The sequence below is a fragment of the Pseudopipra pipra genome, chromosome 20 (assembly GCF_036250125.1).
Source record: "Pseudopipra pipra isolate bDixPip1 chromosome 20, bDixPip1.hap1, whole genome shotgun sequence".
NCBI lineage: Eukaryota > Metazoa > Chordata > Aves > Passeriformes > Pipridae > Pseudopipra > Pseudopipra pipra.
Genome location: NC_087568.1, coordinates 2,415,319 through 2,485,355, shown reverse-complemented (window position 1 = coordinate 2,485,355; position 70,037 = coordinate 2,415,319). Strand labels below are relative to the sequence as shown.

General features: G+C 49.6%; 1 protein-coding gene across 7 annotated transcripts; it reads left to right on the top strand.

Moving 5' to 3' along the window:
• Nucleotides 1-11,994: 11,994 nt before the first annotated feature.
• Nucleotides 11,995-69,511, top strand: NACC2 (NACC family member 2). 7 transcript variants are annotated; one of them, XM_064676688.1, is made up of 6 exons: nt 11,995-12,163; nt 49,569-50,495; nt 59,300-59,467; nt 62,020-62,125; nt 62,423-62,520; nt 64,326-69,511. In XM_064676688.1, exons 2-6 carry the CDS (start codon nt 49,631-49,633, stop codon nt 64,823-64,825), a joined length of 1,737 nt encoding a protein of 578 aa, XP_064532758.1. In that variant the 5' UTR covers nt 11,995-12,163; nt 49,569-49,630; the 3' UTR covers nt 64,826-69,511. The 7 variants fall into 7 exon arrangements, with proteins under 7 accessions (XP_064532758.1, XP_064532764.1, XP_064532763.1 ...); XM_064676694.1 differs by lacking the exon at nt 11,995-12,163 and adding an exon at nt 14,139-14,160; XM_064676693.1 differs by lacking the exon at nt 11,995-12,163 and adding an exon at nt 41,869-41,887.
• The last annotated feature ends 526 nt before the right edge of the window (nt 69,512-70,037 follow it).

The window sequence follows — 70,037 nt, the reverse complement described above, 5'->3', positions numbered from 1 at the left end:
TTTCACACATCCTGCTGGGCCCCTGCCAGCATCCCTGGGCACAGGGACCCACGCAGCGCCCGGATCCTGCTCCCCTGGCTGACCCTGACCCTGGGATTTGGGGCCAAAAACCAACCCCAGACCATGGAAGGGGCTCAGGGAGCAGTGGAGTGATGGAGCAGGGAGGCACTCGGGCTGGGGCAAGTGATGGCAGAGCCAACAGTGGTGCCAGGCAGGCTCAGGAGAAGGGATCTTGTGCCCACACTCCTGCCAGCCCCTTCCCCTTGCTGCCAGGTGGGAGTGTGTTGGGATGCCAGGCTGTGCCCGGGGCCTGCAGGTCACCACTCCTTCCTACAGCATCTCTGGAAGGGGACAATGTCCAGGGAGGGGTCACTGCTCTCTCCTGCAGCACCTCTGGAAAGGGCCAACATCCAGGGAAGGGCCTGGCAGGTGGCTGGCACTGGGGAGGACTTGGATCCCTTGGATCTGTCAGAGCCCCAGACAGCACATCCCTGCCTTCAGCCTCCCTGTGCTGCATCACTGATGCTGCCTGGCCACGTTTCCCTTCAGCTCTGTATTTCATAAGGAGCTCTGAGCCAAGAAAAATCCTTCCAAGATTTTCCTTTTTTTTTTTTTCTTTTTTCTTTTTCTCTCATTTAAACTCCAAATGAGCACTGCTTAATAGTTTCTTGGAAACACGTTCGCTCGCAGTTCTGTGCAGTGTGGGCACTGTCACTTCCCTCTTTTCCATGTGAGGCTGACTGCAAACTGTCTGGTGGCAAACATGAAACCAGCGTTGTGCAACAGCAGGATGGGATGAGGGAGAAAGGGGTGGGGGCAGCACACACGGCTAAAAGGGCCGGAATTTTCAATGTGGAGCTTTCCAAGCAAAGCTGACGGGGAGTTCTTGTGCACATACATTGGTTTAATCATCCCTTTTAACAACATGAGGAGTGCTAAGAGTTACATAACCACGTCTTGGCTTTGCCAGGTTGTTTAGGAGAGATTTATGTGCCTTCAGGATTTGGACAACTTGCTGAGCCTCAAGGACTGAGGCGCGACGGGGACTTGCTCACAGTTGTCCTGCTCTCCAGCCTTTCCCAACAAACTGAGCTGGGAGTGCTGATTTGCCAACAGATTTCCTATTTACTGTTCAGCAGAGCATCAGTTGTGACAAATAAACAGAAGAAGGCAGCATTTCACTGAAAGCATTTTATGCACTGATTAAGACACTGTACAAAGAGCTCCTCTGGGTACAGGGGGAGCCTGGGTTGCAAAGGAGCTGTTGCAGAGCTTGGGGGGGGCTGCTGTGGGGGCTTTGCAGGCCAAAAATCACCAAAACAAATGTATTTCTGCCTTCTGGCTGCTCCAAGCCAGGTGAGAGCACTCAGGGCTCTTTGCAGGAGCAGGGGGTGGTTTCCACAGGGGTTGTTTGAATTGTACCCGTGCTCAGCGTTGCGAATGCCTTTGGAAAGGGCTCGATGTGGGGAAAACACAGGATCATTTTTATGATCAGGAACGACATGATAGCAAAGTGCTACAATAAGGACAAGCAAATTTCATGCTTCAAAGGCTGTAGCTGCTTCCAGAGAGGGCAGGAGGGGACTGGTGCTGCCAGGCATGGTGGGCATGCACAGAGGGGGCTGTAGGACTTTTGGTCTCTTCCTTTAAAGCATCAAGCTTTAAAGGACTGAAGCAAGAACCAAGACCTGAAACCCTGATTATAGATCCTTGTAAATGTCTGATCCTGCTGGAGTCACTGGCAAACTCTCAGCGCTTTCAGCAAGGTCAGGGTTTCACCTTGTCCCTTCTCAGACAAACCTGCCTTTTCTTGGGGAAATAAATAAACCAGTTGAAAGCAAAGCCCACGAGGTCAAGTTGCAAAGTGTGCACATACAGAAGATGTACATCACTGTGTCCTGTGTCACACAAGAAATATGAATTCACAAACCCTGAATTCCCTCATTTCAGGCCCCTGCTGTGGGATTTTTCCCAGGCTGACTCTGCTGTAGCTCCCAGGTTGCTGCTGCAATTCCTGGCTGGCACGAGGAACAGCACATGGGTGGGACCATCAGGAGGAGGATGAGTTTGCTTTTCCCATGTCAAGGGCAAGCACAGGGGGTTGAATTCAGCCCAGGTGTGAGAGCTGAACCTCCCTAGGGGTGGTCCAAAGGCCCCCAGTGTGATAAGAAGTGAGTGATTTGGAGAAATCACCTCCACAAGGTCCTGCTGGGCCAAGGCACTCATTGCCCACGGCTTGAGCTCCACGGTGGTGACACTGAGGACAGAGATGGGCAATGACCAGGTTTGTTTAGGGAGAACTTTGTCACAGAAAAGGTGATTAATCATTGGAAAGGGCTGACCAGGGAGGTAGTGGAGTCCTCATCCCAGGAGGTGTTTAAGAAATGGCTGGACGTGGCACTCAGTGCTCTGGTCTGGTTGACAAGGTGGGGATTTGGCACAGGTTGGAACTGATGATCTTGGAGGTCTTTTCCAACCTTAATGATTCTGTGATTCTGTGACTCTGTGACTCTGTAACTGTGACTGTGATTCTGTGACTCTGTGATTCTGTTGTTCTGTGTTTCTGTGACTCTGTGGCTCTGTGATTCAGTGGTTCTGTGTTTCTGTGACTCTGTGGCTCTGTGATTCAGTGGTTCTGTGGTTCTGTGACTGCCCACAGCCCGCCCATGACCTTGAACATCTTTTCCATCCTTCCAGCACATGATTCGGGGGAGAAAGCAGCGACGGGGGCGGTGGCACAAGTATCGAAACGTTTGTTCAGCAGTTGCTGCAGAAAAGCAAACTTGCTTCAATCTGCAGAGATGCCAACTGAATTTTGTTTTGTTTTGGTATTTTGGAGGCGAGCCAAAAGCAGGATGTTGTGAAGCCTTCGGCAGCGGCTGCCTGCTTGTTCCATACCAGGCATAACTCTGGATATATTTTTATCGGCAAACTCGGTCCCACGCATCGGGATGTGCAAACTCCAGCCCTGGCTGCTCTCTGAGGGCAGACTTTCAGGAGCTGCCCTCCAAAGGTTAATCCCTTTTCCCTGCCAGAGGAATGGCAAGGGGTTGGTTTGATTGGAGAGGGGGAGAAAAAGCAGCTCAGCTCCCACCGGGGTCCCCACTCCTCGGTGTCCACGCGAGGGAGGTGTCGGTGTGGTCCTGGCTGCAGCTCCACAAGGTTGCAGTGAATTCCAGGGATTGCTTTTTGTGATTCACGTGGGGCTGAGGCAGTTTGTGCTTTGTCAGCAGAAGGGCCTGTTCTCTCCCTTGCACAATAGAACACTGCTGGGTATAAATAGCCTTTCATGCCTGTCACCTCGGTGACTTTAATGGCGATGCCCTGATTTATCCCTGCTGCCAGAGGATGCTTCAGGTGTGTGCTCTCCCCACGGGACTGAACACACATTTAAATTAAACTCCCGTTTAAGAGGCTCTAAGCAGCAGCACACTAAGCCCAGGTTTTAGCGTTTTGCAGAGCTGGGACTGGCAGAGGGGGGAGAACCGAGCCTTTTGTTGCTGTTTAAGCACTACAACTGTTGCCTTCACAAAGGATCAGTGCTCGGAACAGGGAGACATCTTAAGGATGTCTGACAAACGTTCGTGCACTCGGGGACCATGGGCCTCATATCCGGAATACGACCAAGGGAATGGAACATGACAGAGCTCCAGGGGGGATAGAGCCAGTGCTCCACCTGCCTGCCTGGAACCAGCCCCCTGGACCCCATCCAGGGTGGGATGGCAGGGGCTGGTGGGGGCAGGATGGATGCCCAGCACCCAGCGGGCACGGAGGGGATGGGTGCTCTCTCCTGTCTTTGTCCAGCTTCACATCTCACTCCCATCAGTGTTTTCCAGTGCTTACCACGTCACTGCCCCAGTGTCACCTGGGGTCAGTAAGTGTTACCAATTTAATAGCAATAATTAAGAGATTTATCTCAGGACATTTAAGGGCTGTGCATAGAATCCCAACCCAAGTGACAGGAGATCTGTGCTGAGGTCTGGGCAGAGATGCCCTAACGGGGTGTCCCAGTCCTGCCCTCACTCTCTTTGCCCCACCTGCATCCTGGTTGCCCCTTTGTTCCCAAGAAGAGCCCCTGAGGTGACTATGGATGTCTTTTCAAATGCTCATCGTCACATTATCCATCAGATACATATTTACAATCATTCATTAAATTAGGATGTACGTTTCATTCTTCTTTCTTAGAATATTAATGCCTACTCCTGGCTGAAATGCCATATGAATATTCATTAAAAAATCAATCAATTCCTGTGCCAGGAATGATGTCATTTGAGCAATAACTGAAGCAGTAATCGAGCTTGCTATGAAAAAACGATGAATGCCATCAGATCTAATGTTTATTGAACTCCGTGGGGGTAAATCACAGCAGGTTTTTTTCCCAGGCTTTTGTGTGCGTTCACTGGTGCTCCAGTTCCTCCTGCTGCCTGGCTCTGGGAGCCCAGCCCTGCCTGGGCAGGAGTGGGAGCACCTTGGAGCAGGTGTGAGACATCCCCAGGGGATGGATGGGGCTGGGGGCCGGGGGGACGTCACCTCTCTGCCGTGGATCAGAATGAGGAGTGGGTTAGGAATTTGTCTTATAACAAAGGGGAACAAAAGCTCTCTGGAAAATTAATTACCTGAAGTCTTCTTTCCAATAGATCTTTGGCTGGTAAAGCTCTTTCCCCTCACTTGGAGCGTTGTCCTGAGGGATGGCTTTACTTGGGTTGTCCTCTCTGCTCCAGTGGTGCAGCTATCAGGGCAAATTCAGAATAAAGAGTAACAATTCGCTTCAGGAGGGATCATTATTACTCTAAATTTCCTCAAATCAGGACTTTCCCAACAATAGCACAGGAGCTGTGCCAATGCACAGGCTCTATCCCGTGATAAGATCACACTCTGGTTGTGTGGGAAATATTAAGAGTTTTGGCTTCACTTCAGCAGCAAGAGTCACTCGATCCCCTACAATGAAAACCAAGACTATCTCATGTCCAGCAGCAATATTTCAGGAGACATCTGGGCCAAGCCCAAAGCTGTGGGAGGCTCCATCCCCTGCCTGGTCCATCCTCACTGACCAAGACAGGAGCCCGGATCTGCTGGTTTAGCTGTCCAGGTGCCACAGTGAGCAGGGAGAACCCTCAGTGCCAGTATGAGCCCATTTCCAGCGGTGAAGGAGCCCCTTCCCAGCAGCTCCTGCCGGTGACACGGGATCCTGGTGGGGGAGGAGGAGCAGGAGCCAAGGTTACCCACTCCCACCTCCAGCACTGCAGCACCGACTCGTGAATCACGGCTCTGACAGCGCTGACTTGCTGCATCAGTCACATCACAGACACTTCAACCCAAAATATTCCTCTACAGAAAGGAAGGGGAAACACAGGCCGATTATGCCAGTCTCATTTACATGCTTAGCTGGGAGAAATTCAATGCCTGGCTCTGTCTCAGGCAGCTTCACGCTCCCTTCGAGGGCGTCATCGTCTCCTGCAGAGCAGACACGCAGCCACCTCCTCCCCTTTCCACCTGGCCAGAGTTATTTGCCCTCCAAGGGTGACCTGAGCTGCTTGATTTAAGGCATCTTGCTTGTGTTTCTGTGCACCTACATCCCCAAATGGTGAGGGATGGAAGAGAAACTGTAGGGAGAGCCTGACACCATTTATTTGCTCCATGGTCAACCGAGTGGTCAACTTTAAATCAGTTCAAATTGTTAGCCAGGAAAGACTTTGAAAAAGTGATGGTTGTATCAAAGAGATGAGCCACACTGTGTGAGAGGCCTGAGAGAGTCTGTAGGGAGTTTGGGGTTGAGATACATCACAGGGCTTTGCTCGAGGTCCCCAAATCCTCCAGGGTGGCTGCAGACACCCCTCCATGCCAGGGCCCAGCTTTTCCTGCTCTGCCAAATCCAAAAGGGACATTTCAAAGCTCTTTAAAGCAAAGATTGACTCCAATGCAATGTGATGCAGCAGGAGGGAGTCCTTTAGAGAGTCACTGCAGTCACCCAGGCGGCCTGGCATGGTGGATCCTGCACTAACGGGATGTCTGCTCCCACAGCCAAGTGTCAGATGGTGCATCTGGGGAGCAGAAATCACGGAGAGAGCTCAGAGAGAGAGCAGGCAGCCAGGGGAAGGCTTGTGATGTCCTGTGAATTGCACCAGCTCCAGTTGAACACCAGTTCTGAGCGTTAGAGGCAATTAAATATCAAGATCGTTTACCAGACGAGGTTCTGTCCACCAGCACATCGAGTTTTTAAGATGAAAGCAGATTTCTCCATGGAAATTTATTTTAATGCTGCTCCTGGGAAAACAGTCTGCAGCCTGTGTCCAGGGAGGTCAGGACCCTCCCAGCATCCCAGCCTGGCAGCCTGAGCCGAGCCAGGGCTGTGAGTACCTGCCGTGAATTAACGCAGCCAGAAAATGCCTCCCAGGGCTGGGGCTCCTCTGCTCCCTCTTGCACAGTCACCACACCATTACATAATAAATAATCACTAAAACAGGCCAATGACACATGATTTTTGTTGTTGTCCCACTCTCACCTCGTGGGAGCCAGCTGGAAACAAGCGGTGCCTTGAGCTTCTGGAGCAATTCTCCCAGCAGGATCTGAAGGATTTCTCTATTTACTAACAAGTAAAGCCTTTTTACACACAGCCTTGTGCCAGTTTAGTCGGGACCACGAGGCCGCCTTGGAGACACTCTCATTTCTGTTTGTTTTAACTTATTCCCAATCATTTTAATGCAAATCAAATAAGCCTGGTTGGAGTCAAAATAATCAACATCTGCACCAAATCAGCTGCCTGGCTCGGGGCGATGCTCGAGCCTTGTGTAGGTGCTTCATGTAAAGAACTCAGAACTTTATTTACCTCCTTCATAAAAAATAACAACTCTAACTTGTCCCCATCCCTGGAAGTGTTCCAGGCCAGGTTGGATGGGCCTTGGAGCAACCTGGTCTGGTGGAATGTGTCCTGCCCACGGCAGAGAGAGTGCAACAAGATGGTCTTTAAGGTCCCTTCCAACCCAAACCACTCTGTGATTCCATGAACATCCGAATCCATCCCACGGGCTCCCTCTGAGCAGTGTTTTATCCCATGAGTGACTTCATCATGTTCCTGGGGATGCTGATGTGGGAAAGCCCTGCCCAGAGCAGTGAGGTGGCAGAGCCTGTGCTTCCCTTTTCCTGGTTGACATCATGGGAGCCAGAGCAGAAAGCTGGGATAACTGGAGCCATCAGACCCTGTTGGAAGCTGGAGTGGAGGGGGGGAAATGACTGAGCTGAACAGCCACCAAAGACAACAAATAAAAGGCTTTCTCAGGTAGGAAATCATCTCCCTGGTTCCTGCAGCTTTGGCTGAGCAAAGATTTCAAGGGCTTGTCCCAAAATGTGGTGTTTTACCCCATCCCTCCTCCCGTGTTCTGGGTACCGGAGGCTCCACTGGATACTCAGCTCATCATCCCTGATGTTACCAGGGGGCTGGATGGCAGTGACATCCCAGGATCATGGCTGGGCTCAGGGAGCTCAGACCCATCAAAATGCCAGTTCTGAGCCCCAGGCCTCCCAAGGGAGCCGTGGGGGCTGACCTGGAAATATTACTGGGCTGGAATGAGACCTCTGTGACCCAGGAGAGATTTCCTGGAGTGGGGTTGAGGCTTTCCCAGTGAAACACACACCAGGGAGGCTCCATGGTGGGAGCAGAGGGTAATCCTGGAGTGGGAAGTGGAAGGAAGACACTACAACATGGGCAGGGAGCAGAAGCAGAGCAGATGAAGTCCTGGGATGGCCACAGGTTGTCATCAAACCTCTTTATCTCCACTTCCCAAAGGGAAAGGCAGGTGTGACACCTCCCTTCAGCCCCGGGCTGAGCTTTGAAGCTGAGAGGTGTGTTCCCAGAGGAAAGGGCAAATCCCTCTGGAACAAACAAATAATGCATGTAAACAAGGGTTCCTAATATGTTTTGTTTTGTTATTTGCTGCTATTCGTAAGTTATGTTAATCCCAATGAACTTTATTCAGCTGTAATGGAGCTGCCTGTCCTCTCCTCCCTCCGTGAATGCCAATTGTGCTCAAGTGTGGCTAAATGAGCCATCAGAGGGAAGGGCTCTGGTAGCAGGTGATCTTCTCTGCCTAACAGATGGCCTTGTAGCACAAATATTGGTCACATGTGTCGGGCTGGAGAGATAAAACAAGGCAAACCACAAAAATTCCTCCTAATGTGACCATTGATCTGAAGGATTGCTGAAGGAAAAGGAGTCTCTCAGCAGATTCCTTGATTTTTACACGTCTTGCAGAGGCCTCTTCCACCTGGAGCTGCCCTGGTGAGTGTTTGGAGTGATTCCCACTGCAGCAAAGTGCTGGGGACCAGCCCATGGCATTCCTCAGCCATGTCCATGGGCATCCCCACAGCAGCATCTCTGGAGGCAGGAAGGTTGGAAAGACCTTGAAGGGCTTTTTTCATCACCAAGTTTGCTGGAAAGTCACATCCCTGCACAAAATAAATCAGAGATTGGTGCAGCGATGCCCTGCCATGGGCTGGTCCCCAGCCAGGCACAGGCATCCAGAAATACACCTGGAAAGCAAGGTACAAAGTGTATTTCAACCACCTTCAGTGTCCTCAGAGCCCAGAATTTGGAGAAGGAACAAAAATCTCTGAAGCTTTGCAACGAAGAGCTGAAGTTTAGCTGAAGAGCTGCAGCCAGAAAGGGTTAAAGGGACGTGGGATGCTGCAGGATTGTTTCTTCTGCTTCACTAAACCACTGTTCAGATGGAAAAAAAAAAAAAGTTAGCTTTCCTCCTTCAAGAATGTAAATGTTGGGTATTTTATCAAGTGATTTCTTCAGCCCTCAAGCCATTCTTCAATTTGAAATGCTAGATTGAAAAAAAAAATGCAGAGAAGAGAGAGAGAGAGAGAGAAAGAAAATATTTCCACAGCCCAAGAACACTTTGCAGACATTATGGAAAATGTTGCCTGTTTTGTTTCCTCTAGTCACTGAACCAATCTTTCGCATTAAAATCAGCATAGTAGTAAATAAACATGTTTTCTCTCGCCCCGGAGCCATTCTGAGACATCAAATGGTACTTAAGAAATGTTTCTTTCTCCGTCACAGAGCGTTTTTAAAATGTCCATGGCTGAAGGGAGGGAAGATGCTCCCCGGGCTGGAGCATTAACAGGCTCTCTGCTCTTCTCTCCAAGCTGGGGAGGCCCCGGGCCAGTCCCAGAGCTCAGGTTTTCTCCTGTTTGGAGGAAGAACAGGAGTTTTCCGTGCAGCTCCCCACGGATGTAGCTGGGTTTCCTGTGACCCTCGGAGGGGTGCTGGGGGCTTCCAAAAGCCACGTCCCTGCACTGAGCTGAAGCATCTTGGGGCGACACAAATGACCTGAGTCGTGTCCCCACGTCCTCTCTGACATGGGGATGACCTGGTGTGGGCTGTGGTGCTCCAGGAGGGACAGGGGGATGGTGCTGGTCATCCCACAGGGGTCTTTGCCCAAAGGAGCAGACCCAGGAGGTGGATGGGGTGTTTTGGGCACACCCTGGGGCATCTCCTGTGCCAGGGAGAGCTCTTGCAGGAGGTGTTTCACATATTCCACATGTTTGAGCTGGAATGAAAGTCAGCAGCTCTGCTCTGCTGGCAGGTGGCCAACAGGGACACCATCACCCAACTCCCTTCTCCATGGAATGGGGAGTGGGTGTCCATGCAGGTGCAGAATCATGGAATCACAGACTGGTTTGGGTTGGAAGGGACCTTAAAGATCATCCAGTCCCACTCTCTGCCATGGGCAGGGACACCTTCCACTAGCCCAGGTTGCTCCAAATCCCATCCAACCTGGCCTGGAACACTTCCAGGGATGGGGCAGCCACAGCTTCTCTGGGCAAACTGTGCCAGGGCCTCCCCACCCTCACAGGGAACAATTTTTTCCTAGTATCTATTCTAAATCTACCCCCTTTCAGCTTAAATCCATTCCCCCTCTTCCTATTACAGTTCCTGATGAACTGATGTTGAGATGCTTCAATGAAAACCAAAGGAGGGCAGCTGGGAACGTCACATTTGAAGGGAATACAACTGCTCTGTCTCACAATGCAGTTTTGGGACATGTTTCTCATGCATCATTTCTAAAAAAAACAAAAAACCCCAAAAAAACCCCGATTTTATCTTGAGCAGAAAAGAAAATGTGTTTGTCCTGACCTGACACTGTTTTTTTTAAGTGTCAAGTGCTAATGAAATTCCTCAGCCTTGAGCAGTTCTAGGCATCCGATGTTGATTTTTAAAATATGGGGATATTTCACTGCGGATTTTAAGGCAGCCTCGAAATGATAAATGTTCGGGAGAGCGAGGGGAAAGAAACTTCCAGATTCCGAGAAGTTCTGAGAGGATCTCGCATGCAAAGCAGGCAGCAAACAGAGGGGTCGTAAAGGGGGGCTTTGTTACTCCTTTGAAATGTGTTTAGCAGAGTCGGGCCAGCACTGCACACTTTCATCATGCAAATGTGCTGATTTTCATATTTTGGGCTTAGAGAAGCAACAAAGCAAAATGTCTTTTTATTTTTTTTTAGGCTGGAGGACGAGATGTGGAATGGAAATGTGTCTGCAAGGCGGGAGCAGCCCCACCTCAGATAACTCTGCTTTTTGTCCGTGATGCTTTAAAAGGCTTTTTCTGCTGGAGAAGGGTATGGAAGAAGGGGCAGCCCGGGATATTGGGAGCTGTGGGTCCACAAAGACCAAAACTCCAGTGGGTTTTCCCAGGGATGGGAGCTCTGGGCCCCCTGGGTCTCCCTTGGTGCTTCCCTTGAGTGGTGGGGATGGAGGAAGGTTCCGGAGCTGGGAGTGCTCCCTGGGGATGCAGAATCCCAGTGGATGCAGCCGGTGGGATTGGGGGATGCCCATGGTGCAGAGTTCAGTAAATGCACCAAGGCTGATAAAATCAAAGAAAAAAAATTATATGATGAATAAAGTAATAAAATAAAGGAATAAGGGTGAATAAAACCAAAAGGAATAAGATTAAATGAAAAAAAATATAAAATGAAGGGGAAAAAAATAGAAAATGAAGTGAAAAAATAAGGGGAAAATAAATTAGAAATAAGAAATTACAATGAAATAAAAAGGAAATGACAAAATGGAATGAAAAATAAAAAAAAAAGAAAGAAAAAAGAAAATAAAAAGAAAGAAAAAAGAAAATAAAATATGAAATAATAAAATGAAATAAAATTTAAAGCAACAATAAAATAGAATAAAAGGATAAAGTGAATAAATAAATAGGTGATAAAATATAAAGCGATAATAAAATAAAATAATAGAGTAAAATAGATTAAAAATAAGTGAAATAAAATATAGCAAAAAATAAAATAAAAATAGAATAAATTAGAATAAAATAAATACATAATAAAAGAAACAAGAATAAAATAGAATAAATAAATAAATAATAAAATACAAATAAAATAAAAATTAGATGGAAAATAAAAGAAAATAAAAATGAAATAAAAATAAAATAAAAATGAAATTAAATAAATAAAAATAAAATTAAATAAATAAAAAATAAATGAAATAAATGAAATGTAATAAAATAAATAAAAAATTTAAATAAATAAAGAATAAATGAAATTAAATAAAATAAATAAAAAATGAAATAAAATAAATAAAAAATAAATAAAAAACCAAAATAAAATAAATAAAAAATGAAATAAAATAAATAAAAAATAAAATAAATAAAAATAAAATAAAATAAATAAAAAATAAAATAAATAAAAATAAAATAAAATAAATAAAAAATAAAATAAATAAAAAATAAAATAAAAACAAATAAACCAAAATAGAATACAATGAGTAGCATAAATTAAAACCCGAGGGAACGATCCCGGCTCCCGCCGTTCCCGCCCCGTTCCCGGGCCGTGCCCGCCCCTCCCGCGGCCCCGGGTGGGGGTGAGCGGGGCCGGGGGCGTTCGGGGGTCCCGCCCCCCGCGGCTCCTCCCGCCGGTGCCCCCGGAGGGGCCGGTGCCGCCCCCCGAGCCCCGTCCCCCGCCCGCCCCCGGGCGGCCCTGGCGCGGAGCCGCTGCCGGTGCCGGTCCCGCCGGGCCGGTCTGTGCGGCGGCTGCCGGCGCTGCTGGGCGAGGTCAGGGAAAGTCCATGTGAGGAGCGGCTGGAATCACTTCCTGCCGCCGCCCGGCCCCGCCGCGCCAGGCCCAGGGCAGCCTCGGGGGCCGGCGCCCCGCAGGTGAGCGCCGCGCCGGGACCCCGCGCTCGGGGGGGGACCCCCGGCCGGGCACCCCCGGCCCCGCACCGAGCCCCCGGCGCCGCCGCAGCGCCCGGACCGCCCGGGGGGGCTCGGGGGCTCGGGGGGCTTGCGGGGGGGGACGCGCACATCGCGCCCTCCGCCCGCATCCTCCGGGGGTCCCCGGGGGGCTCGGTCACACCGCGGGGTGCGGGGGGTGCGCGGGTTGGGAGGGGAAGGGGGGACACCCCCCGCCCCCACCCCCGGCGTGGGGAGCGGGGTTTGGGGGGGTCGCGGAGTTCCTGCCGGTCCTGCAGCAAGGTGGGAATTGGGGGGGTTGTTGGACACCCTCCCAACCAGCCTTGGAGGGGCTGCGGGGCTGAAGGTCGGGGTCGGGGATAAATGCGGACTTTTCGCTCCCGCGGGGAGGAAAACGCTGTGAAAGGGGGGATATTAAAAAGGAAAAGGCGGCGGAACGCTGGAATTGGGGGTTGGGGGAGGATCCCCGAGTCGGGGGGGGGGGAGTGCCCTCCTGGAGGGGGCTCACGGGGGGGTCTCGCCATGGACTGTGCCCCCCATCCCAGCGCGGGGACCCCTCTCTCCGGAGGGGCTTCTTGAGCTTCGTGGTGGAAAAACTGGGATAAAAGAACTGGGTTTGGATCTGGGGAGCGCCGGCGCTCCCCTGCCCACTGCAGCTGCTGTAGTTACAGCGCTCAAGGACTTCTCCAAACATCTTCCCTGCCGTAGGAAAACCCAACGCCAGCGGTACATCGCGTGCTGCTCCCGCCGGCCCGAGCGATGGCAAAGTGCAGGATCACTTCCAGCCAAGCCTCCATTACCCGCCGGGTCATTAATTTGAATATTCCCTTTTCTCTCCCCCCTCCACCCGCACCCCCCCCTTCCTTTCCGGAGGCATTTGCGAGGTTGCGGGCAGCTTGATGTGCTCTGTGCCTGCCAAGTGTTTGCCTCTCGCCCTGGGTAATTGAGGGGCTGGCGTGCCTGCTCACCTTCTCCAGCTGAAATATTAAACAGCAGGAGAAGCTGGAATCGGTAAACAAAGTGGGAAAATTGCTGCTTCTCCATGGGGAGAGCTGGGGGGACTCTGGCAGAGGGATCCCTGGGAGACCCGGTCCTGCTCCAAACTGCAGCCTCCCAGCATGGCTAAGCCCAAATTTCCTGCCTGATTCACAGCCTGCTCTGAAATTATATAAGTTTTTCACCAAAAAGAATAAAGCTGAGCTGTTCCTTATGAGCTGAGTTGCTGAGGATAATAAGTCTGTGACCCCAAGGTGTGGTTAATGGAGGTGATAGTAGCTGGATTTGAAGTAAGCGGCAAATATAAAATAATTAGGGTTCTTCTTCTCCTCCGGAGAATAAATGTCCTTCTGTGGTTGTAACTGCTGTGTTTTGGGTTTTTTCCTCCTGCAGAGGCCTTTTAATTAAGGCTTCATGGGGGAAAAGCTGTCGCATTGGGACCCTGGAGGGTGGGGATGGATTTCTGGAACTTAAAATTTGTCAAAAAACCCTCCCAAGGCAGCTGGAAATACAGAGAGTGGGGTAAATGCAGGCGTCAGGGCAGGAGCGGGGGGGGTCTCTGCAGCATTGGAGGGGTCCCACTGGGACCCTTGCTGTGTTGGCTGGGCTGTGGCCTTGCAGAATTCCCCAAATTGTTGCTCAGGGCTGCCCAAACTTTCCCCAGAGCCCCCCTTGTTTTAGCAGATGGATGCCATTAGCTAAGGTACATGCGTTGATGCTGGATCACTTTGGAAGTGATATTTTTGGAGCCCTCTGGCAATATAAAAGCCTTTTCCTTTCCCCAGCCGTGACTCTGTGCTTTCCTGAGGGAGTCTGCTGGGATTTGGGGCAGGAGGGTGGATTTTGCTTCCTCTCAGCAGGTGCCAGTGACAGGTCCAGGGGACACAGAGCATCCTCACTGCTGATAAGTCCAGGGAAGGAAAAAATCCACTCTCCTTGAACTTGATCCTGCCTGGAGCATCCAGGTGAGTCCCTTCTGGCCTGGGCTTTGGCTCCAATCCCAGCTGGAGTGTCGGGAGGCACGAGGCCGTTTGCGGCGTTGCCGGTCGGCGCTCGGGGAACAAGAGCCAAGAAACCTTCTACCAGAGCCTGATCCATGCAGTGAGCTCTGGGTTGGCTTGGGAGAAACCTCCAGACTGGCCTGTGCTTTCCCAGCCAGGGACACAAACCAGCTCACCTTGGAATGGAAATATTTATCTCAGACTGTCTTGTTCTCAAAGGCCCTTGGCCCTGCCAGGCCTTCTGGAGGGCTCATGCCGGGCTCAGCAGGGATGTGCTGGCCCTGGTGACACACCAGGACTGAGCTTGGCACTGGGGTGACGTGGATTGGGGACAGACAGCACGGAACAACCTGTGAAAGGGTGCTGGGACTCGGCTCCTGCTTTGCTCTGTGTTTAAAAATACTCAAGCCTGACAAAATGGGGTTAGAAGGGAGGGTTCAGCCATGGGTTTGAATTTTTCCAGGTTTTCTGAGCCAGCAGCTTTTCAGGTGGGGAAATAGGGTGGGATGTGCTGGGCCGAAGGGAACCGCTCCCAGAGAGCTCCAGGGATGCTGAGGAGCAGGGGGGCTGCACTTTAATGGCTTTCCCCCCCCCTTTTCCTACCTTTCTTTGAGTTTACTTGAATGCAATGTAAGAAATAAAACCCAGGCATTCAGCTGGAGGAAATGAAAGGGAATTGTGAGGTCCCTGCCATACCTAATGGCCAGAGCGAGCATCAGATCTTGCTGCAATTAGGCTTCAAATCGAGCTGAGCCTGTGTTTGGCATCCAAAGAGCAGCTTCCCAGCCCATTTATTCCTCATCCAGGGAAGTGGCAGCGGATCCAACAGCCCTCAGCACCCACTGGGATGGGCACACCTACAGGAGGGTGGTGTGGGTTTTTTTTTTTTAATTATTAAATCAAGCCTGTAAAGCAATTGAGAAATAGGTGAAGCATGCTTAAAAGAGGGTGAGGCTGTTGGTTTTCTCTACCTGACTTTATTTGTGAAGTGACAGGAATTTTGACAGGCTTTGTGTCTTTTTTAGCAAATCAAGTGTCATGCCAGGTTTGCCTGTGGATGAGATCATTTGCAAAATATGTTTCCCAGCTTGCTTCAGGCATAATTCATTGTGTCAACTGCAATTGCTCATTTGCTAGGAACTGTGATTCATTAGCGGTTTATTTTTTGTTGGGGTTTTTTTTTTTGGGTGGTTTTTTGTTTTGTTTTTTTTTTTTTAAGTCCAACTTGTTTTCAAGCGAATGTTTGGAGGCAGCGCAGGAATTTAAAAAAAAAAAAAAAAAGAAAAAAATTAAATCTTGCATTCTTTGTACCCGCAAATTCTGCTGCTAAGGGGAAAACTTGCTAAAATGCTGTGATCCCAGGGAGGGAGAGGCAATCCCAGGCGAGCTCCCCGGGCAGGATTGCGCCCGGGTTTGTCATGTGGTCGCTCCTAAATGGGGACGGAGGTAATAAAAATCGGACTGCTGGGGCAGAGCCTGCCATGTAGATGATGGAAGGAGCCTGTGGAGCTGCTTCCTCCTTTTCCCTGCTGGGGGGCTCAGCCTGGTGAAGGTTTCCACACTCCCCCTCATCCCCAGGTTTGGGCAGAGGTTGCCCCGGGAGGGATGAGGGGGATGCTGGTGTTGGCAGCCCGTGCACGAGGTGTTGGGGCAGTGGTGTCGGGAGCAATTATTTGTTATGGTGACCGAGACCCCCCGAAAGCTCCGGGCTCAATGGGATAAAATGAAGATAAATAGCCCTTGGCACAGGTTTTGTGCTGTGTGTGTTCCCGGGGCTGCTCGCAGCCGGCGCAGTTTGGCCTCGGGCTTTGCAGAGGTCCTCACGTTGGACTTTTAAAAGAATTTTGCCTGTCAAGTACATTTTTGTGTGTTAGATTTCCTATGAAGACAAATAGTTCAGTGCATTTTTTTCCCCTAGGTGGGTGGACTGGGGCTGGGGGGTGGCAGGAATCGCTGCTCCTGCTTCAGCAGCCACAAACTACCCTCCCCTAACAAACCAGTCTGTGTGGGCTGAATAAATTGATACCCTTCTCACCAAAAGATTGATTTTATTTAAAAAAAACCCCAACCTTCTAAGTGATTATGAACTATACATTTAAGCATAAGTAACTTGACAGGTTTGTTGGAGTTTTTTCCCCCCCGTGCAACAGTTCTCTGTAAAACACTCTTAAAATGTTTTAGGGTTTTGGGGTTATTTTTGCTGAGTGTTTGTGCGTTCCTCGTGTTCTCCTCCCAGTTTAAGGTTTTTAGAAGCCGGAAAAAATTGGGAAAGGGGGAGAGAGAGCACAGGAACGTGGGGAGTCTGCTGACTTCTGGCGCACCGGCGCCGTGCCCGAGCCCTGCCAGTTTTGCTGCAGAGCCCAGTGCCAGGAGCGAAGGGCAGCGGAGCGTGAGGGGAGGGAGGTGACTCCATCAGAGTGACCATATATAGTCACTGGGATGAGATTAAACACTTCACCTCCCGGTGTCATCCCCGCGGCCGTAAAGCCAATATCAGGATCTATTAATCACTCGTTAAAACAGCAGGAGAAAATTCCTGCTCTCCTGCGCAGCACCTCGTTTGTAGCAGTCAGGGCTCTTCTGGGTCTATCGATTGGGAGAGAGGAGCCAGATGTTTTTCATCCCTGGGTGTCTGGGGCGGGGAGGGTGGGGGGGGATGAGTTTCAGCAGCACAGTGGCATGTGCAGAGAATTGCAAGTTAAGTGGGGGTGGAGGTTGTGCTTCCTCGGGCTCGTGGGCTCGGTGGCAGAGCCGTGGTGGGCCCTGTGTTCGGGTGCCAGCGCTGGCTCCGCTCCACACACCCGTTCCCATCGTGGTATCCACTGGGGAAGCATATGGCAGCCTTGGAGATATATATATATATATATTGTGTGTGGGGGACATGTTTTACGTGCCAGTTCTCCCTGTCATAGGACAAACATTTACGTTCCGATTATATGAAGCATTAGGAAAATGGGGATTGGGTTTGGAGGGAGCATCGTTCCCTGCAGGGGTGTTCTGGGAGGTGCTGTTTGGTGATGACATGGCAGAGGAGTGGCAGTGTTTTGGTGCTCAGAGCTCGGGTGGCATTGTGCTGCACAGAGGTGTAATGTGCAGGTGTATAAATAAAGGGTTGGTGCTTCAAGGTGTGCCATGCAGAAGGCAGTGCCCAAAAGAGATGAGGAGCGAGGATTTATACACTTGAAGGTGGTTAAAATGACTTGGTTTCCAAGGGAAGAGGCCTGGATAGCACTGGTGGGAGACTTCCAGTGGGGTAGGATGTGCCTGGCTGGCCTGGAGCACCGTGGATCCCTCCTGGGAGAGGTGCTTCTCTTGGGTGCAAAGCTCATGGCTGAGATCCTGTGGGAATGAAATTCCCACAAACAGGAGTAACCCCTCTCCACAGATGCTCCTTCACTAGAAACCTGTCTGTGCACTGCACCAGCTGCAGCGACCCTAAAGGACTAAACCTGAGCAGGATTTGGTTGTTGTGTTGTGGTTGCAATCACATTCTCACTGCAGATGTAAAGTTGATGATTTGCTAATGGTCATATGGAGGGTCTGTATCCCTCTGACCGGATCTTGTCCCTTTTTGCAAATTCTGATGGACTGTGAGGGAAAACACTGTGTTTTTTGGATCACCCCTGGAGCTGCAGCCCAGCCCCACGGGCAGGTGCCGGCGACTGCGTCGCTCCCTCCTTCCTACAAACAAAACTTGTTTGAAACTTCATTTGTCTGCTCCTCAATTATCCTCTCCTTCTGCGCCTCCCTCCGTTTAGCCGTGCTCACGCCATCAATACATGCCCATGCTTAATGAAACATTATTGCTTAGGTTTAATTGTCTTCTAATTAAGTGAAATAAAATTTTGCGCGGCGGTGGCGGCAGCGTCTCTCCCGTCTGTGGATTCTGCTGTGGTTCCACCTGAGCCCATGGTGGTGCTGTTCAGGGGTGATGGACAGCAGCAGCCACCTCCTCTGAATCTGCTGCTCCTCTGTATCATCCTGGTTAAATTAGATTAATTTCCAGGTTTAGAGCACCCTTTTTGGGGACAAATTTAAGCATTTGGTAATGCTGCTGGGGTTATTGCTTCAGCACAACCCTGCTGAAAGATACCTGGGGAAGACAAAAACAGGGCATGCAAGTGTAGCACTGGATTTTTGACTCTTGTCTGAGCACGGTTTCTACTCTTAATGCATCATTAACATGGTTTTCTGCATTGCATTCAGTTCCCATTACAGCACTCAGTTCCGTCTGTTAATTTTGGTATGTTGATATTTTTGTTGTCAGCAGTTTTTTTCTTTTTTGAAGCATATAAAACCATTAGTGTGAAAGAAGATTAAAAAGATACATTACAATTAAAATGTTAATGAAATCGGCATCATACAACTTTTGAAACCATTTAGGCATTAATCTTTCTTGGTCTCATGTCCATTAACTCGGGCGATTCTTATTCCACACTGACCCCTGCTGAGAGAGTCGTGCTATAATTGGATTTTTAAGAACTGGGGGGAAGAAAAGGAGGGCGAGAGAGAAAAGCCTTGGGAAAAAGTGGAAGTTGGGAAGGTTGCCTTAGCTTTCTGCATGGTGTCCATGGAAATAGACCTCGTATAAACCAACCCCACGGTTCCATCGCTCCCAAGTCCTGTGTTCTCCCCACCGGGCAAGTCTTGCCTGGGAAGCTGGGAATGCTGGTGTTGGAGGCTGGGGCAGAGCTCTGGGAAGTGCTGGGCTCCTTGGCAGCTGGCTGTCACCGTGACCTTGGGCAGGACACGAGCACCAGGCTCTGCTTTGGTTGATCCCAGTGTAACGTGAGCAGGGCCGGAGCCGGATGGTGCGAAGCCTTTTTAAGGCTCTCGGAGGAAGGGAATGGGAGAACAGCAAGGAATCGTTTGCTGTTATGGCTTCAGCTTTCCCCCGTTCCTCCAGAATAGTATTTCTACATTTTATCTGTTTTGGGTTGGTTTTTTTTTTTTTAAGTAGCTCTTTTTCAGCTTACACAATATTTGGGTGAGGGCCAGCCTCCCCTCCCCAGGCGAAAGAGGAGGATTGACTAATTCCCAGGCTGCGTAGTGAATCCAACAACGGGACTTCTTGACTCATCAGACAGCTCCCAGGATCTGTGCCACAGCTCCAGCCAGGCCATGGGCTGTGCTTGGCTGCTCCAAGGTCCAGCCCATCCAGAACACTCTGTGCTGGTCAGTCTGAGGCTTAGACTCACTCCTGGGCACCTTCTCCAGAGCTTTGCCTGTGCTGTCCAAGAACTTCACATCTCCTGCACCTCCTGTGGGATGCTGGATAAACTGGGAAGGGCAGGTCCTTTAGTGAAGAACACAACTGTCCTTCCCAGCATGGGGACGGGGTTTGGAGTTGTTGGGAGGGTGGGTGTGCTGCTGTCCGGGCAGGGATGTGCCTCGGGAGTGGATGAGCTGGAAGTGGAAGGATGAGAACATCCCGCTGAGAGAGGAGTGGAGTACCAGCCCAGCTCATGTTTATGCTGCAAGCATGAATTTTATTTTTTTTTTTTTTTTATAAAGAAAAAAGCCAAAGAGCACTGTGGAAGCTGCAGAGTTGTTGTCTCCCAGCCACTCCGCTCTCCTTCCCACTCGCTGTTCCGTGTGTTACCACGCAGGCAGGGGAGCAGGGAGGGATGCTGGTGGGCTGACTGGGAAGCCCACTGGAGCTGAAACATCTGCAGGGCTCGGGAGAACACGCTGGCAGTCTTTGGGGGCTGGGTTCATGCCTTGTGAAGTGAGCCATGAAGCACAGAGCGTGCTGCTGGCACCGCATCACAGGGACGCGGGTGTTGGACGGCCGGGGAGATGGAAGTGCTTTCTTGGAGCCATGGAATAGCTCTTTGCACACACCAGAGCCTGGGGTTTAATTGTTTTATTCCCTTTTTATGTGGGTAAAAAAACCAATTTATAGTGGTGTTGTTTTGTGTCAAGGCATGGCGTGGATTTATAACCTGAGAGAACTTGGAGTGAGGATCCAGAATCTACAAATAATGGCAGGAATGGGGGAGACCTTGCCCAGAGTGTGACCCATCCATGTCCCAGCTCATGCAGTTGGATGAACTGGGGATGTGTTTTGGCACAGGGGAGTGGTTTGTGCCTTTGGGTGAAACCAGCAGTGTTTATGCCACTCAAGTTAAACTGCCTTTGGGGAGGGAAAGGAAACCAACCCACCAGAGCAACAATATCTCGGTGTGTTTGACCTGTCTCTGCCTTCCCATGCTACAGTCCCACAGGGATCCTGTACAAGGAGAGAATTCCTGGGAGCAGGAAGGCTGGCAGGCTCCTGAGGGTTACCTGGAGGTCTGGTCCAGAAGCCCTCAGAGGTGCAGGCAGGTGATGAGCACCAGGATGGAGGTGGGAGCTCTGGTGGGTGTCACACTCTCCTTTTCCTGCGTGAGCTCCCCCTGCTCTTCCATCTCTCTGGGTGGTGGCAGACGTGCAGGCAGGGAACAAAGGCACTACTGTCTGGAATTCCTGGCTTATTTTATTGATGTGCAGTGGCAGTTGTAGGCCAAGGGAGAGGGAGCAAGAAAAAGCAGCCCTAGACATTCCCAGTGCATGTCTGTGGCCCGGCACACAGGTGGGATTTCTAGCAAGGTGCATTTCTGTGCTGCAGACCGAGCACACCAGAATCAATATCTGAGTCATCCAATAAAATCTGTGGGAATTTCATTTCAACTCATTGCAAGCAATCTAATAACTGGTTTTTCAGGCAACTGTTAGGTTGTTTGGTTTTTTGAGGGTTTTTTTTTTTTGGTGGTGTTTTTCCCTGTGCAACTGTAAAAATGTAGATTGAGCCCAATGTACTTGTAGTGCTTTGGTCTGGCAGTGTGAGCACTGAGCCCAAGGCTGGTTTGCTGTGGGGTCAGGCAGTGAGGGCTGGAGAACCTGTGCCACCAGCTCAAGGGGCCTGGCTCTGGGTGGTTTTCAGGTCTACTGATGGTGGCAATGCTTCTACTTCAGATTGCAGCACTTTTATATCCTTAGATGGTGGTGTTAGGATTTCTACTCCCATGTCCTTGAAGGTTCATGAATCAGTTTGGGGAGGAGCCTGAAATGCCCCATCCTGTTCTGCTCCCCAGCTGGGACCAGCCTGGAGAGGAGCACAGGATTGGCTGCATCTTGAGTATCCATCCCTCTTCCTGGGCTGTCCAACAGTCCCAGCTCAAGACCCTTCCCAGGCTTGGGAAAGCACCTGGGCATTCCCTTGGGAGTCTGTGGCCACAGCAGGGCAGCTGGAGGTACCTGAGCCATGTGGTATCTCCATGAGTATTTCTACAATCCAGTTTAGGAAGTTTCCTCATTTACCTCCCCTTTAAGATCCCAAACTGGCTGTTGCCTCGTTTGTGAGTGCCTTAGGAGAGGTGTATCCTGCAGTACTTGCTGATTGATCTGGATTTGGCACAAGAAATGATGCAGAAGGGAGGATTTAACTTCTTGCAGTCGGACTTGGAGGGGGTGGAGAAACCAAGTGAACCTGCAGCCCTGAGCATGTCTGGTCCAGGCCATCACCCCACCACCAAGCTTAATTTTTTTTTTTTACTTGGCCACCATCAAAATACAGAGGACCACTCCATGTACATGTGTCCACTGGTGATGTCCACAGTGCGTAGTGTTGATTTTCAAGGGATTTTAAACAGCAAAAATATTCCAGTGGCCTTCACTGCTCTCTTGTGAGGTTTTATAAAGTGAGTCATTATTTGTACGTTCTTTTTCCACCTGGAAAGGGAAATGCAGCCCTTGCACCTTCAAACTGGTATTTCCCCCCCCCCCCAGAATTCTTCAAGCACTTTCTGTGCAGTTCAATTGCAACATATTTATAAAGCAACACAAGTCAATGCCAAGTGCCAGCCCAGTTGCAGCCGTGCTCCTGCAGCCTCCCTTGGCCGTGCATCACGGATAAGTGCTGTTGGAATGGTTTGGGTGTCCCACAGTCTGTCCCCTCCCCACCCTCCAGCCTGCTCCTGGCCTCCTGTGTGCCTCAGGAATGTTATGTAAAGCGTGATGTGCAGCATTAGCAACAGAAGTATTTGGTTCAGGCGGTTCCCGAGGCGGTTCCCACACCCTCGTGATCTCCGGAGCGCACGTGCCGACGGCTGCCGGTGTTCGCTGGCACTTTGGAGAAGGTTTCCCTCTTGGCATCCAGGTGATGGTGGATTTGGAGCTTAGGAATTGAGTCTGGTGGTACCAGTGTGGATGGATGTGTCAGTCTGGGGGAAGGAAGAGAGAGATTGGCTGGCAAACCCGTTGGAGGGAGGCTGGAATGAGGTGTGGCAAGGAACTGCTGGACGCTCGTTAAAAGGTACGGAAAGGAGAGGATGGGATGGAGGATTAACCTTCTTCCAGGTGGGGTGTTCTGGGACCTGACAACACACTGCCACACTGTCTGCCAGGATGGGGATGGAGGGTTTGTGCCCACAGTGCCAGAGCATCTGTTGGCACAGCTGGTGTGTGAAGACCCTGCAGAAACATCTGAGCGTGTTCGTGGGCTAATGACACTGTGACAGCCAAGCCACCAAGGGATGAGTGTCTGCAGAAATGCTCCCTGAAACGCTTTGTAGCTGGTCTGTGGTCTGAGAACTTTCCCTGTTGTTCTTCTGCCTGTTGCTGGATGTGGTTGGACAAACTCTGCAAGTTCCCAAAACTTGTTGACGAGGGGAATGATCCCGTGTGTCTGTGGCGGTTTCACACCGAGGGCAGTGGTTGAGCTGACATCTGAGAGACTGTTTTCTCCTTGCCCTGACTGCACAGATCTGATATTTGAATTTTAGTCTTCGTTTTGTAGGTGGGAGAAGAACCACCCACCCTCCAGGCTGAATGATGCCCTGTTGTGTGTGTCACAGGCGTGGGTAGCACTGGCTGGACTATACGTACTTTCTGCATGTGGTCCATGGGCAGAGGCTGTGGGCACTGGCTGTCTCTGGGGCACATCCTGGTGTTGGCACTGCAAGGCAACGCTCTTGGGAGCACAGCCTACACCGTGGATCCTGCTTCACACTTCCCTCCAAATCTGAGGCAATGGATTGATCTGAGAGTTTCTTTGCCTCTCGTACGACTCCTGTATTTTGTCGCCTCGTGCGAGGGCTGTCCCAGGAACCTCTCTCTTGTAGTTCAGGGAAGGTTAGCTCAGGTTTAAACCACTTGGTTGTGGTTGTTTAGTCTTAGTGACATATTAAGTATTTAATATCCAAGTGCATTAGCTTCCCACCCACATCCCCCGCTGCAGATGGGTTGAGGGAAATCGTTGGTGCCCACATCTATTAGGATGTTGCCCGGCATACTTGTATAAGTGGCTTCCTCCTGGACCTCTGCTTTTATGTTTAGTTCCTGACCTAATTAGCCGTGAATGATGGCGTTGGTGGAGATCTTGTGGCTGCCTCAAACACAGAGATTTCGGGGAGATTTCGGGGAGATCGCTGCCTGCCGGAGGGGACACCTGGCACGGTGGGATGTCACAGCCGTGATCCCCAGTGGCTCTGCAGCCAACTGGGCCAAAGCAGTAATAACCCAGCCAAACCAGTGTCCCCAGTCTCTGGTGGCAGGTAGGCCATGCCCTGGTGCTGCCACCTCCCCTCGGTGCTGGTGTGAGCAGAGAACCCGCCTTAATTGCTGCGGTGCCTCTGATTGTGTTACAGCTTAATTTCCAGGTCCTTGCTTAACTCGTGCAGTACATCAGAGGCTCTTGTGAAATGTAATGTGCTGGAGCAGCAGCACAGGAAAAAGCTCTGCCTTCTGTGAAGCCAGACTGTTGCAGCGTAATTTGTTTTGTAAGATTTTGAAAGGCAGTGTTGCAATCTGTAACAGTAGAATAGTGGGAAGATGGTCAGGTGGTTCTTGGGACTTCAACAGACAGATTTCATGTCTGTGTGTTTTTGCAACACCTTTCTATAAAGGGAAACATAATTTAAAATATGATTACTTAGTGTTGTAACAGTCTTCTCAAACGTTTTTGCATTATGCAGAGATCATTATCAGAGGCTGATATTAACTTGCAAAGAATATTATGCAAATCATTCTCCTGTTCTTCTAAAAAGAAATTTCCTTCATAATGCAAAGCGTGACAAAAAAAATTGTGCAGAGGCTTTTGGCAAAATTACATTCAGAAGATGTAACAGTTTTTCTGCTTACTAGCACAATCCGTTTCTGCCTTTCCACTGGATTTGCTCAACTCAAGCTGATAAAGGCTGAATTTTAAAATGAGGGCTGGGGTTGGGGGGAGTGTATTGTACCTCGTGGGTTCAGGAATAGACAGGGAGGTGTTTTGTGCTTAGATCGGTGTTTCAGATCTGTCCTGACAGTGATTACAGGCTCTGATGGTTCTCAGCTGTTCCTCACTCTGGAATTATTTGGTGGTGTTTCGTATTCCGTGGGTTTGGGGTGCACAGCATCACCCTCACCCTGAGCAGTGCCCTGGGGGTACCAGGCTGAGATTCACCTTACAGGTCAGACTGCCCAGATGTGCAATATTACCCATTTATGGCTCTGTTTGGCCCCTCATCCTGAATGAGGGGCACTGTGAGTGATGGGAGGCTGGACCACCAACACCGGAGGTGGGATGGGTGGCCCTGCCCTGAGGCCTCCCAGCCTTCCAGAATCCCAGAATCACTGAGGTTGGAAAAGGCCCCTAAGATCGAGTCCACCCTGTGCCTGATCCCCACCTTGTCCCCCAGCCCAGAGCACTGAGTACCGTGTCCAGTCCTTCCTTGACACCCCCAGGGATGGGGACTCCAATGCCTGACCACCCTTTCCAGCAAGAAATTCCTCCTGATGTCCAACCTGAACTTCTCCTGGCACAGCATGAGGCCGTTTCCTCTTATCCTGGTGTTACCTGAGAGAAGAGGCCAATCCCACCTCTCTACAACATCCTTTCAGGTGAAGCAAGAAGGTCTTACCTGAGCTTCCCTTTCTCCAGCCTTGGCATCTTCCTTGCATTTCTCCAAGCATCAGCATGTTCCTGGAGGTAATCCTGGCCTGGCTGAAGTCATTGAGGATTTTACCACTGACTTCATCCCTCCTCCATATATTTTTTGTGTCTGCTACAAACTGGTTGTATCAGTTCAGAGCTGCCCCATTTCTCGCACAGAAACCAGACTCTCCTAAAATCGAGCGGATTGTTTTAGAGGTTTTGGCTGTTCTGCTGTTGTTATGGATTGATTGACAAAAATAGACCCTAATAAATATTGTAAATGACTAAAATATTTGCAGGCTGTGCATTGCAGTCAGATTTGGAAAGGCTCATTTGCTGTAGAGCCCCGTTTTCCAGGCACTTAACACCAATTTATAGAAATGTACCATTTGTCCTGAATTTTTTTAAGGCATTTCTCAATACAAATTTGATTGAGAAAAGTCAGTAATATTCAGACATGTAGATTGAATTACAGCGTTATAAAATGGCAGGCAGAGTTCTCCTGAAGATGGGAAGTTTTCAGACTCCTTTTCTTGTGTCTGGTTAGATAACTCAATATTTAAAAATCAACCCAAATTAGATAAATAAGCTGGAAGTTGTAGTTAGCATTCGTCAAGCAACTTAGGCTGGATGTTCCAGCACTGAGTGACTCCACCTCTAGCTGCAGGGTTTCCCTGTTATGAACGGGTGAATACTAATCCTTGTTTATTCCCTGCTGCAGAGAAGTGGATTTATCTGGAGTTTTCTGCCTTGAAAAGGAGCCCTCGGTGCGAGCGGGGTTGGGTGTGATGCGCCCCGTGAATTCCACCCTTCACACCTTCTACCAACACCAAATACCTTTTCTGGGTGACACAAGGGAACTTTTTAACACCCCGAAAGTGGCCCCAGGGTGTGGTTGGGGTGTGATAATTAGAGCAGTGAGGCATTCCATGAGTTGGCTCTGCCCTGTGCTTCCCTGGGCATCTCCCGGGTTCAAACTCACTCCCGAAGGGAGCTGCTGGTTGAGTGTGGAACCCATGGATGAATTACTGGGAAAGGGTGACTTTTTTTTTTTTTCAAAGATTGTGTGGAAGGATGAATCAAAGCAGGGAGGTGTTTTATTCTAAACAGGATGGCGGAAAGGAATCTTTTTATCTCCTGGGTTTCTTTGTTTCTGGAATGTTTGGTAGCACAGACTTGCTGGTGGAGCAGTGATAGACACATTCGTGCAGATCTCCTTCTGGTGCCCCCTTGAAAAGGGTAATGCTGCCAAACACAAATATTTAGCTCTAAACTTTTGTGGGTTTTTTTTTCTCCCAAGGGTGCCTCCTTTTGACTGTGTTTCTTGGAGTTTTATGGTATTTCTTAGAAGAGCATTTGCAGTGCTGATTATCAAGGCCAGGTTGGACAGGACTTGGAGCAACCTGGGCTAGTGGAAGGTGTCCCTGCCCATGGCAGGGGGTGGGAACAAGCTGAGCTTTAAGGTCCTTTCCAACCCAAACCATCCTGGGATTCTGTGATTCCCTTTGTTTTCCCCCTTTTCCCAGTTAACCTCATTTCAGTCTGTTCATATCCACAGTGGCTTTTATTCTTTACTGCTCTACAGGTTTTCTATTCCTACCTGCCTCACTATAACCATGTTCTCACCATCAGTCATTAATAAAACCAAAGCAGAGGCCAGTGTGATCTGCTGCTCCCTCTGTGTCTGCTGGAGGGAAACTCTTCCCGACAGAGGGAAAATTACAGCTGGTTATGGAAATCATGGGGAAGGGAAAAAATAGGATTCACACCTGGTTTAATTTGTGGGTTTATGTCTTGGATATAAGTTATACCAATGCATAGCACAGGTTATTTTAATGTGAATTATGGGCTTGCCCTTCTCTGAGCGTGATGCCGCCTCATGATGTGGGAGCAGATATTATAACCTTGAAGAATCTTGTAGGACATAAAAGTTTTAATTAAAAATCTGGCTTGGTTGAGGGTATTTTGGTTTAGTATGAATGTCTTCATTTCTTTTGAAAAAAAGAATTAAATGAAACCCTCAGTATTCCTCCTTTTTTTTTTTTTTCCCTCTTTTTGATTTCCGCATATTTATTCTTGAAGTCGGAGCATTAGAAAATAATTGAGTAAAACAAAATCCACAAGGCTTCAAATTACCTCTAGCTTAATGTTTTATTTAAGAGGTTTGCTAACTGACATTCTTTATAATGAATTAGGTCACGCGGCTCTAAAGAGTGTTGTCGGGAGGGGGGGGGTTTTTTTCTTTTTTACATTTAAATTTGAGGCTGCTTCCCTTGAAACTTGGGCTCTGCTGCCGGAGCCCGGGCGCGGCTGCGACTCCCCGGCTCGGGGAATCTCGCTCTAATTATTCTCAATCACACTTGTGCAAATGAATATATCCATGTTTGGAGGATCGAAGTGGTGTTGTCATGGCAATCTCCGTTAAGGTCATGAGAAACTCATGGATATTGTTCGCCGCCTCTCCCGGGAGGCTTCTCTCCCTACCTTTGTGGAACCGTGGGGTTTGCAGGGCTTGGGGAATAAGTTTAAAGCGCGGTTTTGGAGTGATTCGGTTGAAGGGGTTCGCTGTCTCCTGCTGGGGTTCAGAGGAAGGGGGTGGTGGGCTCGTGGCTCACTGGTCACCCTTCTCTGGGCACCAGATCCCAACCAGATCCCATGGATCAGGCTTGCTCTGGAAGGTGAAATCCTTATAAGTCTCTGGGGCAGCAGAAGGGACCCGTCTGGTCGGTGCTGGTTGATGGGGCTCAGTGTTCTGGGGTGGGATTTGACTTGGGTTAGTTTTGCTTACACCTACTTAAAAAAACAAACAAAAACCCCTAAAAACAACTACAAAAACCTCAAAACAACAACAACAAAACGAAAACAACAACAAAAAACCCCCCAAACAAACAAAACCAACTCTGTTTTCTTTAATGCCAGGTCGGGTGAGTGACCTGGTCTAGCAGAAGCTGTCCCTGCCCACGGCGGGAGGTTGGAATGAGATGAGCTTTAAGATCCCTTCCAACCCAAACCATTCCATGATGCTGTGATTCTTAATTTCAGGGGTGGTGGTAGCTGGAGCTGTAGCAATAGGAAGATGTCCCTGTCCCCCAGCATGGCTGGGACTGTCACCCTGAGCCCATCCCTTCCCTCGGTGTCCGTAGGAGAGCCGGGAGCGCTGGTGGTGCTGGAGGCACCGAGGGTGCTGAGTGCTGCAGTCACTGCAGAGGAATGTGGGCAGGGACACCATGCCCTGCTTGGCCAGGGCTCTCCTCTCCTAAAAGAGATGGTGGCAGAGCCACAGCTGGTTTTATTTGGGTTCTGGAAGGTAAGGAAGTGATAACAAAGTGCAGCGAGGGGTTTGCAGCTGCAAATGGGAGTCTTTGCGAACTTGGAGTCATGAAATCTTAAATTAGCTTTAATTCTAATTTAAAGGGGGGAAAAAAGTGTAACAGCAATCCAAACAGTTCATTTTATTTAATAACTTGTATGGAGACGTTTTGCATGTTTGGATGATGCAGACTTTACACGTCTGGTGTGGTAGGACAAAGGAATTCACTGAAATTGGAGTTCACTAAAATTGGAATTCACTAATATTGGCATTTAGCAAGTCTTGGTTGAGGTGATCTGTGTAGTTGTGGGTTTATGGTTCTATATTTCTGAGTTATTTTTTGTCTTTAACAAAGACCCAGATGCCACAAAGAAAACATAACCAAAAACAAATGCTTTTGATAGAGAGCCATCAAAGCATTTTGATTTGCAACTGAATTCATGTTAAATCAGCCTAATCCCAAATATACACACATATGTGTATATTTATACATACCCAAAGATACACAGATATACACACACACCCCCATCTTTCTGTGAGCCTTTAGACAGCTCTGGCACCTCCCTGTGCAATTTTTTTGTGTGCAGGTTGCTTGGTTTGAAAGACCTGACATTATTTAATGATTGATATCAATACTCTACAGAAAGGTATGAGATCCATGTTGAAAATTAAAAGAAAATCTGAAACTTTATTGGCTGTAGAAGAGAGGTGACTGTGCCTGCAGGGTGCTGGCTGAGCCTGTTATGTTATGTGTGTTATCAGCACTTAATTGCTTCTGGTTGCCGTGCCTTTCAAGGTGTTGAGCCTCAGTGATCTCGTCCTCTCACACCCAACATGTCCTCACCCATCAGGGGAAGAAAACAGGTTTTCACGGGTTTTTGCACCTGGCAGGTTTTCAAACAGGTTCTCCCGTCCCTGCAAGGCCCAGCTCACAGAACCCCTGCCCTGTCTGGCTTTGCCTCTGCCCATGGAGTGTCCTGGCATGGGGAGGGTCCTGCACGTGCCAGGGGACACCCCGGGCAGTCACCTCTGCCCTGACACTTGTCTGGGTCCATTTTGACCTGACTTTCTTTAGAACTTGACAAACATGTTGGGTTAAAGGGTTTTAAGCTGGAATTTTAGGTAGTCAGAGAAGGGTTTCCATGTTTCCAGTGCAGCGATCAGTTGGGTTTAAAAACCCAACAGAACACGAAGCAAGTGGAAATTATAATTCAAGGGCTATTTACATTTAAAGAATTATCTTAAGTAATTCTTTCTCTGCTTTCTGCAGAGGAGATGGAGCAGAGTCTGGGCTGGTTTTCTCAGTTGACCTTCTGGCACATGGGATTTCTCAATGACTCTGTACTTCCAGGTCTCCAGGACTTGCCCAAATAACCTCTAAATAACCTCTTCTGACCTGTTCAGGCTTGTCCACCCAACACCTGGAGAAGTGGCCAGTGAGCTGCTGCCCTGTGCAAGGGGCTCTGTGTCTGATGAGGTTTAAAAAAGGCACGGGGGAGCCTTTAATGCTGGGAAAGCCATCAACTGCAGCTTCTGCAGTATTTACCGGGGCTCCAAAACCCCCTGATTATCCCTCCCGTTGGCTTTTGTCGATCGTTCGCTCGGCTAACGTGTTCCTTTCAGCTTTGGTGACAATAAAATGTGAGTAAGCAGAAAACTCAAATTTCTGAACGATGGCTCGTGGCGATTTCCTAATTTCCTGAGTGAGCAGAGGCTTCTTGGCGCTTCGTTCCTGTGCCAGAAAGACTATTTGCTCATACAAAGTTCTTCATTGTAATAGGAAAAAATCAATTTGATTACTTTCATGTCAGCATGCATGTCTAATGGCTTAGAAGTTATTGCAGCCATAAAATATACAGTATCATTTCTCTCTCACTCTGAAATTTGACAGGATTAATATAGTCAGCATGAAATCTTAGTCATAAAGTCGACCATAAGTGATGGTAAAATTAGCTGCTGAAATCGTCTGCTTATGGAAAGCATCTTCTGTTTTTCCTTCTGGGAAAAAATATCAAGGGGCTGCTGTGTGGATGGGAACAGAGCGTTTGCTCTGATGCAGAGATGGCCATTTCATCTCCTGCTGTTCTCATGAGGGACATCTGTGGTGTCCCCAACAGCCTGGGGTGTGGTTTGACAGCCCATTCATTGCCAGTGGGGCAGTGGAGGTGCTGGTGGGGCTGAGCTTTGTGTCCAGCCCAGCAGTGATGGGGGATTGTAGCTCTCCTGGAAGTCATTCCCTGTGTGAGCCAAAGTGAACTTCACGGCAGGGCCTGAAAATATTCCCTGTCAGAGGCTGGACTTTGGGTTAGAACCTGGGGTTTGTGGTGTCCCCACTGACGATGTGTGTTCTCCAGCAGTGGGTGATGTTTGATTCATCTCATGATGCCCTGATTTATCTCAAGCAGAGCAGGCCTTGTCATGGTTGAAAAGCTGTTTCTTTCCATGGTGCAGTGCTCCAGTGAGTTTGGAGGGAGGTGAGGCCCAGCTGAGGTGGTCTTCACCCATGGGCTTTACTGGATGCTCTTCCTGCTGGTGCAATCCACCACCTTCTTGGTCACCTGCTGTCCTCCTTGCACAGTCCCCTTGGGAAATGGGCTGGTCACCTTCACCAAGGGCAGAAACACCCTGTAGGAGCCACCTTGCTCTGAGCTGAGATTGAGAAACCTCTGCTTGAAAGCTGAGTTTCCTCCTGCTGAGTGACTGCGTTGGGAGCCAGCGGGGCTGGAGGAGCAGATGGCCAGAACAGCCACTCCTTCCTGCTCACCCACCTCCAAACCTGCCCTTGGAAGTGCAGATGAAGGGCTGGGGTTAGGCAGGCATGTGATCCTTCACCAGCCCAGCCTTTGAACTCCTTGTTAATGGTTTTGTTTCATGACACCTCGTTTCGGCTGCGTTGGGTAAGGTGCCCATAGCAGCTTTTTCTGCTTATGAAGCTCATTCCAGAAAGAATTAGGGAGCTTGGTGCTGGTATCTTTAACATCTACTGTAAAATTAGACCAAGGGAAGACACCATCTTGCATCTGGGCATTCACTACCCATTCCATAGGTCCCACAACAGGGTTTTGTTGCCAGTCCTTGACCCGCTTGGCTTTGCAAGGGGAAATTTCTCCTTCCCCTTGAGCAAAGACAGGCAGGGTTTTGCTCACCCAGGGGATCTCGGGGGTCCCTCATGTTGTATCTGGATGCTCCCACCTCTGCTGGAAGCTGTCCTGCTGGTTTCACTCGTTCTGCCTGCCTTGGCAGCCCAGTGTGAAAAGTTAATATCTGGTCATTGGTTTTGGCTGCATCTCCAAGGCAACTTCATTCATAGGCAGCTCCCGGTTCATACCGATCCGGACATGCCTAGATGACTAACTCCCTTCTCCTGTTACATCCCAGAAGAGCTGTTAACTCCTTCAGCCCAGGTAGGTGTGATACAGCAGGGAATGGGCAGACAGGGAAGGTGGGTGCCATAAACAACCAGCAAATCTGACCTGCTCCATCCTTTCTGCTTTGGTTTCTTTCCCAGCGCTTTGTTCGGCCCGGAGAGCAAAGAGCTCGTCGCTGTTTAGGATCCTTCTCAGTGCTGAAAGGTCTCAGACTAAGTTTGTTTCTCCTGGAATTATTATGCTTCGTTATCCTTTGGTTTGGGCAGAACGTTGCCTTCGGGATCTACACTTACTGCAAAATTTTATTGGGGAAAGAAAAAAGGGAACTTGGCCGCGCGCTGGCAGCGCGCCCTGAGATGCAGCAAAAATTTAATTCTGCATTTCATGTCAACCAAGGGAGGATTTTCCTCCAAGGGGCAGGTGATGAGGTGAGACCACCACATGCCCAGGTGCGTTCAGGGTCCATGAGCCCCGAGGTGGAGCCGTAGCAGGTTAAATGTGGGGACACCCCGGTCCCTCACTGATGCTCCTGTTTCTGTATGTTTGTCAGATACAGATTTCCAACCCTCAGGGACTCCTTTGATTCTCACCAAAAGATGTAGGAAGGAGGAAAATGAGCCAGACTCTGGGGTTTTTGCTGTTTTTTCTCTCACAGCAGTGCTGAGAGGGGATGTTGCAGTAGATGAGGATTTGTCCTTAAAATCCACAGCGCTCGCTGGGATGGGTCCTGGAGCTCCAGTCCCCAGGAAAGCATCCGACTCCAGGAAGGAGAGGGACTGGGAGAGGGCCAGAGCAGGTCTGCTTCACACCAGCATCAAGCAAAGTTTGGCTTGAACTTGCTGAGCATCATAGAATCATGGAGTGATTTGGGCTGGAAGGGACCTTAAAGCTCATCTCATTCCAACACCTCTGTTGTGAGCAGGGAACCTTCCACTTGACCAGGTTGCTGGGATGTGATGCTGCCCTCTCCCTTCATGTGTTTGAATACTGACATGGTCCATGTCATGGTGCTGCTTTGGAGGTCCTGGAGGTGATTTGGCAGGAGCATAGGCACAGGGAGGAGAAACACAGTGGGTTTTAGTGGTCACATCCGTGCCCTCTGTGCAGCCTAAGTGGGGCATCTCAGCAGGAATCAAGGGTCAAGATCCCCCTGGGGATCACTGAGATGTACAACCTGAAACCCTGTTAATTTTTAAATGCATTTTGGGAGATCTGTTACGCTGAAACATCAGGCAGAGGATTAAACACACCGGGAATGTGAACCTGCCGTGAGTCGGGATCGTGCCTGTGCTGTGAGATGAGGCTGTGGCTGTGGTGGTACCTGTGGAAGAGTTAATTAGACATGGGAGAGATTATCCCAAGGACCTGGGGTGCAGCTTGGTTGGAGAGCATCTCCCAAAAACCCACTGCCTGGCCAGCCTCCCTCCTCCAGGTGCTGCTTTCCCTTCCTGGAGAGGAAAACCTTCTGTCGGACTCTGTAGCTCCTCTAACTCTTAAATTTTAATAATAGATTACCATTAGTATCAGCCTTATATAATGCACAGCTCATTATTGCTTACTCAGAATAATTTCACAGCCTCCTTATAGAACCTTGGAACTTTATTTGCTGAGTATAAAATATGCAGAAATGCATGAATAGCTTTAAGACTTGGTACCCTAAACTAATACAGTGTGCTGCCTTTTTTTTTTTCCCTGCACCATGATTGAAGTCAAATTAACATATTTACCTTCAGTGCTCCCAGGAGTAGCGTTAAAAAATTCAAGAGGTGATTCAGAATAGTCTCCGATTTACTGTGTTTAAAGCTGGATTTCATTTCTCAGTAAAACCAAGCAAACACTTGACTCCCCTTCAGCTTTCCAGCCTCTTCCCCCCCCGTGCAGGTCCTTGGACTCAGCAACAGATGGGAGCAGTGTTATTACCGCTGCCTTCCCAAAAGGAAGCTTTTTATTTTATTTTATTGGTTTTTCAGGATGGGGGAGAAAGCAGGGGCAGAGAAAAAGGGAGGAAATGAGTTATAACTAATGGCCCAGAAGTGTAGCTGCTGTTTTAATATGGAATAAGGAAAAGTATGGAGGGTGGTTTCTGTCTTTGTGCCTCCAGGCTCTGGCTCACTGTGTGATGTTGGGTATTATGTTATCCTGCTCTGCCTCAGTTTCTCTCTCTGTCATAAGTGTTTCCTTGGACAAATCATGGACCTTAATTTTTGCTCTGTGTTGAGGTCTTCCCAGGAAGAAATGCCATGTAAATGTGTGGTAGGAAATGGAAATGGTTGCTTTATTGCCCAGTGGTTTATTCTTACCAATGATACCCAGGCACTGTCCTGCCTGTGCCGTGATTTTTTCCTGCAGCTGCAGGGCAGTTCCTTTAGCTCCAAGGATTTCAGACCCCACAACAGTTGGGTTCAGGGACGTAAATCCTGCACCACACCTCCCAGGATGAACTTGGACCCTGTCACTTTTCCCAGCCAAGTAATGACTGTTCCAGGGAGAGGGTCTGTGTGAGGACCTTTTGCTCAGCTGGGGCCACTCGGTACCCTCTGAGTGGGACAAATCAGCAGATTCTCTTCACCACAGATCAGAGATACTGCAGTGGGGGTTTTTCCATGCCTGCTGCTAGATTAGGAAGTTATTTCAGCAGATGTTGTTTCCTAAGAAAATGGGTTAATGCTTGGTGGTTAGAACGGTGTGGCAAAAAAGCCTATTTGTGTGAGGTTTTGGCTAATTGCCTCGCAAGAGTTACGGAGCGTTGCAGCAAATTTCCTGGATTTCGCAATTGCGATGGTTCTGGTTTAACTGGCCAGAAGGATTTGCAAAAATGCACAAAGAAATGGAAAAATAGAGGCAAAGCACTTGCTGTCTTGCTGCAAAAAAGCTGAAGGGCCTTGTGGCTGGGGTGAAAAGTCTCCAGGTTTAAGCGAGTGAGTGAGACTCGGGGTCGAATAGTTTTCAGGGTTTTGTAGAATTCCAGAACAGTTTGGGTTGGAAGGGACCTTAAAGATCATCCAGTTCCACCCCCTGCCATGGGCAGGGACATATTCCACTAGACCAGGTTGCTCCAAGTCCCATCCAACCTGGCCTTGAACACTTCCAGGGATGGGGCAGGACTGCTCCCCACCACTGCCTTGGCTCGTGGGACCGGTCCCACTGGCACTGATGGAGCTGGGAGCTGCTCCGAGCTGGGAGGGCAGGGAGGAGTTTCCATCTGCACTCAGGGAAGGCAGCAGTTCAGTAAAATGGGCCAGTGCACAGGAAAATGCAAATCAAGTGTTGTTATTTCCAAGAGAATCACTGTGAAAAGACTTTTTGCTGTGTCGATGAACCGGTGGGGCTGGAAAGGAACCTGGGGCTCTCTCCTTTGCTGTCCAACTTTGTGATGCTGCAGGGAAAGGTGGCCATCCTTCAGCCACTCCTGCCATTCCTGTGCCACGGAGAAAACCCATTTTGGGGCGAGAATTCCCAAAACCACGTGCGGGCACAGCCCCGGGTCAGGGGCCAGCACTGCTTCCCCCCGCTGCTGCTTAAATCACTAATTAGATTCCATCTGAGCAGTAACATAAACCAGAAATAAATGGACTTGGCTTCCTAAACTTAGCACTTAAATATTTTCCCAGGCTGGAAAAAAAAAAACCCCACAACATTTGCTTTCCATGCAAAACATACAAATCTTGGAAAAGTTCCCGAAGTTGCGTGTTTAACTTTTCGGATCCGTGCGTTTGTGGGATAGGAGTGGTTATTCCCCTGCATAATTATTTTTCTTTTTAGGAAGCTGAAATGTTTGTGAGGAGGACATTTTAAGTGGGGATGAAGAAGAGTGAAGGGAGAGTCAGGTTGGATGGTGATGGCTTTGCTGTCACTGTTGGAAAGGAAGCACCTTCCCCTCATCCCCTCCCCGCCAGGATTAACCACAAATGCTGCTTTTACCGTTGTGTTTCGGGGCTGTTTCTGCTTGTCTGATGAGTTGTAGTGAAACATGTGTCTGGTTGTTGGTTTCTTTTTAATCCTACCACAGTACAAGAGCTGTTACTGGAGTTTATTTAAAGTCTTTGCATAGTTAAGATTGTGGCTGCTGTATAAAATGCAGGCTTGCCCCTCCTTCCCGAAGCCCTGCTGCAGCTGGATGCTCCTTTATTTCCTGCACTCCCTCTCCCCTGTGCCCACCTCATGAGAGACCCCACTGTAACTGTTTAAATGCAGAGATACAGGGCATAGATTTATTTTGATATAAAATCACTGTTTCTCATGGAATCCCCAAGGAGATGCTGTGGAGGCCCATCACTGTGGGTGACGTGATGCACAACCTGCACTGGCATCATCCTGCCCTGTCCTGGGGGTGCAGGTGGGCAGCACCCCCAGCCCCACTGTGGCACTGGGATGCAGTCAGGAATGGGGTTGGAGATGAAGAAGCAGGTCTGTGGTGACTTTCCTGCCTGGAACAGGACAGGTTTTGGCACGAGGGCAGCTGAGATGAGTTTTGTGGGCTCCTTATTTGATGGACTGTCAAAACAAGATTGTCAGGGTTTCTCAGGGCTGGGATACGGTGGGGGTGGAGTGCACCAAGCAGGAATTTCCCCAGGCTGGTGGTGTGCTCAAGGAGGAGGCTTCCCAGCACACTGACCCTTCGTGAACGCCACGAAAACGCACTTTGAAAGAAGCTGGAAAATAAAATCTCCTCTAGGGAGAAAAAAAAAAACAAATACCCATCCTCAGCTTCTCCCCACAGCACTCTGTGCCTTGCTATCATTGCAGCCCCTATTCCAGAGCTGGAGATGTTGAATTTATTTGTGTTCTCCTAACACCTTTCTGTTTCATAACAGTAATCACTCCTGGGTTTGGCCGGGAGGCAGCGGAGCCGCCGCGCTCCCTGTAATCCAGGAGTGAATCAAAGCAACTTTTTACAAAACAAGATTCTCTTCTCGCTGTTGCAAAAGAGCTTTGGGGAAATCTGGTTTTTGTGGTTAAGGATCTTACTCTGATGCACAAGGAAAATTATGTGTAGCTTTTATTTGGCCCAAAGGATTCTTACAACATTATCCGTATTTCCTTTAATTTGTGGGATTTCTAGTAAATGGGCTTAAAAATAGGTCTGGGCAGGGTGCCAGGGTACATAAGAAGAGCAGAAAAGCTTTGCAGGCTGTGAGCAGCTCGCTTTCACTTCTCCCTCGGCGCGGGCAGGGGGCACGGAGCGGTTGCTCACCTTCTGGGGTTAAAATTTAATGACGTCTCTGGAATTCTTTGGAAGTTGATATTGCAGAAAAGATCTTTTTAACTCTTTCTTAGAGCTGATGCCATGTCATTGTCGAGCTGGACACAGGTTCTGGGAAAGGGGCAAGACGAGCTGTAGCACCAGGGGAGGACGAGGGCAGGGCTGGGGAACCCTCACCCGCTCCCCGATGGAATTTGGGAACCCCGGAATGCTGATGTACATGTAGGAGCAGAACATGATGTTTATAAACATGGTTTTTTTATTTCTTTCCACTCTTCACTCTCAGAAGTCTCTTTAAGCCTTTTGTTAAACGGGAGGAATCTCATAAGGGAGCGGTGATGGCTCGGAGCGGCTGCCAAGTGCCCGGCTCCCTTCCGTGATATTTACCTCCCTTTTCAAAATCAGTCTCAGTTCAAGTGACTCAAAAATGCATTTTTCCCTGGGGACAGCCACCCATAAAAGCCTTTCATTAAGACCTGGTGGGTTTTTACAGCTGGAGTCCCAGTGGGAAGGGGAAGGTAAGTGGGAAAGGATCCGGCTGTGCCGTATGGGATCCAGCCTGCCCCGCTCCGCCTTCCTCTGCTGGGCCAGGGGGCCTCGTGGCTTCCCAAAAGTTGTGGGGTTTGTCCTACTCCTGTAAAATTCAGTTCATTTGATTTTAATTGAATCTTTGGGCCCAAATCTGTAAAAGTTTGGTTTGAGTCCCGTGGATGCTGCGCCTCTGTGTTGTGAGTGGCTTCTTGGGAGAGGATGAGGAGGAGCAGGGAGATGGATGTAGAAGAGGAGCAGAGAGAGGGATGAAGACTAGGGAAGTTTTGAGCTTCCTGGGAACAACAGAAGTGTTGTTCAGGATCAGTGTCTAGGAGTGGGGAGCTCTTGAACTAAAAACGTGCATTTTCACGTATTGGTGGTGATGAGATTCCATAAAATCCAGAGGATTTTGTGATGCCTGATGCAGAAGCAAGTGGTCCGAGGGAAATTATTTATGCTGTTGGCAGTAATGTACTAATAACTCTTTTTATCCAAGGGTGTTAAGGAGCTTTACAGGCATAAAGTCTTCTGATGCCTCTGTGAATTGGGGGAAGTGGACTCAGCTTGGCTGTACAGGTGAGGACACCAGGCCTCGTGCCTGTTTCCACCCTGGAAACATCCTGGCTTCTCAGCTGGTGCCACACTTTTCCCTAAAAGTGGATAAATTGAGAGTTGTTGTGGAAACCAATCCTCCAGGATGGTGGTGGCTGGGGACTGAAGTCCCACGAGCCATTCCCGACACCCTGCAGTTCCCCAGGATCCTTTCCGGGGAGGCAGGTGAATTTGCTGGAGCTCCTGAATTAAGGGATAACATTTGGGATGTATCTGGAGAGCACATGGCTCCCTGATGCTACCTCAGAAAATCATCTGTTCCCTCTGGACATGCCAGCGCCCCAGAACACCTCTTTTCCCATTAAACCTTGGGATGGAGCAGCTCCCAGCCCTGGAGCTGCTCTCCCTCCCAAAGCCCCGACCTCCAGCCAACCCAACACAGGGGCACAAGTTCACGTTCGAGCTGATGCTTCAAATTTGCCTCCTTAGCTGGGGATCAGCTTTCCCGGCCGCGCCGCAGGGAAAGGCTCCTGCTGTTTCTCCAAAGACCAAGGTTAAATGAGTGGCTGTGGCCCAGTTTGGTGGGAAAGGCAGGTTTTTAGGGGTGGTTTTGGGGAGATGAGCTGAAATTCCCGGGAGGTCACGGCCAGAGTTCACCAAGGTCCATCACCAGGGTTGGGGCTGGGATGTGTCATCTCCCCTTTTAAAACAGTGTCATCCTGCAACTCACAACATGACCCCCTTGGATTTGTCTTTTTAAAAATAATTAGGTTTGTGCGTGCGGTTCGGGGTTGGTTTTGTTTTGGTTTTTTTTTTCTTCCTTTTAAAAAGATTTTTTTAACAGCGAGCCAGCAAATTTAATATTTTTTTTCAGTGTCTTGGCTGTGTTGTGATTTACATTTGATTTTTAGGCATAATTAGAAATGCAAGTGGAGCGCTTTGTGTTTTACCTCTGCTTCAACTATTTATGGCATGGTATGCAAATGAGGCGAGCTATGAATATTAAAGATTAGAGTGTGTTACAAAGTATCACTGTCTTTAATGAGTTCGGTAATGGGCACAGGCTCTGCGTAGACTTTAATATGGAGGTATTTTATGTTGTGTGCCGGCTCGGCGCTCCGCAGCTCTCCGTGCAGGCTTTGGTTACATCCCAGGAGAGCAGGGCTGGGATTTAAACCCTCTCCAGCCCCGGCTGCAATAGGTAGGTGAGATTTCCGAGCGTTCCCATGACAAAGGCGGCTGCGGCTGGCGAAGGGTGGTGCTGATGGATTATTTCACAGGGACTCTCCCCCGGTTTCCCGGCGAGGTCAATCCGTTTTTCGTCTGCTGCAGCCTCCGAGATGGATCCGAGAATATGAAAGCGCTCGGCGACCTTTCAAGGTGCTTTTGCAGCACTGGGAGGGAATCTTAAACACGCTCCTGCCAAAATGGAGCTGCTGCTCCCGACGGCACAGGCACCCCGAGAAACCCGCTCAGACACCCCTGGCCAGTCAGGATTGGTGACAGAGAGTTATCTGGGGGGTTATTGGCGTGTCTGAAGGAACATCTTACCCACTGGATAAGGGGTGGGAATGGATTAGCCTCTTCTTGATGCAGAAGTCTGGGCAGCCCAGTTTTAGCTTTAAACCAGTGACTGGTTTCAGCGTTTTATCTCTAAACCAGTGACCGGTTTTAGCTCCTAAATCCGTGTCTTCTCTCTAAACCGGCCGCTGGTTTTATCACAACCCAGCATCAGAGTTCTGAAAAAGAGGAAGGTGACGGTGCTTTGGGGTGCAGCAGTGCACACCAGAGGTTTAATCCACGAAGCAGCAGCTCTGCTGAGCACCCCACGGGAGGCAGCGGGTGCTGGGGGGGCTGCGGGAGGTGGGGGGAAAAAGCAGCCAGATATGGAAAGCCAACGGATTTTATTCCAAATGGGGCTTGGGGAGGGTGGGCGGTGGGGAGGGAGAATGAAGCATGCCCCAGGGAGCGTGCTTTTCAGATTTGAGGTATTTAAATTACAAATTTTGATGAGGGAGATTGTCAGCAGTATTCAAAACAGTGCTTAAATTCTTTTGAAACACTGTCGAGCTGTGCTGTGGCAGTTGAAAAGTTTGGCACACAGGAACTTGGCCCAGAAGTTGCTGCTTGGGTTTTTTCCTTTAAAACTCAATTCATCTGTATTCAAGTGTCCCACATGCTTAAGGAAAAAAAAAAAAAACCCAGCAGGCTCACAGTGGTTTGAGACAGACCCTTGCCTGCAAGAGAAGCTGCAAAAGTGATTGATCTCTGATATTAGAGGGGGTTCTGTGTTGGTTAGTCAGCATTAATAAGTATTTATACTTTGAAAAAAGAAGTTTTATGGTGTTTGTGCCTGCTCATAAAAACAACGAGCACACTAAGCTGGGATTTAGCATATTTTGTGATCCACTGGATTATTAATCCATATGCATTAGTTACCCTTGGGTTTTTTGGATGATTGATTGGTGTTTGTTGTTGTGGGATCAGCTCAGTGTTTGCAGCACGTTGTGAATATTGGGGAGAAATTTTTACCTTCAACCTCTGACCCTCCTTTGCTGCATAAGGTAAAAACCCTCTGTAAAACCCTCAAATTTAAGGAATGTCTGTCCTGGGCTCTCCCAGGGACTGCACAGCAGCACAGAACTTGTCACATGTTGGTGTTGGCTCAGAAGATGTAGTTGACCATATTATATATATATAAAATATATTGACCATATGTGATTTGTATTCTAATATTTCATATATATAATCATAGAATTATCCTCATCATCACCTATATAATACAACATTCTGGGCTGCAGTGCTGTCTGGGGGTGTTTTAGGGTGTGCTACAGAAATAGGCACATTCTGAAGCTTTGGGCACAATTTGTTACCTCGGTGAAGGGTTTTGTTGCAGGAGCAGAGGAGGCAAAAATGAAGTCAGTGTTGAGGCTCCTGTACTGTCCTGCAGTGATCCCTGGGAGCAGGGATCGGTCTGGAGGGGTTTTCCAAACCCTAGGAAGGGGGGAGAGAGGGGATTGTTTGCCAAAGTACAGGCAGTAAATGCAGTGTACGAAAAATGCAGGTTTTCAGCTTTGCCTCCATCTGCCTGGGGAGAGTGGGCATCAGGCTGAGGGGAGCATCTCATGGCACCAATTTTAGGTTTTTCAGGGTTTTTGCTTAATGACCAAACCCCTTGTTTTTGAAGAACCTCCTGTGCAGTCTCATATTTGCTCCTCTAAGCCCAGAAGCGCAGAGTTAAATGTCTGCAGTCTATAACCTCCCTTGTCTGCAAGCTTATATTTCCATTAAGGATCAAGCTCGGATGCAATTGTAGCTTTGCTTTATAGACTATTAAAAGTTTAATGTATAAATGTCTCCCTCCGCCAGAACTTTTTGGCAGGGTCGTTTTCCAGCCCTGAAATTCCTACAAAAACCACACAGCTCCCGATTGCTGCGCAGGCTCGGCTGCCCTTGAAGGGTTAATTATATTATGCCTTTTTTTTTTTTCTTTTTGAAAAAGCAGGGAGAATAAGCTGCAGCCAAAAGTAAAAAGTCATTAATTTTAAGGCAGAGATGTAAGCAAAGTTTCCTTCCCCTCTGCAGGTTGGTCAGGGTAGGCTATGCAGTAATTGAAAAGTAAAGGCAATTGAATTACAGGCTCCTGTCCAAACCGAGTGCGATTTCTTCTTCTTCTTCTTCTCTCTTCTCTTTTTTTTTTTTTTTTTTTACAACCTCCATTGCATCAGAACTAGGCAGTATTCCTGATGTTCTCATGTGTGTTAATGCTGACTCACAGACTAACTTGCACAAGAAAAAAAAACACACAGGCAGCTCCACCATACTAGGTAATGAGCTCTAGCAAGAAGCAGCGTCTGATGTTTTGTAAGCTTTTCTTAATTGACCTTTTAAGATATTTACTTTTATTTTAAAGCTTTCTGTTCCGTAGTGGCACGGTGGTAGGACTGAGTCATGCATGTTATATATTGCCTGCTCTGCTGTTGTGTACTAGGAGTGAGGAGAATAGGATTCAGCATGGCACTTGTCTTTTTGATGTGTTACGGATGGGAATTAGTGCTTGTGCTGGGATGCTGGAGGCAGGGTGATGGGGTGCTGTTTGCTTTCTGCTGGCTGTAACTTACTCGGGGTCTTGAGTTTTTATTAGATGGCAAAATATTCCGTCCTGCTGGATAACTGTATTTTTTTATCCAGGTCTCTCCCTTCTCCTTGCAGCAATCGGGGAGGGGGGGGGGGGGAAACAACATTAAAATGTTGCGTTTTCTATTTTTTGCTTCTCCTTGGTTTGAGAGGCTCTTAAAATCAGTGATAGGGAAGGGGAGAAGAAAAAAAAAAAACAACAACTAATGAAATAATAATGGCAGTAACACGCTTCACCCGGGCTCAATGACGGCACTTTTTGGAGGCTGCTGGGTGGGTGACCTCGAGGAGCCAGAGATGTGCCCGGGCTGCTGGTGACTCACCTTGCAGCAGGACAGAGCCCAGGAATGGGGCTGTGCCAGGGCTGTGCCAGGGGCCTGGGGAAGAGAGCCCATGGGGCTGTGCTGGGTCCCCACGGAGAGACCCCTCGGGGCTGTGCCAGGGTCTCCAGGGAGGTGTTCTGGGGGCTATCCCGGGGTCTCTGGGAAGAGACCCCATGGTTGTGCTGGGGTTCCTGGGGCTGTGCTGGGGTCCCCAGGAAGAGCTGCTGGGACTGTGCTGGGTCCTCAAGGAGAGACCCCTCAGGGCTGTGCTGGGCTCCCCAGGGAGAGATGCTTGGGGTTATGCTGGGGTGCTCAAGGAGAGACCCCTCAGGGCTTGGGGTTATGCCAGGGGTCTCCATGGAGAGACCCCAGGGCTGTGCCAGGGTCTCTGGGAAGAGGTACCAGGGCTGTGCCAGGGTCCCCACGGAGAGACCCCTCACAGCTGTGCTGGGGTCCCCAAGGAGAGACCCCTTGGGACTGTGCCAGGGTCCCCAGGGAGAGATGCTGGGGGCTATCCCGGGGTCTCTGGGAAGAGACCCGAGGGCTGTACTGGGGTCCCCATGGAGAGATGCTTGGGACTGTGCCAGGGTCCCTGGGGAGAGACCCCAAGGCTGTGTTGAGGTCTGCAAGGAGGGACCCCAAGGCTGTGCTGGGGTCCCTGGGAAGATCCTCCAGGGTTGTGCTGGGGTCCCCAAGGAGAGACTCCAGGGCTGTGCTGGGGTCCCCAAGGAGAGACTCCAGGGCTGTGCTGGGGTCCCTGAGCAAAGCTCCAGAGGCTGTGTGGGGGTCCCCAAGCTGAGCACCCATCACCCCACCCCAGGCTGCCCTGGCAGTGGGGCCACACTCACCTCCTGAGCTGCATCCCCAAGCATTAATTCAGCTCACTTTTCCATCTTCTCCCCCCCATTCCCTGCCCGAGCCTGCAGGTCTGTACTTTCTGTGCGAACTTCCAGGATTCTGAAGCCCCGTGCTGCATGTCTGCTGCGTGTGGGCTGCTGCTGTGCTACTGAGGAATATTTTGCAAATTCACTTTGGGCTCTTAATAAGGCAGAAATAATCTTCTTTCACCCATTGCCACTGGCTGCTACACTAAAAATAGGGGCTGTCCGTGCCGCTTGCCACTTGCAGCATTTCAAAAATAAATACTTTGGAGCTGCAGCTCCCGGTGCTGCAGGAGAGGAGCCTCGCTAGGACTGGCATTTGATTACTGAACTTAACCTTGTTTTCCTCTGCACAGGCATCCACAGCGTTCCACGGCCGAGCCCCAATCCCTCTCCCTTCCCCTCTGGGATTTTCTCCCCCTTTCAGGGGGGGATGCTCAGTTTTGGGGTGCAATGACTTTTTGGCTTCATGTCTCCCTGCGGTGCAGGGGGGGGAGGAGGGGGATGCACAGCCTAGACCTGAAGTGCATTTTATTTGACTTAATTTAACTCTTTATTTTCTTTAACTCTTTATTTTATTTAACTCTTTATTTTATTTAACTCTTTATTTTATTTAACTCTTTATTTCATTTGAGGCATTACAGCAGCTCTGGGCTTAGGGGATGGTACTTGGCTGCGGAGTTTGCAGGGAGCTGTTGCGTATTTTCCCTTGGGTTTGTGTAAAAGTGCATTTCCTTTGCATTAAAAGGAGGGGGGAAACAACCCCAAAACCATGTGCTGAGGGCAGGGCAGGTGGCACCCTGTGCCTGGGGGTACTGGGTGGCTTTGGTGGGTGACAACCCCTGCTAGCCTCAAATCCAAGGGTGGGATTTTTCCCCCCTCTCTCCTCATTTACAGAAGAAAGAGAAGTTTCCTTTGACCCTTTGGGGCCTTCAAGGGCAGGACTTTTCAGCTCTTTTCTTTCGAGGGGCTTGGGCTGGGGGGGTGAAAGCCTTTGGCTGCTTTGTCTCCCACCCCCAGAGGGTCCCTGTCCCTTTGTCCTTGCCCCAGCTGCTGCCCAGAGCACCTTCCTGCGGGAACTGCAGGACTTTGGGGATATTTGGGGGCTTTTTTGGGGGGTGATTCACCACTGAGGCTCTTTGCATGTTGTTTGGCTAAGAAAAAAAGACAATTTAAATACATTATCTAATTATTTCTGATTACTCCTGGGGGAGCTCTGATGGCAGCATCTTATTCCAGGTCGATGCTTTTTTCCTTTGTTGCTGTCGCCTCTTCCCAACCTTTCAGGCCTTGGAGCAGGGATTTAGTTTGGAAAAGAGCAGATCTGCTTTTTTTTTCCCCAAAGCAGATGAGGGCAGAGGCTGAGAATTCCCAAACTCTCCTGGAAGTTGTCTCAAATAACGGCTGCATTTTTTATGAACATCTTGTGACAAAAGCTATGACTTTACAAAAATCAGGCAGAGATGTACAAATTGTCCTGCTGTATCCAAGTGCTGGAAAAAGAGGCTGCCATCAGAAAACAAAATGATGTTTTGCCTGAGTGGTCACATATGTCAGATAATCAAAGTAGGAGGTGCTTGGCTGGTTTTAATCCACTTTGGTCCAAGTTTTCCCGTTTGGAGGTGTCCAGTTGATGGTCTGTCACCTGTAGGACAAGGCAGTCCAAAGGGGACTGGTTTTTTTTGGGTGGGGAGGGTGCTGGGGGCTCCTCCTGCACCGTGGGGCACAGCTCAGCTTGGGAGATGAGGTTGGAAAAATACAGTTTACATCTGGAATTGCAAAGGTCATTTTTCCTGCAGCGCAGCTCTTCCAATGTCAGATGGGCTGAAGCCATTTCAAACCCTTCAGAAGTCACTTGCTGCTCTATTTAAAAGAAAAATAATCGTATTTAGTAGAGGATCTTTTTAAGGTAGACATCAAGTGTTGCTGCATTTACCATCTAGTCACAGTAGCATTTTGTTGCTGTTGTTTTTAGGGAATGTGAGCTTTGGTTGTGAGCAGGCTCTCCTTGGCTTTCAAGACTTCTTTTATTTCTTGGATTCTTGGGAGATTTGGGGTTGTTGGTGTTTTTGGGTTGAAGGTTTTTTAGATTTTTTTTTTTAATACAGTCTGGTCATAAAAAGACCGGGGGAAAGGGAGGAGGAAGAAAAAAATTCCAGCAGTCCTGACTGGCAGTTTATTGGAGTGGTTTGGGCTTTTGCAGCTTGCTGGTACAGCTTGGCTTGTGTTCCTCAATGCTCTTTCTAGACCAAAGATGGTTACTTTTCTCACCATTTCCCTGAGAACCGTATTTTGGGAGGGACCAGTTGTGTGGAGCATCTTGGGAGGTTGTACATGAGATCTGCCAAGGATTTGGGAGACTGGGGCACTCTGATGCTTCTCTCTGACTTAAACATACCCTAAACCAGCTCAATTTTGGTGTTTTTAGGGAGACATGGGTTGCTCCTGGCATGCCTGGCTTGTTTATAGAGCAAATTCAAAGCAATATTAATAATTAATATCTATTTTAAGTTGGCTTGTTCTGTGCTACTGAGCTGTCCTTGGCTGGTCCCTCACATCCTGCCCTGCTGGGTCCAAGGAGGTCCCATCCAGGGCCTTCCTGGTCTCTCCTCCAGCTCTTAGGGAGCCCTTTCTGGGAGAAAAAGAGGAGGAGGAGATCCTTCTCCATCCATGGTCTGCCATCACCATGGGTGAGGCTTCCTTCAGGTGCCTGAGCAATGAAGGTTATTCTGTGAAGCACATTTTTCTCAGTAATTCTCCCAGATCCAGAGTGCATCTGCATTTGCCGGGGCAGACTCCATCCCTTCTCCAGCAGAGATGGGTGGTGGGATGGTTGGAAGAGGTTTTGGGGGCTCTCAGGCTTGGCTGTCGAGGGGTCATCCCTGACCTCCTCACAGGGCGTCACCTTGGGCCGCTCTCGGTGCCTTTGCCTCCTCATCAACACCAGGCAGAGATCCCAGTCACCTGCCCTGGGGTCCCTGAGCATTCCCAGTGCCTGGAGGTCCTGCTCTGGGAGCGGGGTGGCTCTGCCAGGCGCCGGGAGGCTGCAGGTCCCGTGGGATGCAGAGCAGCTGTGCTGCTGGTGCTGCTGGAAGTGCAGGGGAAGGCAGCCCAGCCCCGGTTTTGCTGCTCTGGAGTTGAACTTCGTGCACCAAACATCTCTTTGTGGATGTGGGAGTGGAGATCTGAGCAGCATCAGGAGGGAAAGGGTCACACCAGAGCATCCCCAGCCCTGTGCTCCCTGCAGTTGCCCTCCACTAAGGATGGGTTCACCTCCCAGCTCCGAAATGTTAAGTGTGTGTGACCATCCGAGCAGAGCAATTGAACCAAACTGGAGAGCAGGGCAGAACTAAAAACACCCTGGGCAAGGCAGAAGTGAGCAAAGGGAGGCCCCACCCTCTTTCCCAGAAAAAAGCACCAAACATGCTCAATAAATGCGAAGGTAATTTAAAATCTGAATCCAGGAGACAATGTGACTGGGATTTCATTACTTAAGCAAATGGATTTGCTTTTAGTGGATTCAGCCACAGACTGAAAGAAGCTTTCCCCAAGGGGTAAACATTTTTCCTGCATTTGAAAGGCTTTCTTGTATTGGGGAGGGGCTGGGGGGGGGGCAGAAGGCAGGACTGTGGCTGCCCAAGGAGCACCTTTATTTTGGGCAGATTTGGGCATTCCCAAAGCTCTGCTTTTGGGTGGGTGGTTTTGGGGAGCTCTTGGGGTGGGATGCTGGGGCAGGTGGGATGCTGGGGCAGATGGGAGGATGCTGGGGAGGGTGCAGGGGTTGCTGGGGAGGATTCAGGGGTTGCTGGGCGGGATGCAGGGGGTGTTGGGGGGGATGCAGGAGAATGCAGGGGACATGCTAAGGATGCTGGAGGGATGCAGGAGGATGCTGGGGGGATGCAGGGGTGATGCAGGAGGATGCTGGGGGGATGCAGGATGATACTGGGGAGATGCTGAGGGCATGCAGGAGGATGCTGGGGAGATGCAGGACGATACTGGGGGGATATAGGAGTGATGCAGGAGGATGCTGAGGATACAGGTGATGCAGGAGGATGCTGAAGGGTACAAGGGATGCTGGGGGGATGCTGGGGATACAGGAGACAGCTGGGGGGATGCAGGGGATGCTCCCCACCCCTGCTCAGTGCCTTCCTCCGGCCGCAGGAGTTAACCAGCAGCAGTGCCAGCTCTGCAGACTGTTTGGAATAGTTTAAATGCTTTGACACTCTGGATGTACTAGATGGCAGGGGAGGCAGTTTACAGCGTAATTCATATGCAAAACTGCACTATAAATTTAAAACCTGTCTCAGTTGCCGTGGCACCACTAAGCATTTCATCAGCATACAGTACAGTATTTCTGCCATCTTTGTTTGCATTGCAGTGACTCATCAAAAGTCTGTCTTGTACCAACACTGAGAGCATTCCTCTGGCACTGATATTTCTCTGTTTTTAAAGCTTCGGTTTGAAACTGGCATTTACTTCAGGTCCCTAATCAAAGGGCTCTATTCATTGCAGAGAGCAGCCTGAATGTTAATCTGCATCCGGCCTATTCATTTAGATGCTGTGCGCTGCCGGGGAGATTTGACTTGGTAAAAGCTTCAGCTCCAGCAGATACAAACCCAGGGCTTGATACTCTGTTTTATTTCCCCCCCTCCCCTGAGCCCTCGGCGGCAGCGATCGGGGGACCCGGAGCCCCTCGGCGAGCGGACGCTGCTCAAGGTACGTTCGCTCCCAGCCGGGCGAAGGCACCGGCAACTTCCTCGCTTGGAAGGAATTTTTCTTTTCTTTTTTTTTTTTTTTTTAACCATGCAGATACAATTAAATTGGCTCCGAGTGTGTTCCCTTTTCTTCCTGTTACCCCGTGGCCTTGCAGATAGGACTTTTTTTTTTTTTCCTCTTTTTTTTTCCTCCCCAGCAATGGGAACAGAGCAGCTCTTTGTGGGTTATTATTTTCTTTGCAGAGATTTTTTCTTTTTTTTAATCTTTCGCAGATAAACTTCTATCCCCCCCCCCCTTTTTTTTTTTTTTTTAAATATCGTTCTTCCGAGCTTTCGGTACTAGTTAACTGTAGTTTTGCTTCAGTGGTGTTGAAGGCAAACAGGATTTTAAACCTCCTGGACTCTTCGGGGAGGGAGCAAGGGGGGGGGGGGTTGGTTTGGGCTCCGTGTCGGTGGATCCGCAGTGATTTGCTCCGCTGGAGTTTTCGGAGCTCGGGCTGCGCTGGCATTACCTGCTGCGGGTTTGCACGAGGTCCCTTCCCAACGCCAGGCTTCCTTTCGGGGGGTGGAAGCAGGAATTCTCCCCGCGGCCAAAAGGTACGGCTGGCCCTGAGGAGCGGCCGCGCTGGGATGCGGAGCCGGAGCCGGAGCCTCCAGCCCGGGGGGTTTTGCTCGGAGGGTCCTCGCCGCCGGTACCCGGGGGCTGGGGGGCACCGGGGGGCTCTGGCCGCAGGAGGGGCTGGGCTGGGGCTCCCCCTGCCCCGCTTTGGGTTTAGGGGGGGTGAAAATTAGAAGACAACGTGGTAGGCGGCTCGCTGCAGCACTTGGTTTGTTTTATTGGGGCTCAAATATCTGGCTTAATTTGGAGCTAAGCCTCGTTTTGTTGGAGGATAAATCTGTTGAGAAGGGGTTTAACTGTTGAAATGCTCCCTCTTTCTGGTGCAAATGGGAAGATTGCTTTTCAAAGTGCTTTTTCCTGGGAGCTGTCGCTCCGGCAGAATCCTGTATTTATTTCGGGCAGAATGGCACATTGTTTTATAAATATCTTTTCTGTAGTTTCAACAGAGCTGCTGGTTGTTGTGTTTCTTATATAATGCTACCGGAGATCTGTCTGACTGTCTTTCGTTTGCTTTACTGTTCTCTCCCATTATCGTTCAGATTTTCCTGCGTAAAGTAAAAGCCCTGGGGGAATAAATCAGTGGTGCTTATTTAAACAGACCGCAACTTGAAGGAAATACTTGCATTTTTGGGGGAATATCCTTGGAATAGCGTTCCCAGCGTGGGTTGAAGACATTGATAAGTAATTTTTATGAGCGATTGCTTTTTCCACGTCGGCTCTCAGAGCTCATTTTGAGCCTTTGATGTCGGGTGAGGTGGGTTCCTCTGCTTCGCCTGCTTTGGTGAACTGTCTAAAAACGCTGTTCCTCTCTCCCTGCCTTCTCCCTCTTTCAGATGTGCCCTACTTTGGATATTCCTGCATTGAATGTCTGAGGAGCTCCAGCCGATCCTGAGCCATGTCGCAGATGTTGCACATAGAGATTCCCAACTTCGGGAACACCGTTCTGGGCTGCCTGAACGAGCAGCGGCTGCTGGGGCTGTACTGCGATGTCTCCATCGTGGTGAAGGGCCAGGCCTTCAAGGCTCACCGGGCGGTGCTGGCCGCCAGCAGCCTCTACTTCCGAGACTTGTTCAGTGGGAACAGCAAAAACGCCTTTGAGCTGCCGGGTACCGTCCCCCCCGCCTGCTTCCAGCAGATCCTCTCCTTCTGCTACACCGGGAAGCTGACCATGGCCGCGAGCGAGCAGCTGGTGGTGATGTACACGGCGGGCTTCCTGCAGATCCAGCACATCGTGGAGAAAGGCACGGACTTGATGTTCAAGGTCAGCTCGCCCCACTGTGACTCTCAGACCACCATGATCGAAGACCCCAGCTCGGAGCCGCAGAGCCCCTGCAACCAGCTGCAGTCGGCCTCGGCGCCCTACGTCATGTCCCCCTCCATGCCCATCCCGCTCCTCACGCGCGTCAAACACGAGAACATGGAGCTGCAGGCGGCCGCCCTGCCCGGCGGGCCTGGGAAAAGGCCCCTGGAACCCGGCGCCCGGGACGGGGCCGCAGGCGGCGGCGCCAACGCGGGGCCCCTGAAGCTCTCCCGCGTGTCCTACTACGGGATGCCCAACCTGGCCACCCTCATCCCCAACGTGCAGCAGGTGCAGTACTCGCAGGGGGAGCGGACGAGCCCCGGCGCCAGCAGCATTCCCACCACCGACAGCCCCACCTCCTACCACAACGAGGAGGACGAGGAGGACGACGAGGCCTACGACACCATGGTGGAGGAGCAGTACGGGCAGATGTACATCAAGTCCTCGGGAGGCTACTCTGGTAATGGGCGTCTCTGTCCTTGGGTTTTCTGCTCCCCTGCAGGGGTTGCTTGGGCCTTGTCTGGCCGCCACGGGTCGGTTTGGGTTGTTCATCGGGCTTTTTGTCTTTGAGGGCTTCGTTTGTTGGTTTTTGTGGCGCGGCGCAGGAGGCGATGCACGTGGTGGGCTTGGTGCTGGTGTCCGGGTGTGGCATGGGCAGGTCCTGCCGTGCCATCGCTCCTGGGCTGTGTCCCCAGCTGGGAGGCCCTTTAAATGAGTGGCTGCATCGTCCACCACGGTCACATCATCCACCACGGTCACATCATCCACCACGGTCACATCATCCACCACGGTCACATCATCCACCACGGTCAGCTCAGCCCTTCACTTTTTGGCTGAGGCTGCCAACAAGGGGCCTGGTGGTTGCATGAGCCCTATGCTGGTGACACCCGTCCCAAGGTGAGGATTGAGTTCTCCTGCCGTGGGTCGTCTGAGAGGGGTGGTCATCCATGGGAAAGGAAGCATCAGTCCTTGGTGGCCCAGTGAAGGCTGGGTGGTTATTTTGGGAATTAGTCTTCAGCAAGGTGCCAGGCACGGTCCCCCTGTCCTGGTGTTTTACAATAAGATTTTTTTTTAAAGTGGTAAATGTATAAGGAAGAAAAACATCAACTAAATCATTTTAATAGGGGTTAATTAGGAATATCTTCACAAAGAAGAAAAGGAGGACTTTTCTCCCCACTGCCTGAAGTGCCCCCCTCTCCTTAGCCAGCCTTGCCCCAACACATCGCTGTTGGAAAGGGAAAAGCAGTTTGAGGGAGCTTAATTTCTTTTTATTTCAGCATTAGAAACAGACCTAAGTAAAATTCCTCTCTTGCCCTTCCAAGATCCATAAGGGATGGTAGTGTGAATCCCTGGGTGGGCCTGAGGCAGAGGAGGTGGCTTCATTTTGGTGTTGCTCATCCTGGAGCTGCTGCTCAGCCCTGAAGTGGGCACAAGGGCACGAGAGGCCCCTTCCCTCTCACTTCCTTGGACACACACCCCCTTTCCCGAGCACCTTGGAGGGTTCAGACCCTCTTGAGGATCAGGGGTGAGTACAGAGCCGGGGGCTCAGGACCAGAGGAGGAGATGCCCACTGGGCTCTGGCGTGTCTGCATCCCACGTGGAAGCAGCTCACAGCATCCCGCCGGGACGAGGCTGGCAGCATCCCACATGGAAGCTCAGCCTCACAGTGGCCTCCCTGTCAGAGCTGCAGGTGTTTGTGGCAGCAGCTTTGATCCAGGGGTGCTCCCTGGGGAGGGACATCTTCCCGCCGGCTCCGGCCGCACGCGGCATCCGCTCGCCTGGAGCCGCCTTCCCTGCTCTGGATCCTGGAATTGCTGGGCTGATGTTGCAAATGTTTAGCTCTGGTTTGTTGCTGAGCTGGTGTTGATCAGCTTTCCTCAAAGTGGTTTGATTTTAGTCTTAACCAAGGAACAAGATTTGGCAAATAGGACAATTTCTGTTACCCCAAGCCAGGCTTCCCTAGTACTGGGAACAGGCTCAGCCTGACACCCTGTGCCATCCCATCCCATCCTATCCCATCCCAAGGAGCAGGAACTCAGCATCCCCTTGGCATGTCCCTCTGCCAGGCAGTGAGCAGATAAGCAATATTTTCCAAGTTTTTTTTCCAAGCCGTGTGAAAAAGAGGGAAAGCCGTGCGGGTAGCAGGGTTACTATTTCAACATTAGAAATGTTTGCTGAGAAAAGTGGACCAGCAGCTGTGGAAAATGAGCCTCAAAAGCCTGAGTGCCCTCCCAGCTGTGCTTCAGGTCCCAGTGGCTGAGATGGGACGGGAGAGGAGCAGGATCAGGGATGGGGACAAGGTCGGGGTCTCCTCCACAGCTGCTGTTAGAGGCGGATTTAACAGAAATTGGGCTGTTTCTGCACACACTTGTTTTGATTTTATATTGCTTTGCTCTTCCCTGCTGTAGAGCCTGTGGTGAGTAATGTGGGTTTGCCTTCAGTGCTGGGCTCACACGTTATTCCTCGGAGCAGTGGGATTATGCCCTTGGACACGGTGTTTTCCATCCCTGTCACGGGGCCAGTTCATGCAGAAACAGAACAAAATCAACTCAGAAGGCGAGGGCAGGACCAGCAGCTCTGAGGGTGTCCCTAATCCTTGCGGGGCAGGAGTCATCCCGGTTGGAAAAGTGAAAATCCGAGCAGCTTTCTCGGGTGTCGCTGGAGATGCTGCAGCTCATGCCGGAGCTGGGCATCCCACAGCCAAGTTTTCCTGCTTGTTTTCTGTAGGGAGAAGACTCAAACCACGTCATGATGCCGAGGCAGGGAGGAGACAGGTTGTAAAGCCTCAATATCCCACATTTCTGCTCAAATTCCTCTTCCTCACCAGCACATTTCAGGGGAGTTTCCTGTTTTAAATAAGCCAGCTATAGTATTCAGGCTTCCTGGAAAAGAGGGCACACAAGAAAGAGATTACAAAAAAATAAGACCTAAGCTATTCCATTATGGTTTGGACTTGCACAGCTAACTGTGTTTTAATTACTCGGGATAAACTGTACCCTCAAAAGGTGTGGAATAATAAACCCGTGAGATGGAAGAGAGAAGGCAGCTAATCCTGCTCCTGGCATGTCGATCCCGACAGCCTCACAAAGGCCTGGGGGAGGGGGGAGCCCTGTAAAATAGGGATTGCCAAGGTTTCCAAGAGCCCTGTTTGTGAAAACAAAAACAAAGCCAAAGAGGAGCAGAGCAGATGAAGCCCTGAATTTCAGAGAGGGTTGGTTGCAGTGGTTTTTTTCCTCCTTTTTCTCTGCTTTTTCATTCTCCAGCTGAAGTGTTGACTGAGCTCATGCTGGTGAGTGTGTGGTGGGACACTGGTGGCTGGTGCTCTTCGCTTGCCTTGAACGTCACCCACACCCGTGCTGGGGTCATCAATCCTCTTCTTGCCCCAAGACTAGGGGGGTTTTATTTATTTTTCTTCACCTCTTTTTGTACTCAGAACCATTCTGAGTCTCCAAAGCTGGATCAGAGGCACATCTCCAAATCATAGAATCATTTAGGTTGGGAAAATTCTCCAGATCGTCAAGTCCAACCTTTGACCAAACACCTTCTTGTCAGCTAGACCAGAGCACTGAGTGCCACGTGCAGTTGTTTCTTGAACACTTTCACCATGGTGACTCCACCACATCCTTGGGCAGCCTGTTTCAATGCTTGACCACTCTTTCCATGAAGAAATTATTCCTAATGTCCAACCTGAACCTCCCCTGCTGCAGCCTGAGGCCATTTCCTCTTGTCCTGTCACTTGTTATGTGGGAGAAGAGGCCGATCCCGCTTTACTCCAACCTCCCTCCAGGTAGTTGGGGTCAGAGAAACAAGGAGCAGATCATCACCTTGGCCAAGGGTTTGGTGGTAGAAGAGGGAGTGAGGAGTTGAGTGATGTCCCTCCTGCAGTGGTGGCTCTGGTGAGGGACCAGCACAAGTGTTGGACCTGCAAAAGGAGCAGCAGATGAACGAAAGGACAAGCCCAGGGTTAAACACAGGTCGATGAGAGGGTCAGGCTTAGGTGTTGGTGACAGGGTGGCAGCTTGCAGAGGGATGTGGGAGAAGGTGGCTCAGCTCCCACTGTCCTCTGGCCACACTCAGTGGCCCTGGTGGTGTCACCATCGTGGTGGCAGGACGGGAGCACTGCGGTAAAATGGCTCCTCGTTCCATAAGTAGGTCTGGCTGTGGAGAACATGTGGGCCTTGAGGACACGAGCGAGACTTAATGAGGTTTCCAGCATCTGATCTGAGGAATGCACAACTCCAGAAAATATTAAACAAAAGCAAAGTATTTTTATCCCTGTTAATTACAGCGTCGTGGGCCTGAGCTGAAGTGGGTTTGAGCAGGACTTGCAGATGCTCGGCGTTTTTCTGCACTGAGCCACGTTGTTGTCAGTCAGCTCCAAGCTCAGCAGATGCAGTTAATTTAATTTTGACAGGCACAAGTGAAGTTGTGTGAGGGTCCTTCCTCCTCCCCTGCTCCTGCTGCACCGGTTTGCAGGGGAGAGGAAAAATCTTTATGCAGCAAATGGCTGGAATGTAAAGGCTGGACTTGAAAGTTATGAAATCCTGAACTGACAAGAGCACACTTCATTAAAAATTCATCTAAAATAGCCATTATAGAATAGTTGTGGTAATTAGCTGAGAGAATAGTTTTCTCTCCTGGCCTCTGATTCCTGACAGTAAGGAAAGAGGGCAGGGAACAGCCCAGAATCCAAAATGATGCAGCCCGTGCAGATCCCGACCCGAGCCTGGGCACGAGGCGCTGCAGCGACGTAAATCACGGCTGTGCTGCTGGATAATTGCAGCCTGATGGAGGAGCTGGTTCCAACTGCAGGAATGTGACCTGATCCTACAAGGTCCCACTTGTCCCTGCTCACCCTGCAGTGGCCAGTCTGACCCTGGGGAGGGGATGCTCGGCAGCAAAGAGCTCATGGTTATTTAGGAAATAAAGCGGTCAAGGGATGCCCTGGTTATCCACCAGCTCACTTTGGAATTTTGCTGCAGGATTCAAACATCCCAACTGCTGGAAGCTACTCTGTGTGGCTTTAGTTGACGAGGTGCTGATTGGACTGGATAATTTTGGAGGTCTTTTCCAACATGACTCTGTGGTTCTCGGTGCCGACGGGAGCCGGGCAGTGCCGGCATCTCCCACCCCGACTCCAGGACTGGTGGTGCTGAGCAGGAGGAAGGCTCAGGAGAAAGGCTGAGCCCCACACTGGGGGCTCACAGCCTCTGGCCTTTTTTGGCATTAAACTTCCAGTCCCATTTTCCTCCCTGTAAAACACAGATGTTTAATTTTAGGCTGGCAGATGTTTCACTCCTGGCTGAGATCTGAGGCGAAAGCAAGATAGGGGTATTTATAAACCAGTAATATTTTTCCTATACTAATTCCAGATTACCTCCCTGTATAAATAGGTCACAAATCAAATCTCTGCATTCCAGTAAGTTGTTGTAAATGTGCTGTTTGGACAATGTAAACTCTCCCCGTTGGGGCTCTGTGATGGATCTGTCCCGTGGTGTCTGTGTGTGTCCTCTGGTACAGGTTTACATATGCAGCAGATGCTGGTGATGCCGTGGCAGGGATGCTATTTTTGGGGTAGTCAGCCAGTGGAAAATAGGCTGATGGGATAGAAATGTTGGTGAAATGGTGCTGTTTGAAAAGAGACTTCTTGCCATGTAGGGAACAGGGGAGAATCATCCAAGTGTTGCATCCGTAGTGACTGGTGGTGCAGCAGGTGGAGGTGGTTTCTCAGACCTCTTCTTCAGGGCCTGAGACTTGTGGTTTCATGTTGGGACTGTCTAAACATTAACTTTTGGGTGAGGCTCCATCACTCTGCTCTTTCTGTATCTCCAAATTCCATTCCTAAGTGATAAATTGTTGTTTCGTGCCCACGGGAATGTCTTGAAGTTTATGTGCAGTTTGGGGAACCCAAACTGGTGGGAATTGGGGGTTCATGAGTAATTTTGAAGCCATGGTGTTTGGACTGTCAGGAACTAAGGGCATAAGTGAGTGCTGGTGCCAGGTGTGTATCCAGCCATTCCCAGTGATGCCAGACCCCTGAGCAGCTTGTTGCCCATCACTGGGGAGGGTCAGTGTGGGCTCAGCATCTCTGATCCCAAACACCTCAGGTGGGATTTGCAGCCATCCTGGTGTCCCCAAACCCTCATGGGCTCAGCACAAAGGTGGTGTAAGGGACTGCTGAACAGGACAATGTGTTCTAGGGACAGGGTGGACATGTGCCCCAGCATCATGCAGAGCCTGGAGCTGGGGAGCATGGACCACTGAGTTAGCTTGAGGCTGTTTTCTCAGCCAAAAAAACCCAGAAAAATGGATATTTCCCATTCTGGACCACCTGTTGCAGCTGCAGCATCCATATAAGTTTGGGATGAAAGGATATATCCAAATAAATAAAATATTCCAGTGTTTGGCTGGCAGCTCTCGTGGCTTCCTCCGTAATGATTTCCTGCCCCTCTCTGCTGGCTGGGAGCTCCTTTCTTGGTCAGGAACAAAACTGTATCAAACAATACTTCCCATTGTTTGTCCTTTCATTCAAAGGGAAGGAGCCGCTGCCCTCTGAAGATACAGATTAATTAGAAGCAAATACTATCCTGTTCTCCGGAGCATAAAGGCCAAACAGACTGGCTTTCTTTGGAAACAGGGACCAGAGTGGCTCTTGTGTCCTGCTCCTTTACATAACTGATTGCTATCTGCTCCATGGAGGTGGCACTGAAAGCCCAAAATCTCTGACAGTTTTTGTTTGGTGTCGTTGAATTCGTGCTAAAGCCTGAATGGAAACAAAGCCCCCAAAGTGATTCAGGGCCGTGTTTAATAAGAGATTTATAGACAGCGAGTCAGCAGGGCAGATGTAACCAAAATCCAGGGGCGGGTTGAGTTACAGTTGGTCTTTTTAGCTGCATTTTGGGTTGTTTTAAGAAGTATTTGATTTCACAGGAAGAAACAGAAACTTCTCCGTGGCTCCTTGTGTAGGAAGTGAAATATTATCAAAAGCCAAGCTCTTCCAGGCAGGATTGTCTTCCTGAAAAGCTGCTTTTCTTTCAGGCAGCGGGTTTGACACCAAATCCAGGTTTTTCCAGGAAGGTAGAATGAATATAGTGTTTGTCCTGATCTTTCTCTTCCCTGCCTTATTATTGCTACTCTCTTTGACCCCAAAATTTGGGATTTTATTGGATGTTTGCCCGTGGAGGGTGGCAGAGCAGTCAGGTTTGTCCTTGTCCACTGGAGCTGTTTGCACTTGGATGTTGTAGGTGTTTAATTTCTTCAGTGACACCAGTCTTGAGAAAGACACTTGATGGAAAAGGGAGAAGGTTCAAGGCTGAGTTCTCCTCTTCCCATCACAGGCTGCAAGGAGCTTCTGCTCTGAACTCTGTCTCATTTGGGTTAAAGTAAAAATGCAATATTAAAAGTGCAATTTTACATAACCTGGGCAGAGAGCTGTGATGAAGGGGAGGGGTTGTATAGGTTATATATACAGCTCAAAGGGGTTATATATATAATTTTACCTTTTAATTCAGTCTGTGTGTGACCTGCAGAGGACTCTGGTGGGAACCAAAAACCCCTGGAAGGACAGCAGAGCAGGACTTCCCCGGGTGCTGGTTCCTCCATACCCACCACCCCTCTCCTTTCGGTTTGTTTAATCTGGAAAATAATAGTATTTCATTGGATATACTCTGCTTATTACTCCTTGAAAGCCTCAAAATCTCAGATCTTTGAGATTCTCCCTTGGTGTGAGCAGAAGTTGACCCCCATCTCCAGTGGGATCTTGGATCTGGACGCTTGGGAACGCTGCTGAACGGGGAATGTCGCAGCTGGGGAGAATTCTGTCTGTCAGTGGGGCTGTGATGGCGAGAGAAGTTTGGTTTAAAAACATCCTGTGGGTTCTTCTGCTGCTGTTTGGTCCTTAATCCCTGAAGGATGAGGAGGGGGCATCCTCCTGGTGTTTGGAGTTTTTAGGGAAGGAGGGAGCCCCGAGGGTGGGATGCTCCCAGCCCCGTGCCTGCGATAGGATGCCACAGCACAGCCCGGCGTGCCGGGCATGTCCTACTTAGAACAGTGCTCCCATTGTCCCAGAGCCATCACCCCCTGGTTACTGCAGCAACAACTCTGCAAAACTTGTTATTTTATCTGGAGAGAGGAAAAGTGGCCCCCAGAACTCCGCAATAATCGCAGGAAAAGACACCTCTGGAGCAGGAGACATTTTGAGTTCAGAAACGCTCCTTTCTGCGGGTTTTTGCTTCTCTCTGTGTGCACAGATATTGAAGCACAGGGCTGGGTTTGATTTTGTACTTGGCATTTGACACATTATCAAACAGTTTTGGGGAAAAAAGGGGGGTCATTGTAGAGCTGGGCTGCAATTCAGCACTGTAGCTGCTCCCACCACACCCTGGAATTGATGTACACCTGTTTTGCTGTCAAAAATTATCATTTTAAGCAATCTTGTGGTCTTGGACTGTAAATGTGATTTAGAAACAAATCTTCTGTGTGTCCACAAGTCCCAGACTTGGCAGTGCTGGTAGGACTGCTCAATACTTCCAGCTTTTCCATGGAACTGGTTGCTACTGGGCAATGGAGGGCTCTGGGGATGGTACATTGGGGCAAGCTGGGAAAATCTGGTGGTTTGGTTTTGGAGCCACATCTCACTAACATTTTTTGGCTTTTGGTTGGGGTTTTTCTTCTTACTGAGAGGAAATGTTGGCCTGGAGAAGGCAGAGGAAGAGAAGGTGCTTTAAAGGGTGAGCCAGAGGTGCTGTCCTTGGGAGAGGCTGGGGTGACCTTTCTCAGGGCAGACAGTATCTGCAGGGCCTGGATTGTAACTTCAGCAGGAAAAAACCATCAAGAGAAGTAGTTATGGTACTGATGCAGATGTTTATCAATTTACTGCCTGTTTTAGAACCCTCTGGTGAAGTTACCTGCCGTTCTTCTGGGAGCGTTTGGGAAGCAGCTCCATGTGCTGCGCTGGCAGAGCGATGCCAGCTGTACAGAGATGCCCATTTTCATAAATGATTAACTCAGGAAAAGTTAAAGCATAATTAGTTTCTAAGAATCCCTCTTGCAGAACGTGAAGCTGCTGTGGTGGATGGTGGGGGGGAGACCAGGGGATTTTCCTGTGCTTTCAGGTGGCACCTGCCCTGCGGCCGAGCGAGCGCTCGTACATCTGGAGGGAGGAATATTTCCAACTGCTCCGTGGAAAAGTCGAAGCCTGACCTTCTGGTGGTGTCGTGCCTGCATAATAAGTTATTTTAACAGTTTTCCCTTTTAATTCTTAAGTTGCTCAAGAGAAGCCGGAGCAGATCCCGCTGGAGAACCGCTCCTGTGTCCTCATCCGACGGGATCTTGTTGCTCTCCCAGCCAGTCTTATCAGTCAGATCGGATACCGCTGCCACCCAAAACTCTACTCGGAGGGAGATCCTGGAGAAAAACTTGAGCTCGTTGCAGGTAAGGAGGGGTAACTTTTCCTTGCTTGGGAATACCTGGGAATCGCTGATGTTTTCCTTCTGGAACTGTGTTCTCCATCTCGCTGGAGTCGTGCGTCTTGCTGTGCCCTTGCTGTGTCTTTCTGGAAATTATTCATCACCAGTCATCTTTTAAAAAGTTCTGAGTTTCCTTTAATTTGCTGATAGAAAAATGTGTCATTAACAGGATTTATTCAATTGAATTAATTTAGCATTTTAATTGAATTCTGCAGCTTGTGTTCTCCCCGCTCGGTGTGAGCTGCAGCGCCAGCGTGTTTTCATTTAGATGCTCAGATCTAAAAACCCAACAGACCCCCCCTCCAAAAAAAAAATTATCACATTATAAGATTTACAAAGCAAAGGAGATAAAATTTGTGTCAGTGAGGAAGCTTTGAAAAACCTGTACAAGTTTCTTTCAAAATTTACTAAACAGCCAAACGCTGCAGCGGGAAGGAAGAGAAGGAATTGAGTTTGGTCCTTTCTTCTATCTTTATTTTCATTTTGGGGGGAATTTACAATATTGGGAGAATTTGCTCCTTCTCTGTAAAGGATTTATGGCCAGTGTGAGGTGGAAGTTGTTTAGCTTTTGATGACACTGGTGGTGTAGAGCTGATATAGTACCTGTAAAGCCCTTGGTACAAAAAGGACGTGTGGCAGCACAATCCATCCAAATCGGTTGTTCTTCCTTTCTGGTCATTTATCTCTTGGCGAGTAGCATGATTTTATTTTCAGTCTGTAGAAGGAATCAGGATTTCAGGGGATGCCCTGAAAGGTTTCCAGCTGGTGGAGGATGGGACTTTGATGGAAGGCAAAGCACAGTGTACGACCACAAGTATTTCTTTTGTATCTGGAATATTCATTTTGTACCCATTTACATTTTCTGTGAGACTTCTTAAAACCATCAAGTGGTGCAGGTTATTTTCACAGTGAGAGCTGCAAATTGGCTTGAGGCAGCTCTGCTTGATTTACATTTTTCAATCTGGAAAAAAAAGCAGATTAATATCAGTAACCGATAGTGGCTGCCTCGGTTATTTATCATTTATTAAAGTGAAGTTCCCCTCAGTGGTGTCTGGTGTTCACTGTGATGCCTTATCTCTTCAAAGACAAAATAAAACCAGCTAATTCCTGTCTCAAACCTGGGGAGACCTGGAGGGGGGGGCTTGGTCCTGCTGGGAAAGTTTTCCTCAACTCTCCATTGGGAGCGTTTTCCTTTTGTCTCTGATTTTTCGTGCCAGGATTGATTCTGCAAACTTGAGCAGCAATCTCTGAGAGGGTCTTCAGCAAGGCTTGCAGTCATCCCAGCCCATCTGAGGGACAGAGGCTGTGCCTGGAAGGGAGTGTGTGGAAGATAAATAGGGGACACATACATGGAATGAGTTGGAAGGGACCCTTAAGGGTCATTGAGTCCAACTCCCTGTTGCTCACAGGACTAGGAAAATTCAAACTAAAACTACTAAAACTAAGACTACTAAAACTCCAAAACCTCATTACATGGAAGAGAATACATGGATGATGAGGCTGAGAAGTGGGATGGCTCAGAGATCCAGGGGGATGCCAGATCCTGGGATGGGATTGGTGGCCCGTGTGTGGCAGGGAAGGTGCAGAGGGTCAGGCTCAGGCTTTGCAGCTCTGGTTTCATCCAGGAGGTCAGGGACAGTCATCTTTCCTGGAAATGCAGGAGGAGATTTTATTTCTCTGGTAGGTGTTTTTATATCTTGAGAACAGAGTGTGTTCTAGATCCGGATATGACCCATTATTTAATCTTAATTAAAAGCAAATACCAAAACCCTCTCACGTAGCAGAATGCTGGAAAAAAATCGAATAACATCTCCCTGGAAGCCAATGCTGAGGCAGGAGTGGTTTGTCTGTGTGCAAAGTAAAAGAGTTTGGTTCAAAACCTGCTGTAAAGCTCTGCCAGACCCCTGGACATGTCCAGCTGCTTTGCAGGGGCTCCTTTTTCTTCCTGAAAACATCCTTAAAGGCAGCATGTTCAAAGTCAGCCATTCCTGTGCATTAGAAGGAAAATTCCCTGCTCGCCAGAGGTATCAAGAGGTGATGGGCTGGGCTTCTGGAAAGGGTTAGATCTGTAACCAAGTACCTTTTTTGTGCTAGATGGGTTTTTTCTTTCATTTCTAGTTACAGTCTTTCACTGGAAAAAAGAAAAGGTCAAATGGATTGGGGTTTTCTCCCTTCAGAGAGAATAAATAATCTGATCTGTACATATAAAATCACAGCATAAAGCCCCGCACTGTGTGTGTTGGTGAGAAAATAAGAGTCCTTTCATTTGAATTTCCATGGACTTCCTTTCTGTACAGATAAAATTAGGAGCTGGGACTTGCCAAGGCCCCAAGGCACCGTGATAACAGTCCCTGCTGGGCTTTTCCACAAATCCCGCCGTCCTCATTGGGCTTCCACAGGAGCGCGTGAGGAACATTCTCCCACCGTGTCGGGCCTGAGCGGTGCAGGAGGAGCTGTTGGTGGCTCTGTGAGCGTGGCAGGGCTTTAATTTCGGGTTCTCCCTCTCCACCCTTCCAGGCTCGGGCGTTTACATCACCCGGGGGCAGCTGATGAATTGCCACTTATGTGCCGGTGTCAAACACAAGGTCCTCCTGAGGCGTCTCCTGGCCACCTTCTTCGATCGGTACGTCCCCCTGCTCCTCGTGCTCTCCCAGGGGATCTGTTCCAGTCATTTCCTGGAGGTTTAACCTTGTGCCATGAGCGCTCCATCCTCTGCATGTGCTGCTCTCTCAGTTCTGTGCTTTCTCCCAGTGTTGCTCGAACCCGGTTTTCCGTTTTCCATTTCCACGCGCAAGGTTTTCCAAGTCCTTGCCTTAAAGTCACATAATGTGGTGATCCCTCCATCGGAATCTGAAGGGAGGAGGACAGGGCTGACCCCTGGAGTCCCTACTCTGAGGATCTTCCTTTGCCTTTCCTGCAGGAACACACTTGCCAACAGCTGCGGAACTGGAATCCGGTCCTCCACGAGCGATCCCAGCAGGAAGCCCTTGGACAGCAGAGTCCTTAATGCAGTCAAATGTAAGGAGAGAGATGTACTGCTGCCTGGCTGGGGCAGCATTCCAAGGGCAGAGCCCAGACCTGAGCAGGGAGGGCCATCTCTGTTGTGTAATAATGGTGAAATTAAGTTATTTTTTAGTTTGCATCATTTTTTGATTGCCCAGAGAAGCTGTGGCTGTCTCATCCCTGGAAGTGTCCAAGGCCAGGTTGGATGGGGCTTGGAGAAACCTGGGATAGTGGAAAGTGTCCCTGCCCATGGCAGGGGATGGAACTGGATGATCTTTAAGGTCCCTCCAATCCAAACCATTCTATGAGTCTATAATTTTGGGGGGCTGAAGTTAATTTTTGGTGGGTTTTGGCAGTGTCTTCATATGAAACATAATTGCTACTGGACTGGTTTGCTCTGTTTTAAAGCACTCATTTTACAGTTAATTAACTTATTGATAGGTGCTCTAAAAAGGATATTTAAATTGTGGGTTTGGCAACAATGAGAGCTGTTGGTCTTCAGCAATAAATGGGCCCCCAGGAGCCAGGGAAGCCCTCAGCTGCTCCAGCCCTGCTGAGTGGGATCTGCTCTCCATCAGCTGCTCTGTTAGTTTTAGTCTATTTCCTTAAATATATTTGTAAACTTATTTTTTTAAAAATATACATAAAATAAGAGCCCTGCTGCAAGTAATTGGAGGTGCTGGGGAGTGAGGAGCTGGGTATTGTAGGAAACTCTGAGGGGTGCAGAAAGCCTGTTATATACAGTGGAAATCAACGTGTTCTCTCACCCTGGCTGGATTCTGGGGGGTAAATCTTTACCTAAATATTACTGCGCTGGAATGTGAAACTCTAAGCAGTTTTTTAAATTTATTTTTTAAGATTTGGATGATAAATCTTCCCCCCCCCTAATTGTTGCTGTGCTGCTGAACTCCGGGGGCCTTCCAGCCACTCTGGGAGATCTGTGGCACGTGGAGAAAAGGGATAGGATGGCAGATGTTCAATAATGTGATGGAACGTGGTGCAGTCAGCTCCCTGTTAGCAGCTTCACCCTGGAGAGTCCCAGGGCTGCACCTTCCAGCTGTGGTCCTTCCTGAGGCTGGAAAGGTTTCTGGATGTGTCCTGTGGCAGGTTTCAGGATGGCTTCTCCCTGCCTGGGTTTCACCCTGTGCACAAGTTTTAGCTGATAATTATTCACCGTGGCAGTTCCTTGGATGTTGCTCCATAACATCAGGTGCTTGGCTCCTGTGGAGCAGCACGGTGAGGGGTCGTAGGGTTCTGCAGCTCCCAGCTCCTGCTGGATCCCAGTGGATGTGCCAGTGGAGTTGGAGCAGCTGCGCTGGCCGGGCTGCTGGTCCGTGCAGGGGACAGGCAGAGGACAATCCTTTGTGCATCCCCCTCAGCTCCCACGTTTCCCAGGCTCCCTGCTGTGCCTGCAGCACTGTGGGTTTAAGAGCCATCGATGGAGCTGCTGCTGAGGAGTCTGCGTGACCTTTCCATCTCTGGTTTGGTGGCTGAAGGTACCAGCTCTGGCTGGAGCCTGAGGCTGCAGGCAGAACCTGGTCCCTCTGGGGTTTGGGGCCTCCCAGGGAGCGAGTTATCCTTGTCCAGCCCCCATCCCCTGCCACCTGGGATGTTTATACCTTCTGCTTTTATCCCTTCTTGACTGTGTCTGTCTCCAGCTGCGGAGCCTTGTGTGTGAGTGTCTCCTTGGAGAGCTCTGCTCCGTGGGGGAACCTCCGCCCCGTGGCACCTGCCCACGCTGAGGTCTCTGGGATCGCCTTTGTGCCGCCTCTGTGCCGGTTCCCGTGAATCCTCAGCTCTGTGTATCCCTGTCTTTGCAGTGTATTGTCAGAATTTTGCCCCGAGCTTTAAGGAAAGCGAGATGAACGTGATCGCGGCCGACATGTGCACCAACGCCCGCCGCGTCCGCAAGCGCTGGCTGCCCAAGATCAAGTCCATGCTGCCGGAAGGGATGGAGATGTACCGCACCGTCATGGGCTCCACCACAAACAGTGTCCCCCTGGATCCCGAATTCCAGCCCAACACTGCTCAGGTCTTCGAGCAGCGAATCTATGCAGAAAGGAGGAGCGACTCGGGAACTATAGTAGCCTTGAGAACTAACACAGTGAATGTAGAGCTGAGCAACGGATCCAACCAGTCCTTCGAACAGAGCGAGGACGCCGAGGGGGCCGGCTCTGTCATACAGGAGGCAGCTGCCACAGATGCCATGGCATCGGATACCCAAAGCACTCCCCAACCTTTTGAACAAGGTTCGGGCTCCTCCAGCCGGCCCGAGACTCCCGTGAGAAGACAAGATGGTACTTACGGAGGGACTTTATAGAGAGAGCAAACATTTCATGACCTATAAGGGATCTGTAATACTAAAGCTGCTTGCATGCATTACTAATACAAAACAAAAAAAAATGTGATCAAGCCACTTACCTACTGAACTGCTACTGTTGCCTGAAAAAAATGTGATTTTTATTCTGCTTGTATTTAAAATTTATGAAGGAAATAATCGCATTCGTTATACTGTAAACGACTAGGTCTGTGGCGACCTACTTAAAAAAATATTGGGCTCCTTTTTTGATATTCCTGAGGTTACTCTATAAGATTGTAGCTTTTTTTTTTTTTTCCTTTTTCCGTTCTTTTCCTTTTTTTTTTTTCTTTCTCGTTTTGTTTCAAGAAGGGGAGGAGAAAAGCTAGCCACCCCCCCACCCACCACCACCCCGTCATCACCCCATCCATCACTCAGCTCAGAAGTAAAGCCATCGTTAACCTTGTCCTCTAAGGGAAGTTTTGTCACTGAACAGGAAAGCGAGGTGTGTTCGGGTGCAGGTGCTGTGACTGGCCGTGTTTGTCTCTGGAAGGGCTCGAGCCAAGTGGGACAGGGTGGGGGAAATCTGGTGTCAGAGGGAGAGCCCCGGGCCGTGGGTGCTGCGGGGCTGGGCTGCGCTGCTGTTGTCCCGGGGAGTTTCATCCAGCTCCCGGGAGCTGGGAAGGTTCCTTGGGAGTTCAGGCTGGCACGTGTCGGGAGGACTGTGTGGGATGCAGGTGGAGAGCCTGGCCGGAGTTGTGGTTGTTGTTGGTTTTTTTCCCCAATACGGCTGGGGTTGGGTTTGGTTTCTCCCTCCCTCCCTCCCTCCCTCCCTCCCAGCTGCTCCTTTTCCTTTGCTTCTCCGCGTTTGCACCTTCGCGTCACCTGCTCCCGGGCGGACGGGCTCGTGTCACCCCCCTGCACCAGTGCAGGTCCTGGGGGCACCTCCTAGGGGGGAACACCCCCTCCTCAGTGCCTGTGAAGGGATTTAGGGAGGAATCTGAGCATGGAAAGCACGTTGTTCTTGCTCCAAAGGGCACGGAGCCGGGAGCTCTTGGCATCGGCTCCCAGCGGTGTCTGCACCAGAGGCTGCACCGCTGCAGCCACCGGCGTGCAGGGCTCACCCTCTGCCCCCTCCCTCCTCTCCAGGCCAACCAGGCTCTTGGCTTTTAATAATTTGAAGTGTATTGAATGCAAAATTTTTTAAAAAACCCTCTAGATTTGTGCCCTTCTGTGAAGAGGTTTTGGGGAGGAGGAAGCGTTTTGCCTCCTGCTCCCCCTCCGACAGCCCCTTCTGGGGAAAACCCAATGTGGAGTTATTTCGTCTTTGTTTTTGTTGTTGCAGGCTGATGTCCCCAGGCTGTGGTGGCTTTGGTGGCCCCAGCTGGCCCTGGGATGGGAACTGTGGATGTCCCTGGAGTCTGGTGGGCAGCAGGTACCAGCTCTGCCCCTGCAAACCCCGAAGTGACCGGAGTCCTTTCCACAGATCCGGCTCCAACAGGACCCTGTGGTTCCACCCAGAGTGCTGGGGCTGGGCTGGAGGACCCCGGGCACCCACAGGGATGCCAAGGCCAGGGTGCCCCCAGGGGATGGGGGCAGTGACGTGAAAGCCAAGTTTGGCTTTTTCCTTTTTTTCTTTCCTTTTTTTTAATGCTGATTATTTTTACTGTGACTTAATGACCTGCTTTAATGACATTTGCAGCTTGTTCTTTAACACATTTGGGACTAGGAACAAGGTGCACAAAGAGTCACTTTTTGGCTGCTGTGGCTGTGCTCCTCTTTTCTTCCCTGCTTTGGTTCCCGAATCCAGACAGCGCTTTTGCTCAGGGTTTTCTTCCTTCTTTGTATTTCCATTGGGAAAGGGGGAGCGGGGAGAGGATAACCCAACTTTTGGCCATTTTGTTTTGTTTTCTTTGATACTTGAAGCAGTTTTTTGCATCGTAATAACAAGGTTGCCCAGCCTGTGCCACTGCTCCTGACACAAAAAAATCAGCGATGGGGGAGTTCCTGCCCCATGTCTTGCACAGCTTGTGGGTTTTGGCACAGCTTGGTGGGGGGACTGTGACACCCTGGACCAGGTGTCAGGGGGCTGATGCTGGTGGAGAGGTGTGGGATGCTTTGGAAGAGTGGGAATGAGCACAGCCAGGGGCTCTATTTGCACTTTACCCACATCACTAAACGAAACTGGGGACCACAGGGCTGAGCTCGGGGTGGGCTTTGTCCCCAGCCATCCCCAGCCCTCCTTGGCCCTGGGGGTGTCCCCATGCCCCCCACAGCGGCTGCTGGAGGGCACCTTGGTGGGGCTCAGGGGGTCAGGTTTGGCTGAGGACCCTCCTGATCCCCAAAAGTTTGGGTTTGCCAAAAGTTTTGAGGCAAGCTGGGAGCGGATCCGGGTGTCAGAGATCAGAAGTCGTCCCTTCTGTGTGTGTCTGTGTGCATATATATATATAAATATAGAGAGAAAAGATATTGCAAAGGATTCCTCCTCCTTTTTAGCACTTGCTGGGGGTGGGGAGCAGGCTGAGCCCCCCCAACTGGGGGCTGCACTTGGCTGTAGGGATTAATTCTGGACCAAACCTGTTCCCAGACAGCCAGCAGGGCCTCCAGGGGGGCAGCAGCAAAGTACTTGAATGGCTTAGGACAGAGAGTCTGGAGAGAGTCAAGTTGCACAGTGAAAATATATATTTTTATACCTAGCACAACTTCCTGTATATTTTGGGGGTTTTTTTCTTTCTTTTTTTTTTTTTTCCTTTCCTCTTTTTTTTTTTTTTTTTGATTTGGGTTTGTTTTATTAATTATTATTATTGTTATTAGGAAGGCAAACTTCTAAAATGTGAAGGGCGTTGGGTTTTTCCTTATCTGGTAGATGAGGGCAAGCATTTTGCACTAATGTTTCCTGTGTGTGGAGGATTAATGATATGTTTGAAAATGTTATATGGTAATGATTGTATTCTTCCGAGAAAAAAAAAAAAAACAGCGAAAAAAAGCAAAAAAAAAAAATAACCCCTTTAAAACACTGAATGTAAGGTGAGAACAGAGCAGTCCATCGATTGTATGCGGCTTTCCTGAGTGCCTTAGAATTTTTTGATCATTTTTTTTCCAAGGAAAACGGATTAAGAAGATCAGATCATAACCGACTCCTTCCTCCTCTTTGTTTACGACACTATTTTAAATTCTAGAATTTGGGGCTGCTTTATAATGTGAATAGGAAACTGCATTCATCTAGGTCTGACAGTGTAAAATCAGAGCATCAGTATTTATGGTATGTCTGCACCTTTATTCTTAATGCTTGACTATTAGCAATATTACCTGTATATTATATATCTAAAGTTATACCAAGCACCTTTAAAGAGCGCAGAGTGTAAGCACCCCGTTCCCGCAGCTGCCGTAGTGTAGGACCAGCTCCTCTCCTCCTCGTTAGCGCTAATTAAAGCACCTCCCCCGCGCTGCCGCTTGGCCGAGGGGCTGCATGACCCGCACCCTCCGCCGCCCCCCGCGCTGTCCCGCGGGACGGGGACATTCCCACCCCGGGATAATCGGCCTTCCCGCCCCGGTTCCATCCCCGCTGGATGGGGCTCGGGAGGAGGGACGGCAGCGGGTCCTTTGGGCCGCCTCCCATGGTTCGGTTCTTCGAGTTGTGGTTTCCCTCCGGGAATTCCCTGCAGGGTGCGGAGCCGCCGGGGGGGAGCTGAGGTTGTTGGCACGCTCCGGGGCTCCCAAGGGTTCCACCCCCCCAAAACTGGAATTGCCCCCCGGCGTTTGGGGGAGCAGAGCCGTGGTCCTCCTCCCAGCCCTCGGCCCCCGGGGTTGTGCTCAGATCGCTCGTTTTTCTGGAAATCCCTCGCTGCGAGTGGAGAAGGACCCGTGGGAAACCGGGATGAGCCCCGGGTGCCTCCCTGGCTGTGTGTGTGTCCCCCCCCCAGCATCCCATCGCCATCCGCAGCCATCCCGGGATTCAACTGCTGTTCCAAGTGTTCCTGCTCTCCGAATCGTCGTGCTGTGAGAAGGGACCCCCGCGCCGGGGCCGGAGGGAGGGGCGGGTGGGACCCCCAGCCCCACTCACCCAGGGAGGGGGGCTGGACTCGAGCTCACTCCCTTTGGAAACCCCTCAACTCCTCCCGTGAGTTTCTTCCACTGTTAAAGCGTTTTGCACACACACCGGAAAAAAAAAAAAATATAATCGTGATTTTTATGTCAAGGTAAAAAAAAAAAGCCAAAACTTGCAATACTATTTTTAGCAGACGAGAAGAATAATAATAATTAAAAAAAAATTATTAAATAAAAAAACCAACTTGAGTATAAATGTATAAATATTTTTGACTTGAACATTTGGATGGCACTTGATTCAAATAGAACATTAATCCTTTGGACAGAATGTTTGGGATAAAAAAAAAAGGACTTAAAGTACAAGGTTGTTTTTAAAGCGTCTTCATAGGGTATTAAGTAGTACTGTAATTCATGACTGTTAAAAATACTTTCTGTGCTGTAAGGAAATCTCACAGTACCACTGAATTATGTTCCTCAACTGTCTCAGCCACGAACGATGCTAGCTTCTTTTTTTTTTTTTATTTTATTTTTTATCGTGCATTATTCACTAGTATTTATGTGCTCTTACTCTGTATAGTTCAGACTGTTATTTTGTAGCCATGGCTGACACGATATATCAGTAACTAAAAAAAAAAAAAAAAAAAGAGAGAAAAGATGAAGACCCCCCCCCCTACCCCACCCCGAGCTGGAACTGTGCTCATAGCTGTTTTCATATGATGAAAAATCCATTTAAAAAAGAAAAAAAAAAAAAAAAGAAAAAAAAAACCAACCAACCCAATGTGATCATTAATTGTAAAACGCTTTGTAAAATTCACATTTACAAAATAATAAAGTAAATTACAATTAAAAGGTTTTCTTCGCTCTGCTTTCTGTTTTTCTGGGTGGCGGGTGGTGAACAGGACGGATTGTTAAGAGGTGCTGACAGGACTCCGAGGGTTCAGGCTCCCATACCAGGTATGAAACAACCCCCAAACTTGGCCAACTGAAGGGTTTGGCCAAATCTGGGGGGTTTTGGAGTTCCCTACTCTGCTCTGGGCTCTCTCCTCCCTCTCCTGATGTGGTTTGGGCACCTTTTGGCTTTTTTTCTGGATGCATCACGCACTCCCCTCCTCCACACTTATAAAAAATAATACTGATTTTTATTCTTATTATCATTACTTAAATGTGCAATGGTGCAAAATGATTTAAA

Excerpts from the sequence above, each read along its gene's own strand:
- NACC2 (XM_064676688.1), top strand. The coding sequence starts at position 49,631 with ATGTCGCAGATGTTGCACATAGAGATTCCCAACTTCGGGAACACCGTT. Across the intron at positions 59,468-62,019 it reads AAAACTTGAGCTCGTTGCAG|GCTCGGGCGTTTACATCACC; the intron begins GTAAGGAGGGGT and ends CCACCCTTCCAG. Across the intron at positions 62,126-62,422 it reads CTGGCCACCTTCTTCGATCG|GAACACACTTGCCAACAGCT; the intron begins GTACGTCCCCCT and ends CCTTTCCTGCAG.